Below are 72,089 nucleotides of genomic sequence, written 5' to 3' on the forward strand. Positions count from 1 at the left end.
CATTTCTTTCAAACTTCAAAATTATTGTAAGATAAAATATTTATATTGTTGAAAATATGTCAAGAGAGTTACACAAATTATAACTTTAAGAAGTTTATTTGCATTATTGATAAACACAATGTGTTTCCAATGCATATTATGCATTGACTAGTGGCCAAACCAAAGATATTACTAGCATTTTACAAAATTACTTTTCTTTTTTTAAATGTTTTTAAAAAACATTTTACTCATACCAGACATGATTACCACCTAAATTTATAAGCATTCATAATTTACAAAGTTATTAACTATTACCTTGTTTAATGAATCTTGAAATTATCTCTTTACTTATCCATTTATCTACTCAATCATTCAACAGATATTTATGCCACACAATGTTCATTACATCAGTGAAAAATCTGACAAAATTGTGTCTCATAAAACCTATGATCAACATTCATTCATATAGAAATCATGATAAAATGTTATAGCGTGTAAATATTTTGCTTCTCCATAAAACTATCTTACTGAAATGTTCCAAACCCCATGTTTGTTAAAATAAAACCAGATGTTAGTCCTATCAAAAGCCACATATTTGCTACATCTCCTTCATTTCATCACTAGAGCCCCAGTGCACAAAATTTATGCACTCGGTCGATTCCCTCAGCCTGGCTTGTGCCCTCTCACAGTCCAGGAGCTCTCAGGGGATGTTCAACTACCTTCTTAGGCCTGCTCCCCATAGATATTAGTGCTGCTGTGGATCCAGGGCTTCTTGCTAAGTAACACTCTCTCTATGGGAGCACACTGACCACCATGGGGCAGCTCCTATGTTGAACATATGCCCCCTGTTGATCAGTGTGCATCATAGTGACCAGACCAGTCATTCTGCTGTTCAGTTGATACACATATTAGCCTTTTATTATATAGGATTACCCTTTTTTCCTTTGTTCTGTTTCTTTTGAATTTTACCCACTAATTTTAAAAGAGTCACATTAGTTCATAGTTGTTCTTCAAGCTCTATTTCCTATTTAACACAGAAATAAATACCCTTTTTTGGTGCATCTGTGATCTTATGTATATTCACTAACAATTCTGCCTGTGGTCTACTCAGATGTGGTCAAGAGGCATAGAATCAGATATGAAAGTGATGGTGCTCTATCAACAGTGAAACCAAAGAAGTTGTTATTGCTCATGTATTTGATTCTTGAAGTAGTCATGACTATTATGTGAAATCTTAATAAGGACATTCAATATTAGGCTGTAAATCTCCCATAGAATTCTTGATACACAAAGTGTGTTCAATGGATATTTCAGTATCTAGTTAATGTCATACCTCGTTTATAAAAGCTTTTTATACTATTCCTACCTATACCAAATATAGTAATTTATCTTAATGTGACACCTAGTAAGCCCCAAATTCAAATGTAGAAAGAAATTATACATTAAAAAATATATACATATGATTAATTAATTAATTATTTTATTCATAATCATTTTTACCTCTTAGGATACACCAGGCAGTCTTCTAGACATTGAGTATTTTATGTTGAATAAAAACAATTACGGTTTCAATATTGTCTTTGAAATTATTGTCTAGAAAAAAGGAAGGCTCTGTACTCCAGAAAAATAAAATACTTAAAAAGCTCCACAGGTTTACAGTCCTTACCTCACAGCATGATAATGTATACTCTCATGCTTTATTCTCCAGTCATACCTCATGAAAACATTACAAAGACATTTTTCACTGGATTATTTTAAAAAATAAAACAAACAAGCCAAGCAGATTACAATATTTAGAATTATTAGTACAGCACTCTGGGGGGAAAAAAATAGTATTATCCATCATACATCTGGGAAAGAAAACAATAGGTTGAATTTATTAATTTATTTGCAGCAGAGGACCAGTTTAGTAATAAAAAGGGATAGTAATCTGGTGGTATGACATCACAGAGCCTGAGACAGCAGATAAGTGTAGACTAGAATATTTGGATCTCTTCCTTGATAAATGGGAGCCCCAAAACATGGCTAGACAACTTTATAGATCTAGCCATTACCTGAAAAATTGGCTGCCAGATAGCTTCCCATTCTTCTTCCATTAATTTAAAACTTCAGAAGCATAAGTTACATTTCATTCATAAATTGGTTGAGATGTTAAATTAGAGAGATGACATCTGAGACACTCAAGATTGTTAGACTTGTCATAGTTGATATAAACCACACCTGTCTCACATGTGTTGGGATACTCACAATATATGGTAAAGCTTCTACCCACACATTCTTAATACGAAGGTTTGCACTGTGAGATTCACCACAGTAAAGACAAGGATAGCTAACAGCACTTATTCATAATTAAAATATCAGTGGCAGAGTACAAAAACACAAGGAAAGCATACATTTGCAAGGCATTTCTAATCACTTATTATATTCACATCTATCCCCTTGAACCAAAGGTCTTCCTTTGTCATAATAGATGTATTTGTTAAAATTTTACATAAGTAAGAAAGCTGATAAATTAAGCTTTTAAAAACTACTTCACTTTGTCATTTTATTTAGTGAAATAAATTTCTAAGATGTATAGATCCTTTGAAAGTTTTCAAAATATAAAATGTTTAATATAATTCTTTCCCCCAAATAACATTATTATTGCATAAATAATAATATGAATTATTGATAAGTATTATTTTATTAGATATTATTACATTTATCTAAATAAGTGTAAAAAATAAACTGATAAGTGAAACAAAATAGAGAACAATAGGTGTTATCCCTCTATTTCTAAATCATTAAAATGGTGAACAACATAAAGGATAAAAAGGTATTTTTTCTCTGAGGTATATTGGATTTGTGGGTGCACATGCGTATGTTTAATTTTAGAAATGTGACTCAAATGCTAGACAGAAAATCAGGTTCACTTTATGAACTGCAAATGTGAGCTTAAATGTAGGGATAACAATAAACATCTTTATTTTTATTTTATTTTTTTGTTAGAGGCTACTAGAGAGCATCAATAAATGCAATTTGCATTAAATGACTATTAGTTTTACAGTAGAATGGTATCATCTTATCATAACTAGAAATGTAAATTTAGAAAGTGGTGACTTACTGGTCTATTAAGATTTGGAGCTCAGTAGATAAACTTCAGTATGACTTTAACTCTATAAAAAATTGATCTCTGACTTAGGTGAACATAAAATCTATGCTTCTTATACCCAAAATGCTGCAAGGTATAGAGGGGTCATTACTCTTTGAAAGGTGAAAAGAAAACAAGCTGAGTTTCTTGGTTTTGCTACAGAGATCAGCATTCAGAATCCACCTTTCCTTACTCTACCCTGTCAGCTACAGATCAGCTGGGCTCCCAGGAGACAATGCAAAAATTTGCATAAGCCTACATGCCACTAACTGTGGTCTGAGCAATTGGGGGAGGGGGGGTATTGTGTTTAGAATTATGTATTGTTCGGGAAGGAAGCTAAAGGTCTGTGTTCAAAGACAAGAACCATGAAGCAATAGAATATTGTACCAAATATAAGAAATAGAAATAGCCAAAACCGGTTTGGCTCAGTGGATAGAGTGTTGGCCTGTGGACTGAAAGGTCCCAGGTTTTATTCTGGTCAAGGACATGTACCTTGGTTGCCAGCACATCCCCAGTGGGGGATTGATGTTTCCAACTCTCTACCCTTCTCCCTTCCTCTCTGTAAAAAATCAATAAAATATATTTTAAAAAAAGAAATAGAAATAGGTGGGAATTTGAGATATGGCAAAAGAATAAATATAAGCAAAAAAATTAAGAGAAGAGTGAAAGATATTAAGATGATGGGTTCAGCAAGCCTTTAACACTAGACAGGAATGAAGAGAGAAAATTGACATGATTCCCAATTTAGGAATAAACTTTGGCAAATATAAAACTAGAATTCCTATTACCATTCCAATAAATGATTCAGGAATTAAAAGCCCTGGATTTGATATTCAGAAAGGATAAGTTATTTAAACAGTTTGTTTTATTATTTAGAAGAGTGAGTAGTATACATTCATTAAACAATATTTGAGCACTTACTATTTTATAGGTATTCTTCTAGGTAATTGGAAGATGTGTACAATGAAAAGGTTAAGACACCATGAAAGAAATTAAAAATACAAAGACATTAAGAGATATTCTGTGTTCATTGATTAGAAGAATTGATATTTTTAAGTATATATTTTTATTTTAGAGAGGAAGGGAGAGGGAGAGAAAGATAGAAACATCAACAATGAGAGAGGGTCATTGATCAGCTGCCTCCTCCATTCTCCATACTGGGTGGGGATTGAGCCTGCAACCCAGGCATGTGCCCTTGACCAGCATCAAACCAGGGACCCTTCATCCATAGGCTGACACTCTATCCACTGAGCCAAATGAGAGAGGGCTAAAAGAATTAATATTGTCAAAATATCCTCACATCCCAAAATGATCTACAGCTTCAATGCAGCCTCTATCAAAATTCCAATGACATTTTTCACAGAATAGAAAATAATCCTAAAATTTGCATGGAACTTTAAAAGAGCCCAAATAGCTAAAACAATTCTGAGAAGGCAGAACAAGCTGAAGCCATTATACTTTCTGATTTCAAACTACATGACAAGGCCATAATAATCAGAACAGAATGGTATGAACATAAAAATAGATACATAGATCAATGGACTACAGTAGAGATCCCAGAAATATATCCATTCATATATTCTCAATTTTTGACAAAGGACCCAAGAATATATAATGAGGAAAGGATGGTCTTTTCAATAAATGACACAGGGAAAACTGGATCTCCATAGGCAAAATAATCGATTAAGTATCTTATTAAAAACATAAGCTCAAAATAGATTAAGGACTTGAATGTGAGACCTGAAACCACAGAAATTCCAGAAGAAAACATAGGAAGAAAGTCCTTGACATAGGTCTTGGCAACAATTTTATTTTATTTTTTTCACCAAAGGAAAGCAATAAAAGCAAAAGAAACAAATGGAAACTAACATTGAGTTAAAAAGCTTCAGCATAGCCAAGAAACCATCAGGAAAAAGCAAAACAGTGGAATAAGGGGACATATTTGCAGACTACATATCTCATAAGGGGTTAATATCCAAAATATACAATAAACACAGTTCAACAGCCAACGACTAAACAAACCAATTAAAAATCAAGCAAACGATCTGAATAGACATTTTTCCAAAGAAGTATTATACAGTCAAAATTCACCTTAATCATTCATTCCCTATCAGTTACTGTTAATGGCTTTGGTTTCTGAGACACCAAATAGGGACAGAGTTTCCTGGTCACGCACAAAACCTTTGCAAACTGGGAGTTCTTCGGGCAGCCTGACAGAATCACATTACTTTTTTGGTGGTCTCATATTACCTGTTACCTTATTCTGGATGTATAGAATTTTTTCCAAACTCCAAGGACTCTTCAGTTTTATAATGTACCTTAGTGGGAGCACAGTGGTGGTTAAATGAGGATGAGGATGAGGAGGAAACAGAGGTGCATGCTATTATCTCCTATCACTGCAGGGTTTTGGAGGAAAGGAGGCCATCAGGCTGACAGATGTGTAGGAAGACCAAGCACACACGATTCAAACTGGCAGGACCTCAGTGATCTGCCTTCCTATCCAATATCTACTCGTGGCTGGAATAATTAAAACCCAGGAGAGAGCCAGCAGGATGGATAATAGAACTTGGTAATGACCCTTTTTGTTTCAACAAATTCATATAGCAGTTCCTGAATTTTAAAAAGTACTGTGCAAATCGATTCGTTAGCTGATAAAAAGTGAATAGTAATTAGTTTATAATAAAACTGCCCATTTCCATGCTGGCTAGTGTGTTGGGATGGGGGAGGGTTAATAGGATTTCTGAGGCCAAACTCACTCAGGTAAATCTTCTATTGGACCACCTTAGCAAAGTTATTAAAGCTTATCTTACCAGAAGGGCTAGAGCTCCAGATTTCACTGCTAGTAATTTTTTTTTTTTTAAGGGGGGAAGGAAGGGGAAGGGACAGAGGATTTTCTTTCCAAAGTCTCATTTCCCGTCCTACAGAACACCACATTAAGTCATTAATGCATCGGTGTAAATTTGTTTGTTCATCCCCATTCTGATTGTAATTGGAATATCCCAGAGAGCTCTGCTTTGATGTAGAAACAAGTTTCTCGGACACTGGAGGGAAATATAGCTCTTATTAATGGTAACTCTTTGTTTTTCCCATTAACCTAGCATTACAGTAATTCCTGAAGAGATATTACCTTGTTAAATTTTAAGGTGTATATTACGCCAGTTTTAAAAGTTAAAACAAAACAAAACAAAAAAAAACTATGAAGCTGAAAGAGGTCAAGTGACTTGTTCCTAGTTTTACAGAACCCAGAGCAGATTGACTCCAAAGTTTTTGCTGTTTCCACAATATTGTATTTTTGTCATAAAGAAGCACTTGGAGTTAAAGTTAACTTATCTAGACTTAAAAAACACATACACACAGGGAAAAAAAAACACACAAAAAAAACTTCTGATTAATAAAAGCACCTACTGAGGTTATATCATTGGAACCTCACAAAGATGTTGGTAGGATATGTAAAGAGTGATTAGCTATGCACTCTGGATTAAGATCTATATTTATTTTTATTTCATTAAACAATTATCTTACACATTAGAACATGTTGTAAATTGTAACACACACACACACACACACAGCAGGGGCTTCCAATAACCCACGGGGATCTAGGACATCAGCAATGGGTCCTAGGAAGAAAGTGCTGTGCCCAGCAAAGACAGTTGCATCCAGATGATGTGGCAGTGACCAGTGGAATTTATGTTATTCCAAAAATCATGGAGCTCAAAGCAGCAAGCAGGCACCCCGTGGACATGTTAGAGCACAGTGGAAGCTGCAGTGTGCTTTCTGGCAGCCACACAGTGTCAGAGTGGTGTTGTGGTCTTGTGGACAGAATAACAAAATGGTAGCTAGCGGTAGTTTGTGAGCACAGGTGAGTATTGACGTAGGCTCCCAGAAGTACTTGAAGTGGTAGTTTTCAGGAAGTCAAGGTTCAGAATCGGAACGTATGGTGGAAAACCACTGAAAAGCTAATGGCATCAGTGTTATCACATTGTATCGCTTCTCGGCCTTTTGGCTAAGATCAAGTGTAGTGTTATCACATTGTAATCGCAGCCTGGTGAGACTAGGAAAAGACTGCTTATGATTTACAAAGTCAATGACATCAGATTCTTTCTTATACAGGGGTTGGAAAAGTATAGGTTACAGTTATGAATATGTGAAACAGTTTATTCTTATTTTATTTTTAATTTGTTAGTATTCAAAGTATTACATATGTTCCTTTTCCCCATTGTTTTCTCCCAGCCTGGCCCCACCTCCCAGCTTTGGCCTTCACTCCCCCCATTGTTTGTGCCCATTGGTTATGCCTACATGCATACAAGTTCTTTGGTTGATCTCTCTCCCCCTGCAAGTTGGCCCCTGCCCACCTTCCCCTGCCTTTTCTCTGAGGTTTGAGTGTCTGTGATGCTTCTATGTTTCTGGATCTGTTTTTGTGTTCTTATTTATTAATTATGTATTATTTGTATTACAACTGTAAACCTTCCTTTGCCCACCCCCTATATTAATGTACAAAAGGCAAAACCCATCAGAAGAATGGGATACTTGGTTTCCCTTTACACTGTTAAATAGTGCCTTTTTCATTCGCCTTTTATTTTGTTTTTATTTCTGCTACCCAATTCTGCTCTAAGCATTGTTTCTTTAGATATACAGATTATCATTTTCAATCATTCTCTGATCAACTGTTACTGGCTTCAGTGATTTGAATTATTCTTCTCAGATTACTTTATCATGTTCATCACTATACAAGATTATTTTCAAGTTTGTAGAGAGAAAAACACTACTGCACCTATGTACCTCTATTTTAGTTTCTCCTACATGAAGGGTAATTTATTAGACATCATCTGAAGAACACCAGGCAAGATCTGTGCTCAGTTCCCCAGACTCACTCCTGTGGATCTGTCCTATGGGTGAAATTCTGCAACTGGAAAAGACCTCACTCATTGCTATGGCAAGTGGCTATTGGGTTGGGAAATTATCTTGCCCCCCACCCCCACCCCTGCCGTTTCTCTATGAAATTACAAAATCTGCATGAGGACAGAGAGTTACTTGGTTTTCCTAAAGAGTGCAAGTATCCACACTATAAATAGCAGTTTGACTTTGGGGTAATGTTGATGAGAAGGTAGGTCATGTGCCATTAACTTGAGAGTTCAATTTGTGGATCTCCTGTTTCATATTGGTTAGGTACAGGGACTGAGCCACAAATCAGCGAACTCATTGTTATGAGGAATATGATTATCTCTGAAAGTATGCAGTGAAAGCTTTGAATTAAATGCTTATTGATGAGCTTATGTGTGGAAAAAAAGGCCCTATAGTAGTTTGTGCTGATATGTTTTCTTGGTATAAGAAGGGCATTATATTTTATATACATGTAATATTTTGGAACATTTTCAAACAAAACCAACTTCTTGATTATTCACAACTGTGTGATATAATAGGACAGATATCAATTCAACTTCCTAGGAAAAGAGAGACAGAAGCTAATTTTTTACCCAATATGACAAAAATACAACTCTGGTTTTCTGTCCAACATAATGCATTGCAAGTAATTTTGGCTAATTTCAGTTTAAAAATATACCATGTTTTCTTTTTATAAACTTTACTGGTTTGAAAGCAAGTCTGAAGTCATATATATATATATATATATATATATATATATATATATATATTAAAAAAATAAAAGGTGGAGATTACCAATGAAGTCTCTAAAGAAACAAGTAGAAATATTTAATATAGATAATTATGCAAACAAGGTTTTCATATCCTAAGTTTTAATAAAACTAGGTTTAACAAAATCTCCAGGGACCAAGCCCTAAGGAGTTTATCAAGATGAGCACTCAACTGAGGAAAATTTAGCTTAAGGCTAAATTGATTTTAGGGTGAAAAGTGCAGTGCCTATCAGGGATCTTTTAGAAAGAGACTTATTTTTTTGGGGAAAAATAGAACAGCTCCACAGATTTTTAAAAAGTTCTTTTTGTTTTGTTTTGTTTTATTTTAAGCTTGGAGATAAACTTTAACCATGCTAATAGAATGGGCCAGCATGCAGCATGAGTGAAGAGAGAGTGAAGAGTGTATCTATTACCTTCAACTTCGGAATGCTTGCACTGAGGACTCAAGGGTAAGATATGAAAGTATTTACTGAATCCAGGTCAAATGTGTGGTTATGAGATCTGCTGCTTAGTATTTCTCTCAGAATATTGACATAGTTTGGGAAAACAAGAAGGTTGTTTTATGTTGGCATTTATTAGTAGGAAGAATTAAAATCTTCTTTTGGACATGTCCTTGAACCCTTGACAATTTCATATAAATTTGAGTTTATTTAAATTTTCTATTTAGTTTTCTAATAGATCACCAAACAGTGGTTTAATCTCAGATGAATATGTTTGAATAGATGGCCTCTATCAGACTCTTGTAATCTTATATGAAAGACATTAGAAACATGTATGGTAAATTACCTGAATATTACTATCACCATAAAAAACAAATATTGACTGGCCAGCATGGCTCCGTGGTTGAGAGTTGGCATATGAACCAGGAGATCATGGTTTGATTCCAGGCCAGGGCACATGGCCAGGTTGTGGGCTCAATACCCACTGTGGGGCATACAGGAGGCAGCCCCATTGATGATTCTCTCATCATTGATGTTTCTATTTCTCTCTTCCTCTCCCTTCCTCTCTGCAATCAGTAAAGTATATATTTAAAAAAAAGAAATACAAATTAAATAAACAAGACCTTATCTTGTTGCAGTAAATTATTAAATATAAATCTTATATCACAGAAAATCCTTCACTGTTTTCTCTTTTATCTACAATATGAATGAACTACTTGCATAGCATGGTATTAGCATGTTCTCCATGAGGATTATAAAAGAACTAATAATATGTTACCAAATTATAATCATTACAAAAAAACAAAACAAAATAAAAACCACAAAATCCCTGAATTCCAGTTCTAGGCTTTAGTCACACTTACTCTAGTCTGATCTTTTGGGATTAGATTAAGGAAAATTCAGTTTATTTTAATGAAATAGAATTAGTATCTCTTAAAATGGGAGGTATGTAACCTTAAGAAACAAAAATCTGAAAGAAAAAAAAAAAAAGGTGAGGACATAGGTAAAAGAACTTAAGCATGTTCTATGATCAATACCTGAGAGATCTCAAATGGAAAGAGAAGGAGAGAGGGGAGTTTAGGCATATTTGACATCTCTTTTTTGTTGTTTCTAATAATTTCTAGGAAAGCTTACTATATATAATAGAGACCACGTGCATGACATTCATGCACTGGTGGCGTGTCCCTAAGCCTGGCCTGTGCCCTCTCACAGGGAGGGGGCCTAAGCCAGCAGGCAGACTTCCCATGTGGGGTCCTTAGGGCTTCAGTGGAGGTGGGAGCGGAGCCTGCCACTGCCTCGCCAGTTCTGAGCCCAGCTTCTGGCTGAGCAGCACTCCCGCTGTGGGAGCACACTGACCACCAGGAGGCAGCTTCTGCACTGAGCATCTGCCCTCTGGTGGTCACTGTGTGTCATAGTGACCAGTCATTCAATTTGCATATTAGCCTTTTAATAGATAGGATTCACTATGATCACAAAAAGCCTCATTAAATATGTTTGCATTTTTAATTGTTGGTCTTTGGAAAAATCAATATAGTAGTGTTAGAAACTCTGTCTGGCCACGAGATGGAGCTCAAAACTCCCTCCCTCAAAGAATTGCCTCAATCTAGGACCACAGGTGGTGGGAGAAGGGTGAAAACTCCAGTGGGAGCAGGGAAGCTGATTCTGTCTCAGAGCAGGCTGATTAGATATATATTTGCAGTGACATTGGGGTAACTTTTCTTTCCCATTACTCTCCCTCCCGCCCCCTGCTTAGTGCTCTTGCTTTTGATTTTCTTTCTTTATCATTGTCATCCCTAAAATCTAGAGGCTATAATCTAGTCCACTGTCTTCCTCAGAGAACCCTGGGGCACTGGTTAGATTGCCTATTCTTGAAACCAATCTCACATCTTCAGAATTGGTTTTTATGAACTTGAAATCCTGGTAAGTGTACTTTATGAGACACCCTCCCCACCTCTGCAGTCAGAAAACCGAATTTACAATTAAGTGTAAGAAGCTCTGGCTCTTAACAGAGACAAGTTATTCAGTTGTGCTACTTTTTAGGTAAGAATTTTTTGTGGCTTAATGTTGTCTAGTCCACTTCCTAAGATACAACCTAGATTTGGGGGCCTCAATATCCTAGCTCATTAGAACATCCTTTGCCTCTACTTCTGGGCATTTGTCTCCTTTGGGGTTAATGACTATAGCCATAGTGGTAGCTGATTAGTGATTAAAGTATTTGGGGGTACTACCTTGAACCAGTCCAATACAGCTAATTCTGAGGTTCACCTCTAACTGCTTTTTTTTTTCTGTCTCAGAAGATATTTGAGTATCAAGGACAATATATTTGGTATTAGCTCATATTATTCCAGGTGGCTCAAAGAGGTCCAAGTTCATTCAGCTAATTTGATGACCTTTAAAATGTAATCTGCCCTGATAAAAGTCAAAATGCTCCTCAGTACAGGATACCAGTTTTAATATTAAACAAGTAGGATATAAATACTGTTAATAGGAGATACATTCTTTATGCATAGGATTATTTTATGTTTCTGGTGGGAGAAAATGAACACTTGGCTCAAGTGAAATACTGTCTTACCTGAGTTCCACATAAATAAGGAAACTGTAAAAGGCATTTTGTTTTAATGTTCACAAGTTCACACAACTGTCTTTAATAGTAATTCTAACATTTTAATTTAGTGTGTACACTTTTTTTAATGCTTGGCATTGTTCCAAAGAGGACTTCATTAATATTGTGTTCTTTGAACACCATTCCTATTCTATTAGGTATGTGCTGTTATCATAAGCATTATATGGATGAGGAAACTGACTCAGAAAGCTTATGTACCTTCCCCAATGTCACACAGCTACTCAGGGAGAAAATCAGAGTACAAACTTGCCTGTGTTTTGAATAATTATGCCATGCTCACTTTCAGGAAGACCACAGTCCTAGCCCTGTATTTTAGAGAACAACAATAAAAAAATAAAAATAAAAATAAACAAACAAAAAAAAAACCACCTGTAACTGAGATTTCAAAACCAAACTCTCCTACCTTACACCATGTTACCCAAGGTATGGTGTCTTCCTATGAGTGTCTTCAAAAACCACAATAAATTATGTGGAGATTAAATCATGCTGAATAATTAGAATTAAGCTTACTAAAAGTGAGAACTGCTCACACTCCTACTAAGCTACCTTCCTAATATAATAAAATAGTAATACAGTGGACCAGTGCATGGGGTATGCATTGAGCGGGTCATCAAAGAACCCAAATTTTCATCCTGACCCAATCACTAATCAATTATAAGGACTTGGTGAAATAAAACATTTAGCTCTCATTTGTGATATAGGCATATGCAGCATATTTACAACCACTACCATGGGATGACTCTGAAAGAAAATTTCCATCTATATATATAAAAGGCTAAGTGGCCATCTGACTGCCTGACTGGCCTGTACATATGACACACACTGACCACCTGCAGGCAGGTGCTCAACACAGGAGGTGCAGAGCTGCAGTGACTTGGCAGTGGTGCTTCTCGGGTGATACACTCCTGAACCAGAGAGAATGGGGCCTGATTCCTTGTGGGCCTGTGATTCCACCTTTGCCATAGGTTATGTTGTTGCTGGGGCACTGTCAGCCCTGAATCTGGTTTACTGCTGAGCTGCGGTTCTTCTAATTAATAATTTCCTTTCAATGAGCATGAATCCAGGCACCAGGCCACTAGTGTAATATAATTATATATAACATATTTACAAATCTGTGTATTTTCCATGTAATTTAATATGTGCATACAAGTGCAATATGTTATTTGCACATGTGTATAAATTAAAGAATTTTTAAGTGCCTACCCCCAAAATGTCAGATATTGCTATAATGTAACCCCACATGTAATCTGGGGGCTCCAACTATACTTTGGATATGTTAATGAAATTAACTTTTTCCTAGAAGACTAGGGCTCAGGATAGAAATTGACAGAGCCACTGCATATTAATTGGCATCCCTTCTGTTTCCTATGAACTCACTCTGTGCTTTTATTAATATTGTAATTTTTATTTAAATTAACAGAAACTTTATATAATTTCCCTGAATCTAGTTTTCCTCATCTTTTAATTCTTTCTCCAGAACCTTGTCAATTGGTTAGCTTTCCTTGTTTATGCTTTCAAATCTCTATTGTCCCATTAGAATATAATGATTATTCCATATTCCCTATTCCCTAGTGCATGAAATAAAATCCCTATGTGCATGGCAAACACAATTCTAAATATTCATTAATCTCCAATTTTTTTTTTGTCTTAGGAACACAGGTGTACTACATTTCTGAGACTCCTTTAGAGTTAGGTATTTCTACATGCCTGAGTTCTAACAGTGAGATATGATTGGGAATTCTGGCCCTTAGGACACTTTTTGAATTTCTCTACTAGTATGGTCTCTCTCTTTCAACTCATCTGCAACCAAATGTGGAAGATCAAGTGTGGACTTGATCAAGAAGATATTGAAGCACTAGCATATGGTTAAACCACCAGGTATAATGAAACTAGGTTCTTATATATCTGAGTGGGGCAAATACTCCATTCTCTACTGATGATCCCTGTTGGACTCTGACATGAGTCAGAAATAAACCTTTGTTTTATTTATATGTGATTATTAGAGAACTTACCCAAATGATTTATTTGATAAAAATGCACAAAATGGAGGACAGAAAGGCAGTTTGGAAAGGGACAGTTTATATGTACTTATGTTCTTATTTACGTACATTTAATATAACGTCTAATATCCTGTCTGGTCAACTTCATGTTAAACTGTGGAAGGACAGGAGACAGTGACACTTCTTATTTCTGCAATTAAAGAACACAAAGGAAGGCACATTGCTTTTCAGTAAAATGCTACTGATTAAATGTTTGATTAAACTTAACTTTGAGCCTAGACTCTGCTGAGTGGAGAAAGATTTTATTGCTGCCCTCCAGGAGAGAAGCAGCTATATTCCCCTCCTTTAAATAGATATTTTAACCTGTCCAGAAAGAGGAAATAACTATATCCCCACAAAGGAGGTGTTGGGAAGTTTAATTAGCCAGTGTTTATAATCTTCTTTGAAGCTGAAAAGTGCTAATTATGTTTTTCCCACTTTAAGATCCTGAGTCACATGGACCATATCTTAAGAGCCTCTGAGTTAGGAAAGTTTTTGCTTTCACAAATTGAGATGAGTAGATTTTGCAAACACACATTCCAACAAGATAGCCTTAGGGTTGACCAAGTAACTCTGTGAAGATGAGAAGTTTACAGGTGAGCTTGTAAGAAAACATGCTGATTCTGTTAATATCACAAATCAACAGAAGCCACAGATGGAGTATGGCTCCATGAAGAGATTTTCTTTCCCCGAGGGATCCCCTGCTGCTTACCTGTTCCCCTACTGACTCAGTGTCATAGCTTCCCATGCAATCCCATCAAATTCTTCCATATCTAGGCATGGGTGGAAAATTTAACTGACAACATATTAAAAAAAACTAGATCTAGAAGTAATATGCAAGTCAACCGAGAAAAATATTACGGGAGGCCATTGGGCCTACTCATGGACAGTAACTATGTAAGAGAGTCAACTAGCCCTATCACCAAAGAATGTTTTCAAGCCTGTTTAACCCTTTAAATCCCAAATTAAAGATTTTAAAACCAAGATGTTAGAGTCTCCTTCTTGTCTATCGAAGTCCCTCTCCTTTTTTTTTTTTTTTTTTTTGCATTTTTGTTTCCAGTTTGAGAACCTTTTGCCTTTTATATATATGATTTATACTAGGAACATTAATTTTCTTAAAGGGGCACTTATTCCCTACTAAAAGGTAGATGATCTTACCATAAGGCTTCAATATACCAACTTTCAAATCTCTTTTTTATTTATATAAAAGCCTAAGTTACCATCACAATGAACAGATGACCAAACAGGCTGTGTGGGGTGACCAGGCTCGTAGGGTGGGCAGTCCGGGAGAATGCTGGGAGTGACCAGGCCAGCAGGGGGGGGGGCAGTTTGGGGTGACCAGGCCAGCAGGGGGGGGGGGGGCAGTTAGGGGTGATCAGGCAGGCAGGAAGGTGAGCATTTGGAGCCAGTGGTCCTGGATTGTGAGAGGGATGTCTGACAGCTGGTTTAGGCCCGATCCTTCCCCCAAGGAGTCCCAGATTAAGGAGGGTACAGGCTGGGCAGAGGGTACCCCCCATACACAAGTTTCATGCACCTCTCCTCTAGTATGTATATCACTTTAAAATGATATGTGTTTTTTTTTAACATATTAACTTTCAGATAATATGTTTTTTAACACTAGTAACCTCAAGGTACTCCAGGCACTTCCCAAAGCACTTGATCTATTGACTATGTTCATTGCAACATGACTCTTACTGTTAAAATCTTTTATGCAAAAAATTTAGAGAAAGAATAGCACATACATATGTGTATGTGAATTTATAGATCATCTGTTTATTTAAAAAATGAAACTTCAAAGACAGCAATAATCTAGATGCTTTATATTCTATTGGACACTCATAGAAATGTAAATGACAGGGACATCTATGTCCAATGACATCATTAGGTTGTCATATTTAGTTGTCATGGGAATTAGACCCTTGTTCAGGTGTCCAGTTTTTAATCTGCTCTTAGAATTGTTCTTGACCTGAAAGAAAGATTGGCAAAATGCCCCAGTTGTGGATAGCACTAACTTAGAAATCCATGTCAAAAGTTTATTGAATCATTAGTGGTTAAGTAAAACTACTCTAAATTAGGGGTTGTGACTTCCTACCTTATTGGTTGTAAGTGAATTTTCATGCTCCATTTTCTAGGCTTAATCATTTCCTGGTGATACATCTATTAAATTTATTTAGTTACTTATTCATTCAATATTTTGAAGACAGCATTTGCTGAAAACTAACTTCAGAGTTATTTTTTGGTCAAAATAATATCTGACCCTAATTATTAGGTCATGTTAGTGACCTTTTTGTTATTCAGTGAAAATCTACGTTGTTTCAATTGAGTTGCAGTGTTTACAAGAGCTCCGCCCATTCTTGTTTTTCTATACTTAGTTGCATTAGAGTCAGGATTTGAAGGGGGAATAAAGACCTGGGTGGAGTTATCAAACTATACAATCTTTGTAAAATTTTGTTCCCTTCTTACATTCTGAATCTATTCAGGGGATATACTTTTCAACTGCAAGTGGAGAAGAGGGAAAGAGGATGCAGCCGGAGCTACTCATGAGAAAGTTCATGGTGTGGTTTCCTAATACTTCTCCCTAATCCCAAATATCCCCACAATATTTGCTAGTGTGCTACCATTTATTGAAAAGCATATGTGTTATCCATAGAAAGAGAAGAAATCAAATAATACTAGTAGTCAGGTGCACTTGTTCTGCATTTGAAAAATATAAGCTGGCAACCCAGATCTACATTTGCATCTAGTGGAAAATCCCAGTTTAGAGCTTATGCCTTGGATGTCTTTACTTACTGAAGACATCAGTGGGTACACAACAGAGCCTCTATTCCTGCTGTTTCGATTCTATTTCTCCAAAATCTCACCAAATATATCTCTGTGGCCATTCTCAGTAAATGACAGGGAGTATTTTACCTAGCTACTTTGCCATCAATATTGTATTTTCAGGTTTTCACTTTGTGATGAGTGAATCTGCACCATTAACTGTGCCAAATCAACTCAACCCATTCTGCACTTACTCTGCTTCATACATATTGAGCAGGAATCTATTAAAATCAAGTTAAAAAGATAGACACAAGCTAAGATAAGCCAAAGGAAGGTGAAGGTTATTATTCATGGCATGCTTTCCCTAGGTTAGGGGGGGAAAGTGTCAGTTCTCAGGAAGGGACTAGAATTATAAATGGAAAGTTATTAAAATACTCTCTTTCCTTCATTCATCTCTGACTCTTCCTAAATACAATTAAAAGATTTTGATGTGCAGATTAGACTCCCTGAGTTGTTAATATACCACTTAATCCACTGAATTTGTGAGTCCTCTTCTTATAGAGAATCTGAATCAGATATTGTTTGATCCAGAACCACTGGCATAACATGGACCATCCCATCATCTTCTTCTTCTTCTTTTTTCCCCCTCATTGGTGTGGTTGAGTGCATCATCCACAGCAAACTGAGCTTTGCGGTGAACCACATCAAACAACATTGAATCTGCGGTTTTCATGAGGCTAAAGAGAGTCATGAACTTCCTTCCCTCTCTGCAGATTTCACAGCCCAATAATCTTAATATACCTACACATATTAGGGGGCAGATATTAACTTACACACTCTCCCAAAGCGTTATATTGGGATCAATATTTCATTAGCCCTCTCTAGAGTTAATGATTAAGCTATGGACCCAATTCCCTGCAGTGAGTCATTGACATTTGCACTGTGGCCTGTGAGGTAATCTGCCCTTTAAAAAGAATGAAAAAGGTTAACCCAGACCCTTGTAAACCTTTATCAATGACTTGACATCATTAAAATCTGTCCAGTCCATTTTGTGGCAGTCAATCAAACATAAAAATCCCTGGAGTGGTAGGCTCTTGATTGTTTTTAACTAAGAAAATCAAGCCAACCATCTCTTGAAAAGTATTTAAATATCTAATATGTGTCCCAGACAATACAATGTGCTATAGCAGATATAGACAAAAAGATCTGCTGCATGCTCACAGAGTATTTATTGACTAGTTGGGATATCAGATTAAAACCCAAAAATAATATAAGGCTTGAAGTACTAGCTAATAACCAAAAAGAAGAAATAAATGAAAACAGTAGTCATAGAAAGTCGCTTCTTAACTTTCAAAAAATTATATCTTCCGTACCTTGCATCATGAAAACAGAGAGAATACAATTATGATAAATGGACTTTGGTTGCATTTCTAAAAAAATTATAAAATCTTAATAGGTTGGAAAGAAAGGTGGGTCACTTTTGATTTGTCTAGAGAGGAAGGGGGAAAGGTGGGACATAATAAGAAGAAACTGGAATTGCAGAAAATAATGTGTTGCCAAGCTATCTCTATGTACTTGAGCCTGACCACTGCAACTTGGGGAAAGAGTTAATGTGTGAGCTATTAATAGAACTGAAAAATTACTGGTAGAACCTGTAGAAATGAGAACCAAAACAATCGTTTTCCATTAGGTGTTAGATAAATCCTGTGCATAGTGTACTGTTTAGGTAGCAGCTGCAGCTAGCTGTCAATGTGAAATCTAACAGGTGCATCCTGCCTCCTTCGCAGCACTTTTCCTCTCCTTGCAAACACTGCGGGTGCATACAGATCTACCCTCCGGCAGGTGGACTTCTCCAACAACAACGCTTTCCCTCTCAAGCTTTGCTCTTGCTACTGAGATAACTATAGGCTTGTTTGTGGCAGCTTCCAAAACACTGGCATCTCCTGCATGTGTCACCCACAGGCTTCCGCACCTCCCACTAAGCGTCAGCTAACTTCTCTTTTGCCCATGCCCTCAGAATGACAGGTCCCACAAATAGCCTTCCCAGAGGCTTCCTTCTTCCTCGGCAGTAGAGGTGGTGAATGTCAAAATCCCATTCTGTTAACAGGCTCAGTTTAGTATTAAAAATTTTGTCCATGATAGCAAACAAATGTTTCAGGGCATGAAGAGGCAAAATTATCTTAAGAAAGAAGATGACTGGGCTATTTGCTCCATCCAGTTGTGCAGTGTTAGAGAAAAAAGCTCATCTAGTCAGACCTCATCAATGTACTAAGGAAGAGCATGGAAACCTGAGAGGCCAAGTATCTAATCCAAGATTTGACAGAAAGTTATTGACTTGAGGTAGTGTTGTCACTTGGGGAATTATGAATCCTTTTAAGACAAAATCCATGCAGCTCCACAATTCTTAGAATAATAAGTTGTCCATAATAAATCCCAAGAAAATGTTTTGAAAGAAGATAACATAACCACAAGATGAATTATTTACTGAAATTCTCAGAATACTAAGTCAGTTCCTAATTTCCTTTTGGTTAATTCAGTGTGTCTTCTACTTTTTTTGTTTTGTTAAACCTTACCTGATAATATTTTATTTTTAGGGAGAGTAGAAGAGAAGGGGAAAGACAGTGAGAGAAATCAACATGAGAGAAACACAGCAATTGGTTACCACCTGCATAAGAACCAACCAGGGCCTGGATCAGGAAGGAACCTGCAACCAAGGTAAGTGCCCTTGACCAGAATCGAACCTGGGACCCTTTGGTCTGCAGGTCAATGCTTTATTCACTGAGCCAAACCAGTATGGCTAAAAGATACTTTTTGCCTTTAATTTTCTGTTTCTCTTCAAACAAAGCTATTATTCTCAATCAAGTTGAATATTTTTTGTGCCTTTGGAAAAGAAAAATATATTATCTTTACTTCTGCCTACTATATTTATTCCTTTTAGGTGTTCCCCCTCCATTTTTGTATCCTTAACATTAATCTTTCTTGCATAGTATATTAAGGCTTGAGATGAACTGACTACCCTACCATTATTTGATGAAATGTTTAAAGCTAAATAAATTAAATCCATCAGTTATGTTTGTATATTTATATATCCCTGAGTATTAGGCAATTGATGGTTATCACAAATTAAAGAAGTAACATTTTCATCAGCAAGCTTTTAAAATTTATTTTGGAGAAAAAAAATGCCATTAATATTTAAGTGACAAAGCAAAGAGAAGCACTAGAAAAATATAAAACACAAAATATAAGTGATTTCTATATAGCCAATAAGTGCAATAGCAGTAAACCCTGTGAGATAAAATGAGAAGAAAGGTCTACTAGAATAGGGGAGATATGAGATGGCTTATGTATGGATCCGACTTGTAAGCCAAATGAATGGGGTGAAAGTTTTCTAGGTGAAAAGAATATTGGGACAAAGCTTTAGAATCAGGTATCCATCTGAAAGTTATAATTAAGTGTTGGTAAGGAGACACATTGATTAGGACAAAGGGAAACATATTCAGAAAGAAAGATGCAGAAATTGATAGGCTGAGCTTGGGACCTTTAATTTTGACTTATGTGCTTAGCCAGGTAACAATCACTAGGTGATCTTGCTCTCAAAGGCTCATGTTCTCACTGGGGAGTTACACAGGCATATAGAGAATGACTATGATTAATTTAATGACATAGGGAATCATGATGGGAATTAGGTGATACTAAAACAGCATTAAATGATAGACGTTTTTGGAATAATACCACCAAAAAAGACTTCATGTAGTCTAGAATTTGAATTGGTATTTAAGGGGCATTGAGTGTTTGGATTAGCAGTGAGAGTGGGAGGTATTACAGGGAAAAACAAAAACAAAACAAAAAAGAGCTTGTGATATATTTTTATTTGCTTGCTTGGCTCTCCTACCCCTCCATTAATTTTAAAAATAATATTTGACTGTTTAAAAAATATATCAAATACACCTTTTACCCTGAGAGAGGAGAGCATGCACATGGTAAATTTTAGTGCTGTGCAGTTAGTGTTTATGAAGGCTTCAGTGCAGAATATATGCTCTACTAAGTTTCATCTCTTCTTTGTAATTAATAATTATTGATTTTTAAAATGTCACTCTATATAAACACTAAATATTTAATAAACATAGGAGGTAGCTGCTTAATTATGAGATCTCTTTATGCCTTTTTTTTTTATTCAAGAACCAATTAAAGAAACAAACATTTTGTACTTTTGAGTACACTTATTCTGAAATAATCACTATAAGAAAAACACATTGGAGGGAATGATTAGAAACTTACTGTTTCAAAAAGCTGATATAATATGGCTGCATACATTTGGGGGTTCGTTAAATGACTTTGCCACTATATATATACACACACACACACACACACACACACACACACACACACATACATACACACACACACACACACACACACACACACACAGAAAAAGGACCTTAGGGAAAAACTAAGGAAATATGAATTACATGTGGAGTTTAGTTAATACTAATGTATCAATATTAATTTACTAATTATAAGACATGCATCTGAATAACATAAGATAATAATAGGAGAAATTGACTAAGAAGTGTATGGGTGTATGGGGATTCTATTATCTTCATCATTTTTCTGAAATTCTAAACTATTGTAAAAGATAGTCTATTAAAAAAAAAGTTTGAGCCCAAACTGGTTTGGCTCAGTGGTAGAGTGTCGGTCTGCGGACTGAAAGGTCCCAGGTTCGATTCCGGTCAAGGGCATGTACACTGGTTGCAGGCACATCCCCAGTAGGGGGTGTACAAGAGGCAGCTGGTCGATGTTTCTCTCTCATCGACATTACTAGCTCTCTATCTCTCTCCCTTCCTCTCTGTAAAAAATCAATAAAATATATTTTTTAAAAAAAGTTTGACATAATCTGTCTTAGTGTGGGAATGTCCTCTAGTTTGCATGGTTTCCATTTATAATCTCCAGACTTAGTGACACCTTAAGTCCCCATCCTAATATATAAAAAGCCAGGGGCTGTCATAACTGAAAATGCCAGATTGACAACTGAACACAGGAGGTGTGGGGTGAGAAGGCTGGTAGGGGGGTTAGTGAGGAACTACCAAATAACTGAACAGCAGGCTGTGTGGGGTGACCAGGCTGGCGGGAGGAGGGGGCGAAATTGGGGTGACCAGGGCAGTGGGGGATATTTGGGGCTGACCAGGCTGGATCGGGGGGGGGGGGGCGGGCAGTTGGTGGTGACCAGCCAGGCAGGCAGGTGAGCAGTTAGGAGCCAGTGGTCCCATATTGTGGGAGGGATGTCTGGGATTGGGCCTAAACCAGCAATCAGACATCCCCTGAGGGGTCCTGGATTGAAGAAGGTGCAGGCTGGGCTGAGAGGACCCTCTTCCCGACCCACATGCACAAATTTCGTGCACCATGCCTCTAGCAACAAATATTTTTAACAGAGAAACACATATGCTCATAAAAATGCTCATACATACTCACAGTAAATAGGGTAATGACGAAGGGAAGCACAATAAAAGTGACAGGACATCTAAAATGGTTTGTTAAAAGACAAAATATGTTGTCTTTTTAATTTATTTCTTCATGTAAGGAACCCACATACTTCACTTTACATAACTCCTGTCATTTTGCCAACAAATTTGTCATCTACGGCCAGTTTTCTGATTTCCATTTGAGCTTATTTCAGTCCAGCCTAACATATATAAACCATCTATGTTCCAGCTCACAGAATGGTTTATTCCTTTGCTTCCCTGGAATATCTAATATTAGAAACTCATTTACTTTATGGGAGTTCTTTAATACTTGGATAAGAAAAGTAAAACATGTTTTGCCCCTGGCCAGTAAATAAGTGACAATCTGCAAATTTAATATACAAATGATTAATTTTCATAGATAGTGGTATAGTCTGGTAAAATCTTGTAAATTTGCCTTTTAAATAGGTGAAGAAAAACACTAAAAGCTTAATAAAAGTTTTTATTTATAGAACGTTTTCTGGGTGTAGATAGAGTGATGCTGTTTTAAAGCTGGGAGGGATTTTTGACACAGGTTTTTGTCTTTTAACAAACCAAAACATGCTCATCTAGGTAAAGGAGTCATTCTTAATGAAGCCATTCATTTTATGTATGCAGCTAATGTGGTAATTTTATTGGACTTCAGTATTAAAAGAGACAAATATTTTTCTATTTTAACATTATTGATTTAACTTGTTTTTAAATGGTCAGAAAGTGCTAACTTTAGTCCTGCAAGAACTAATGACAATAATTCCAAATAAGTGAATGGCAAAAGCATGAGGTTTCATACATTTCCAAAATGTGTAGTAGCATTTCAGTTCATCCAGTCCACTGACACACCTAACCCTCATAGCATATTTATTCATTTATTGGTTGATTAATTTCTTCAAACACTCCTTTCACTTAAAAAAGAAGGCACATTTGTTAGACATAGATCATTCCACCAAAGAGGAAAATGACATTTATATACTAGAGAAAGGGGAAAAAAATAATATTATGAAAGATGTATCATGTATAATGTTTCTGGACAGAGAGAAGTGATAAAGATTTTATTGTCGAGTTTATTTACTTGTTTATTTACTTACTATATTCTTGTTTTATTCCCTTTGAGGGCTGAAAAAGAATTATGGAAGCATGGTGGCAGTCCTTTTAATTTACCAAGTGCACTTTGTCCATTAGAAAAATACCTTCTTGTTTATAGCATGCATGTAATCAGATTCATTTTTCTCACCACAAAAAAAGCAGATTCCTCAATACTCAGCACATGTCCTGTCTTGTACTTACCAAGTAAAGTAAGTGGAGGTGGTTGAATAAGAAATATTTGCTTGATCTTTGTCCCTTCGTGATGAGGAGGTCCCGAATCTCTTAGAATTCTTGAGTGACAAGAACATTTTTTTTTCTAATGAGGCAATTCTTGGTGGGCCCCTAGATAGCTTCAGGATGGAGGCTGGTTGCAAGAGTGACCAAATCTTAATTAGAAACCAAGAACATTCAGCCCAATTGTCCAACCCCAGAGAGGGGAGATGTGCTGGGAAGGTGGCACACCCAGAGAGTGCCCGGAAGGCACACCTGGCCCTACATATCTCTTCCATTTGGCTATAAACTAGCAACAGGAACTAAAGTGCTTTTCTGAGTTCTCTTGAGCCTTTCTAGCCAACCCAAGGAGCAGGTCCATAGGAGCCCCGAATTTACCTATAGCAGATCAGTCAGAAGGGGGGTGGCCAGGGACTTGTAGTTGACATCTGAAGTGGAGGCAGTATCCTGGGGCAGAGTCCTTAAACTTGTGGGATCTGACCCTAATTCCCAATAGATCATGTCAGTATTAAATTGAATTCTTGTTATTACATTTTGTTGTCACAGAGTTGGAGAGGAGGCGTTGGAGAAGACACCCAGAGTTAATGACTCCTGAGGAAATATTGTATAAGACAAATGTGTGAGGTTAGGGGATTAAACTCCATGTCTTCTGATTCCAGAGGCATTGCATTCCAACACCTGTAGTGTCTCTGGCAAGTGCGTAGCCCTGGCATGTCGGCAAGGACTCCTAGGTAGCCTCACAGGGTCATGGACAATTCAGAAGTAAGGCAATCAAAGACCAAAGACAAGCACTTTGCCTGGGAATGTGGGTGACTTGTGCAGTGAATAAAATGTAAGGTCTAATGGATATTTCTCTATGGGTTTGGCTTTCTGAGACATGGGAAATGGCAATTAGATGAATTCCTGAGGCAAATAAATGTGGATACATAAGCCTTTATTGAGGTGACAATCACAACAGGATCAACACAAAACAAAGGAGGTGATAGAGGTACCATTCACAGTTACTTCGTTGAAGGCAGGTGCTTTAATATTTAGTTTCACCACTGATCAAATGTATTTTCATAGCTTGGGAAGAAGTAGCATTTAGTTAAATTCTGATGAGGATGAAGCTTTGCTTCATTTGACCAAGGATGTTTAAGATTTGAACAATAATGTGTAATATAGAAAGTCTTTAACGGCAACCTTTTCCATTCTAACGAGTGCATAATATTGGTTTTGCAATCATTTAGTAATTATATAAGGAGGACATATTTATTACGAATTATTGATTTTATAATTACTGCTGCTGGTATTCACATTATTACACAATGAAAATCTTTTAATATACAACGCTCTTCACCCTCAGCTGGTGAACAGATAGTGCGATGCAATTTAGAGAGTAGTCAAGAATAGATTTTTATCGGTATTTTATTTTTTATTTTTTGCCAACCAACTAAATGGTTTACTTTCTGAAAAATATTGCTAATAGCACTTAAGCGGAGAGGAATGTCCAATTTCAAGGTCATTCCTGGCAGTTGATTACAGTCACCCAATGAGCACAAGGTTCCTATTTAACTGTTAAGTTATTTTTGCCACACTCGTTGCTGGGAATTAAAAGTTACGGCTGTAAATTTGCTGCCAGCTAAATAGACATCAAAGGCCACAATCATACACTGGATCATGACACATAAAGATATATCTCTTATGAAATTGATTTTTTCCCCATGTGCAAGGCAGCTTTGCATTACTCTCCTTGTGGAGGTTAGCACAGGAAATGTCTAGGCAGACCAAGTGTAATTGTCAGCATAGTTTATATTCTAGGCAGAGAACTCCTTTTATTATTTTTTTCCCTCCGTGAAGATGTGCAAAAAAGGTTGTCGAAGCATATATTTTGATTTCACTTGCCAACATATTGTGAATAGTTGATTTAAGGTCACTGTCACCCCCAAATGGGAAAAGATTAGGTTTCTGAAGACCAGAAATATTAAAAAGTCTGCCCAAACAATATTTTCTGCTCACCAGAATTTAAAATCGCTGATTTTCACACCAGAAACATCCCACAGAGTTTTGTAAGGGCTATAAGTCTATTATGTTGTTTTAATCCATCAGATTCTCACTATCCTGGGAATATGAGCATCAAATAAAATTATGCGGGCTTGATTAGTGGTTTTCTTTCTTCTAGATATTGTCTTGCTATTATAGAAGGATATATATATATATATATATATATATATATATATATTTTTTTTTTTTTTTACAAAAAAATGAGTGTCTAAATAAAATGCTTAAACAATCAAATCATATTTTAAACGTATGTGTGTGAGGGCTTCCACATGGGATAATTTTATAGTTCTGGGCTCAGTGCATGTCACTATTGTGATTGGAAACATATCATTAGAGCATCATTGGGACAGGAGACTGGCTAACCCCAAATCTCCTTCTTTCATCTGCAAAGTAAGACAAGTTATTATATTTAACATAGAAGATAAATTCCAAACTCACCAGCCTGACTTTTAACATCTCTAAAATTTCATTATATCTCTAGTTTTTAATTTCTCTTACCAAACTCCTCCGCCTCACACTATAGTCAGGCTTATCTTTCACTTCTCATAATGAGGACCTGTTTATGTCCAGCCCATTCCAGCAGTTTCTATCATCCCTTTAGATGGTTGCTATTATTTATTATTCTTAGATCTTTAAGTAATTCTGTGAGGTATGTAATACAACCCTCATTTTATAGACCAAAAAATAAACAAATACTATTAGAGTCAGATAAATTAAGTAGTGTAGGAAAGGCCATAAAATGTGAAAAACAGCCAGCAAAGATTTGAATCCTGATCCTGAGATCTATATTAGATTCTATACTGTCTTCCCTGATATTTCTGTAACACAAACAAGGGCATCTTAAAATGTTGCCTGGGCAAAACCGGTTTGGCTCAGTGAATAGAGCATCATTCTGTGGACTGAAGGGCCCTAGGTTCAATTCCGATCAAGGGCATGTACATTGGTTGTGGGCACATTCCCGGTGGGGGGTATGCAGGAGGCAGCTGATCGATGTTCCTCTCTCATCTATGTTTCTAGCTCTCTATCCCTCTCCCTTCCTCTCTGTAAACAATCAATAAAATATATTTAAAAATAAATAAATAAAATAAAATGTTGCCTGGCTGGCCTGGCTCAGAGATTGAGTGTCGACCTATGAACCAGGAGGTCATGGTTTGATTCCCAGTCAGGGCACACACCTGGTTGTAGGCTTGATCCCTAGTGTGAAGCATGCAGGAAGCAGCCAATCAATGATTCTTTCTCATCATTGATGTTTCGATTTATTTCTTCCCTTCTTTTCCTTTCTGAAATCAATAAAAAATATATTTAAAAACTAATAAAATATAAATTAATAGTTTAAGAGAGTTTTCAAAAAGAAATATTATATCTCTCTGTCACTGTTAATGGAATCTTTATCATCTTCCTCCTTTCAGTTGATTTTTCCACTCATTTAAATCCATACAAATGCTAAGAACCATTCAGAAACCAATACCAGCCTCACCTGCAAATCAAGCCTTTTATGGCTACTTCAGGTCACATTAATTTCATTGTCATCATGACAAATTATTATTTTATATTTCTATTTCTGAAAGATTCTGAGTGGTTTTCTGAGTCACTTTATAATTAAACTCAGATTTATTTTTATTGGAGATGGACAAACTTATGCCAAAGGACTAGAATGATTTTTTTAGTGTGGCAGAGAGTTCTATCAAACTCGATCATAGAGGCCAACTCTACTGATGTTAGTCAAAGTCCTGCCATTAATGTAGCACATTTCTGACACTCAGAAGTTCACTGGTAAAGATCAGCCTCCACCCTGAGCTTTGATAGTGTGCAGAGGACTAGAATGACTTACTGAAGATTATTTATAATAAATGAGCCTTGGAACTTGATCATTTTTGGCTCTAGCCAAGTTTAACCTTCTTTAACTGGTATAAATCTACAGTTAAAATCCAAACCCTCACATACAATTCACTCACACGCATATATAATTTATATATTTTATTGATTTTTTACATAGAGGAAGGGCAAGGGATAGAGAGCTAGAAAATTTGATGAGAGAGAAACATCGACCAGCTGCCTCCTGCACACCCCCTACTGGTGATGTGCCCGCAACCAATGTACATGCCCTTGACCAGAATCGAACCCGGAACCCTTCAGTCCGCAGACGGACGGTCTATTCACTGAGCCAAACCGGTTTCGGCCATATATAACTTCTAAGTAAGCTCAACCATCTAACATCCTAACTCAGAGTCATTCAGCCTAGAGTTATGATTCTGTAAATACCAAGGGAAGATGGGCTAGGTTTGCATACAACACTTAATTTGATTGTGCAGTTATTTCATTTTGTCCTGTAAGTCTGTTTTCTCTCAATAGCATTTAATTACTTTAAGTAAAATCAGATTCATTAATTTTTCTCTTTGTTTTTTAAACCATATAGACCTCAACACATTATCATTAATGTAAAGGGTATTCAGGAAGCATTGTTTAACTGAGAAACCTGACATGGTTACATAAATACATAGATACTTAAATACATATGGAGACTCCTCCTTGTACTAGAGCACATGTGTCAAACACAAGGCCCGTGGGCCAAATCCGTCCCGCCAGGCCTTGCAATGTGGCCCACACCGCGCTGTCATCACTGCACTCCGCTGCGTTTCCATCACAATGACAGTTTATGACTGTTCAGTAAACCATTCGGCCCGCTATTTAGGCTGGATTTTAGATTTTGGCCCCTTCTCTGATTGAGTTTGACACCCCTATACTAGAGCATCAGTGAAGATAGATTATGTGTTGTGTCTCCTAAGTTAAAAAGAATGGGAGATTTTCTTCTTTGATTCCCAAAATATTTGAACACAGAAACAGGTGGGGGTATTGTTGAAAGTTTGGCTGTGTCTACCCTATCTCATACTAATTTAAGCAGAATCATGTGTGTGTGTTGGGGGGAGGGGAGTATTAAATAAAGAATGCAGCATCCATCTTCCAGGATCAATAATAGATTTTTACTTATCTATCATAAAAGTTAAGAAGGTCTCAGTGGGAAATCAGTTGTTACCCATCAATCATTTATTTTCCTAGATCTTATGATTCTCTTTCTTGAGGTAGAGAAAAGAGAAACAGGTTCAGCTCTTATCTCCAACTAGAGGAAGAAACTCAGATTAACTGTGATGATATAGTATACTCTGGGATATTAATATTTTCTCTTGTTCTTAGTCCCATATTTCAATGGGTTAATTCATTTGTTTTGAATTTATGAGTCAGGCTCTCTTCCAAATACTAGGGATATGGAGGTGAACAGGTAAAATAATAGTCCTAGTTTCAGGGAGTTTAGATTCTACTGAGGAATACAGACACCAAAGTAAATATATATGCATATGTAGAAAAAGTTTTTAAATTCTGACTAAAAGTAAATCTTGTGAAAAGAAGAACCCAGGATGATTATAGAGGAGCCTTTCTGGAATAATGGAGGGTTTTTTGTTTGTTTGTTTGTTTGTTTGTTTAGTGTTTTTTAAAGGGGTCCTAAAAGACCCTTTGGATGAATTAGCATGAAAGATGTAGAAATAAAATGTCTAGGATTCTGGGGTTCTGAGCAGAGAGCAGCAAGTATGAAAGACCTCGAATAAGTTCTTATGTTCAATGGAAAAATTTTAAAAATCTACTGGGCTAAGAAGGGGAAAAAGAGAATTGCTTAAAATAAGATAAGGAAGGAGAGATGAATTAAGGTCTTGTGATGATAATAAGGAATAGGGATTTGATAAACAGTATAAATGGAAGCCATCTGAGGGTTTTAAAGAAAGAAATAGTATGACCTCATCTACCAGTTGAATGTGTACAAGGTTCTCAGTTTTGGTAGATACTGAGGAGAGAACAATGATGTGTGTTTCACAGTCAGTGGGTTTCATAATGTCTTTCTGCTTTAGGATTTTTACACAAAAATCAGAGTCAGGAAGAAATTTTATTGACAATATTTGGGGGAATATAGAAGTATGTACATTAATATGTTATATATGTGTATATACATAATAAGGAATTATATTTCAGGGAGGTATTCACACACTCATAGCGGTTACCAAGGTAAAACACATATCCAGTTGGAATGTTGTAAATATTTCTTATGAAGCTATTTTGCTTGGATTTATGACAAAGTGGAATATGGTTGGCTTCCTTTCATTTACACAGTTTCTAGAGCAGCTTATTACCATTCCATTTTCCAAAATAGACTTTTATTTTCCCATCTTCTAAATATGTGATTGTTATTTATGTACCTTTCATTTGTCTCCAGATGTTCAGCTTAGTGACACTCAATCAAACTAATGAATTATGAAATGAAACTAATAGTAACTAAACTTTTCCAAATCGCTGGTACAGAAAGTAATACAGAATTCATTACTGGAATTTCAGGATGGTGGAAGATTTCTATACCTAGCTTGTTCCAGGGTCAAGACCTTGAGGTTTGAGAGCTTGTTAATCCTCTGAGGCTTCACATTAAATGGTCACAAAATTGGGTGGAAGTCATGTGTTAAACATTTTATGTGCTAGTGTGACCTTATTTCTTGGGAAATGAGGGGCTTTGATGATAGAGACAAGGAACTACAATTTACTTCAAATTAGCACATGTGACTATTATGAAATCTGACATTTTGATCAATCTACTTCTTTCTGAGATACAAAGGCATGCCAGACACTGTTGGCCATAAAAAAGTTATTTTATAAGCAAAAAAAATGGTTTATTCAGAAATATCAGAGAATTATAATTAAGGACATGCACGCTATGGCAAAACCATATTGGACAGGGGCAGTTGGGAGGAACGTTTATAAACAGTGGTAGGATATGAGAGTTGCTCTTACAGGCCTCTTGACTCCAGTCTTGGCTGAGGTCTTCTTTTATTCATTTTCACAACAACATCATCATCCCTATATAATCCTGCATATTGAACTAGCCATTCAGTAATTATCTATACTTTACAAAGCTTTTCTTAAAAAGTACATCTATGTTTCTCTCTGAAAATACATCCCACAACCTTAACTACTTTGATCAGAGTTCCTTTTTTCCATGATGATATAGTGAAAGAAATGATAAATTGGATGAGAAATGATAAGCCATTTTTAAATTTTCCCATATTTAGTAAAGTTGACTTGATTGTGTTACCTGGATAAATTACTTCACCTCCTTAGGACATACTTTTTTCATCTGCAGAATAAGGAGATTATAGTAATTGATTTATAAGGTATGGTCTATCTCCAAATATTATGGTTGTGTGTGTGTGTGTGTGTGTGTGTGTGTGTGTGTGTGTGTTTGCCTTGTTTTTTTATTTTATTTTATTTGTTTGTTTGTCCCCATCTAGCATATATGAAGAGGCTGAGATAAGGGTCTTTTTATTCCTACTTAAAGTCTTTTAAATATGTGAAGATTAGAATGGATGTGTAATTCTGCAGTGTATTTTCCTTTAAGACAAAATACTGTCTTTACTTTCATTAGGCTTCACACTGTCAACATGTTATCAAGAAGGTAGGAATGCCAGGCCAGGCAGACAGTTATACAGAACAGCCTTTTCTTACTGTTATTACAATGAATATTTCAACTGTCTGCCAATCCACATAACTTTGGAAGGCATCCTGAGAACTGGTGATTCTAGACAGTGCTTTGCTTTCATTGTTTTCCACTTTTATTTCTGTTTATGTCTTTTAAAGTATCCCCTTGTTCTTTAGCTTTCAGACTAAGTCTTAGTTTGCCAATACAAAGAGTCCACTTGCAATGTTAGAGGGGATCATTACTATTTTGGACAAAGTCACACTACCCTTCTCAAAATACAGGGGTTAATGCAAGACTAAATATGGTAGCATGACTTTTTATTATTTCTGTGGCATGATTTAGTAAAATGGCAGATCATTCAGAAATCATTCATATGTGGCCTTGAGATGTACTAGAGGATGCATCTTTGATCTCCCTTTCTAATTATGTTTTGCTTTGGTCTAATGTTACAGAAATAATTTGCATTCCCAAAGCACAAACCCAAGTCACAACAGAGGAAGGGGACTTAGAAAAAAGCAAAGGAGAGAGAACCAGGACAAAGTTTTTCTAATGCCATGGAGAATTCATAGCAAATTTATATGTAAATAATCCAGATTTCATTAAATTTACTCTTTGTTCTATAGGCCAACTTCTCTCTTTTAATATCACTCCCATTGCTCTCTTTCTCAAAACTAAAATCATTATAGATCAATAAATAAACTTGAATTTGTATCTTCTATAAATACAGAATTATGTTGAAAAAATAAGTCTCTTGCCATTCTGAAGTTTCCAGTCAGTGCTGAAACCTGAAGCCAAAACATATACAGGTAGAAATGAAGAGATTTCAGCTCACAATAATATCATAATAATAATATCATAAAATAATTAATTGCCCTATTGTGGTGTAGAGCATCCTTGCTATAAAAGATTAAAGTAAGAGATCAGTAAGAGCTGCTAAAGTGAGAGACAGCTTCACGGGGGTATTTGTGAGGTTTAAAGTCTGAGGAAGGTTTTAATAAACAGAAAGAAAAAGAGAGAATGACATTCCATATTCTAATGTACAGAAAAATAGTGATTTAGAAATATACTACACTGTACAAATATATATCATTTTGGGGGCAGAAGCTGGGCAAACTTAACTTATTTTACCCAGATAATTTAAATAAAGAATCTTGAATCGAAATTTACCTCAAAAATGTGAAATGAAAGAGGGTTAAATTCCCCTAGACAACAGTGTATGTCAGCTGTTGGAATTCACTATCTCCTCCAGCTAAGCACAGTAGCTGGGTTTAAAAGAATTTTAAAGTGAAACAACATTTGAGGTTTTGTGCTAAAATAGGGGTGATCAAATCCTATGCTTTAGGGCATCCAGTTTTTGCTGTAGGGCCCTAGTGGGAATTTTTACCCAGTCTCATTGTCATGTAACATCAAGAAAAAGCTGTGTTCAAGATCAGGTTACTGATGTCCTGGGTGAGCCTAGCCTTAGACAGAAAATAAATTTCTGTGGACTTTGACCTATTCCAACTTTACTGCACCTCAAGATTCAGATAATCTGAATCCAAAGGCTCTTCTTGCTTGAATCCTTGCCCTTGAGACCAACTGGAATAGTTTTTGATGTCAGTAATTTCATTGCTTTTTAGAAAACATGACTGTAAACTCTGTTTCTCATATATTTCACCAGCTGCAGATGTAGGTCCTATGAGAGACTTATTATAGTTTCATGTAAAGCCCAAGAGTGGAGATAAAGAATGACAGAGATGAGATGGGAAAGGGATGGAGGTGTAAGTAAGAACAATTATGAACATCATTTTCCCTTACCTTGAAACAACTTAGAAACTATTTGTACAGATAAGATTATTTCATAAGAAACATACAAAAAAAAAGATGTTATCAAGAAGGAACAATGAGAGAGAGTAAGGTAAGTCTGAAATGAGACAGTATGGTATGAAAAAAAAACCTATAATTTAATGCTGTAATCCATGGAAAACACAGTGTCATGGAAGGAATGAGTTGCTGCTTTGAATGGCATTATTTAGTTTTAGGTCAGCAAGTGGAGGAAGAAGGCCAATGTGAGTCCCCTTATTTTAGCATGTATGCATACCTTTTTTTTTTTTTTTCTATGAGGAAGAGAATGAGATTATTGTAAGCCTGGTAAAATGGTTTCCATTCTTTTCAAAATCCAAATATATCTTAGACTCCTTCTTAAAAACAAAAACAAAAACAAACAAAAAACAGCCAATAGATTATGTTAATTCTATTTTTGTCTTTTGCAAACAATCTCAACCCAAAATAAAGCTCATGTTGAATATGGTTACCTGCTGCATGTCTCAGATGAAAACAACTATGTAGGACATTTTACAATATGCCAATGACTAGGTAACACTCCTTTCAATCAGACCGAGAATGTTTTAGAAGGAGTCAAGCATAATAGTTTTTAAAGAATCCAAGGTCATTAATGTGCAACAATATTTGGAAACTAATGGCTTACTTGAAAACAAACTAAATTTTCTTTTATTCCAAATTTATCTTAATTTTATGTTATCTTAAAAGAGGTGGATGGTGCATAACTGCATTACTTATTAGGCTTTTAAGTCTGTGCAGACCTGAATTCAAACACCAGCTCTGCACTTCTTTGAGAACATTATTTTACATTTCTAAGTATTTGTTTCCTCACCCCTTACTAAATAACAACCACTTCCCAATGTTCTAGGCATTGATTGAGATGACAGATGGGTAGGATCTGGCACAATACTGCCTGGTGTGCGGAAACGCTGGCCCCTTTTTTGCTTGCCTCCACTGTACCTAATTGAATGAGGAAATTGAGTCTGCAAACAAGAGCCACTTGTCCCAGGTTCCAGAGCTAGTTGAAAGTGTAGCAAAACCTAGATGCATGCCAGCACCTCTCTTTCAAGCATTGTTTCCGTTACAAAATTTTAAAGATGGCTTTAGGGGAAACAATAGCAACAGTGAAAACTAATGGGCAGGAGGAATAAATAAACCAGTCTGTGGTTTTCCGCTCCCCTACCTGGAAGTCACCATTGTTGCTCTGAATCAAGCTTATGATCTGCTTAATGCCTTATCATATGCATTCTTATTCTCTGTTTTTGCAGCCTCTTTTACATTAGCCTGATTCCTATCTTGAAACCTCTATTTACCAGGCTATTTCTGTTTTTTCTTCTCATAAAGGGCATTCCTTCTGTCTTAGTTTTTGTGGTTGTTGTCAGAATATAACTCATCCTTTAAAAACCAAATTAAAATGTACATGATCCACAAAATATTGCTTATTTTGTCTCCTTATTAACGTTGGTAGTATAATAAAAAGAACCCGGGTCTTAAAGTTATAACTTCTGTTTCAACCCAGATGTTCACTAGCTTTCTCACCTCCCTCCACTCCATCCCAAGGGAGGAAACTAGTGAACATCTGGATTAAAACAGAGAATTTTAACATTGGCTATTTTGAAGATTCCTCAAATAAAAGAGAAAATGCTTTGCAGAGCACCAACATGTCAAAAAGATAGAGGCAGACTGTTCTGATTAAGGAGAACAAAACATCACAAATTAGATTTTGTTTACAAGTATATCTGTGGTTTATTTCTATATGTGAAATGTAAAATAACAACCAGTTAGTTAATTCAAGCCTAGTAAATGCCCCAAGTTTTATCAATTTTCTAGCTCTTTTGGAAGAAAATGGTTATTTCTTCTTTAATTATTCAGTTGATTGTCAATTCTATAATTCATTTAGCCTGTGCAGACTAGGTCTCAAAGTTTTAATCCAGAGCCTGTCACTCACTTCCTCAATGACCTTGGGCAAGTCACTTAATTTCCCCACATCTCAATTTCTTTGTCTGTAAAATTGGGATAATAATCTTGACCTCACAGAGAGGTTGCATGAATTAACTGATTAATGATTATAAAGCAATTTGAAAATACAGAATACTATATAAATGCTAAGTATTGTTATTAAGCAAATCAATTCAGAAAATCAAGATAATGACATTTCTTTTCAATCTATTTCTTAAAGTGCTTAACGCCTTTGCATCTAAGCTCCCTGTTGTAAAAAAAGCAGTTTAAATATTTATAACTTGAATTTTTCTAGTTTAACCACTTCCTACTGCTTACTAGAGAAGAAGAGAAAAACATTTTCTTGAGCTAGAATCAGAAGGTCTCAATCACTTTGACTTTTTGTTTATATCTATTTTAAGTCTTAAAAAAGTTTTATACTTCATGATCTATAGTATATCTACCTATGTAATCTATCCATTTGCTGGAGTCCTGGAATTTCACAGCTGGAGGAACACAAAAGGCTTTATGTTCCAATCACCTTGTATTGCTGATGTAAAGAAAATATTCAGAGAGATAGGAAGTGATTTGTTCAAGTTTACCTGGGCAATTTGTCCTAGAGCTGATTTCTAGTCTCAATTCCTGGCTACCTAGCCTGCAGGAGCAGAGCAGATAATACCGTGTTTCCCCAAAAATAAGACATCCTCTGAAAAATAAGACCTAGTGCATGGAAAGATAAGATATCCCCTGAAAATAAGACCTAGCGCAACTTTGGGAGAAAAAATTAATATAAGACACTGTCTTATTTTCGGGGAAACAGGGTACAATGGGTAGAAACATGAACCCTGCCTTCAGGGATCTCAATTGAAGAGAACTAAGTAACTGATAGCCAGAAATATTAATCAATGTTTACTTTAAAATCAACAAATAATTTGATGAATTTTGAACTGATTTATTATGGAGTTTGTTCGTATAATTTTGGAGATACAAAACTGTAGGATTGACCATATGCAACTTCCAACTTCCATCTTCTTGGCACTCACTTAATTCTATTCCTTTTCCTTAAAATGAGGTGAGCTCAAGAGTTAGATTTCTATTTAGAATTAGAAATAACAATTTGAAGGAAAGATGCAAAACTTGGATTAGATTTTTAATTAGAATATTTCAGTTTTATGTCCAGCTCAGACTACTAGCTAAAGGAGTCTTAGCTACACATCCTCTCCCTGGGGCACAGTTCCCTAATATGTTTTTGTGTTTTCTTGTGTGTTTTTTTGTGTTTTTTTTTTAAAGAAAAGGTCAATGTAAAAACCTCTAAAGTCTCTCAGTGTTAAAATTCTGAATGATGTGTTGTCTGAAGCCAGAGTTGAGAATTCCTCAGGTAGATATTGGATTTTGAATAGGTCATAGACAATAAATCTGATTGTAAAACCAGTCACACTTTAAACCAAATGCTCATTTGAGGTTTCCTATCTTCAACAAAATACATTTGCAGGATGTTAATGCTGGAATATTAGAGATCATTTAACAGATTCCCTCATTTTATGTTGAGAAAACTGAAGTCTTGAAATATTAAGTAAATAGTCCAAGGTCACAAAGTCAATCAGTGAGGAAACTAGGTATAAAACTCAGGATTTTGTGAATTATAGTTGAATGTACTTTCTTCTAAATCATTAATTAAGATGACATTGGGGTAAATGGCCCTTTTCCTTTGAGGTTAGGACATTCATAAACCAAAAGAATAGTTAAATCTTTAAATATTGCTTCTCTTGGTAGTCCTGTTTCAGTCTTCATATGTGTTTGTTCTGAAGACATATCTTTTAAAAGAGGGCAATTACTTTTATTTATTTTTATTAGCTATAATTGTGTCTTATATAAACCTCATTGGCTATGATACTGCCACTGCAAGTCCTTTGAAATACAAAGCCTTAAATGTCATAGTGTCTAAAACATTATCATTGATACCTACCTTTTATTGGATGACCTGTTGATAATAGGTTTCATTTTTTGTTTGTTTGTTTGTTTTGTTTTTTTCCAAATGAGTTGGGGAAAGCTTGTCTGCTTCCCTTGAATGTTCGGATTAAGTAATGGAAAGCTCAAAGCCTTTGCTTGCTCAACCTTGGCTTTTCATGGCAATCCTACAGATCTGAACCTGTGTAGAGAGGTATCTATTGCTGTGCACAGAGTAACACTGGCCTGCCAAAATAAATGTTGCCAATTTGACATCCTCTATTGAGCAGTTGAAATTATCCCTTCTCATCAAAGGAAATCCTTCCACTGGTTCATGGGGGCTTTTTAGCCAGTTCTCATCACAACCGATTGTGAATATTTGAGGACCTGCAGAATCCAGTACCCAAAGCCTCATACCCAATGTTCTGAAGTATGAAACAGAGAATCTTAATAAGAATCCTCTCTTCAGCTTGGCTAGTGTGGCTCAGTGGTTGAGCATTGACCTATGATCATGAGGTCATGACAAATGCCTGGATTGCAGGTTCAATCTTCAATGTGTAGTGTGCAAGAGGCAGCCAGTCAACGATTCTCTCTCATCACTGATGTTTCTCTCTCTCTCTTTCCCTCTTTCTTTCTCTCCGAAATCAATAAAAATGTATTTTTAAAATGAATGCTATCTTTAAAAAACATGGTGAACAGAAAAGTGGAAATGCTTTGTAGATGTAAATCCATGGATCTCCTTGTGCACCAGTTGATGTTCATAGGCTTTGCTAGATATAATCCTTAGTGTTCAAGGAGGGAGCTTTGTTGATAACACAGTTTTTCCACAAGATAATGAGCTACCACAATGGATAGTCATTGAGAACCTTGTATTTATTTTTTTTAAATTGTATCAAGCAGAACAGGTATCTGACCATCAATTCTTCAAATCAGGAACCTCTAGCCTCAAATGTTATTTTCATCACCCATGAGGTCTCCCTTAAGATATATAATCCCCATTCACTATCTCCATTCCCTCCCAGGGGAACTTTAAACTTGAAATATCTCAATCCTAACTCACCATCTTCTATTTCAATCTGTCATAGACAATTAATTAATTCATCAAATAACTATTCATAATCATTGTAACCCACATATAAATCTTCATGCAATATGACAATGTGGGTTTTAGGAAATATCTTGATAAACTCCATTATTTTTGAATATCTGAAATTTCATGTGAACATCTCTGGGAAAGTAGCAAATCAAGTTATCTGTCATTTACAACTTAGAATGAATGTTTTTATTTGAGTTGAAAGTACCCTAGCACAGTTTTCCAATAGATAGTTCAGGGGAGAATAATGGGCATACGTCAACCTAGATGATGTGTGTGTGTGTGTGTGTGTGTGTGTGTGTGTGTGTGTGTGCGCGCACGCTATGTTTTGGGCTTAGTGAGAAATCAAGAGAAGATTCCAACAATGCAATGTATCTTTAATCCTTTCTCTTCCAAAGACTTTGGAAATCCTGTCTCAAAAGAGCAATCCACCAGATTAGCAGTCTTCAATCTTCTCTGTGTCGTAAATGCAGATGCCTGAGTCTAATCCCCAAAATTCTGATTCCACTGAAATAGAATGGTGCTCTGTCATTGACATTTTTAAAAGTGTCTCCAGGAAACTATTGTACACCAGGGTTTGAGAACCTGTGCCCCAGATCCCTCCACATCCCTGCTTCCATCATGAACTTCTGGCTTCCTCTGATCTTGACATCTAACCACCTTTCCATAAACAGATGTGAAAGTGTTCTTCTAGAGCTACCTGCCCTCTCAACATGGTGAAATGAGGCAGTGATCTCCACTGTCTGTATCTCCTTTAATTCCACAATCCACAGCATGTGGTTAAGCATTAATGCTTTCCCCACAGCAGCTTCCCATCACTTCCACTGGAAAAAGATGCACTTGAGCACTGAGCACACTGGCTTGCAGGGTCCTCTTCACATTTACCCTCGACAGCAGTTAAGCTGATTTAGTGGTCCACAGCCACTTTGGGGTGAGAGTCCTTAGGTGAATTGATTGAGTGCCACCCCACATTCAAACATTCACAACACAACCATTTATCTTTCATGAACCAATATTGCCCCAAAAGTTTATCTATAAATCCCACTGGATCCAAGAACCTTCTGCTTAGAATATCTAAAATGATTCCTTTTAAGGACAAACATTTTTAATCAGATGAAACCCTATAGAACAGTGATTAAAACCAAGGGTTTTGACTTTGAGCATAAGCCTTAAATTTTAGTCTCTCTTACTCACCATGGGTATAGCATTGGACAAATTATACCGTCTTTGTGAATCCCATCTTTGTTTTTTTGTTTTTGTAAGTGTAGTATCACTCACCTTCAAAGGTTTTAGTGAAATTTATATGAAATATGTAGACAAGCTACAGAAAATACTTGGCAAATAGAGGTGATAGTGATGGTTATTAAAAATAAAACTGATCTTTAAGAAGTGCTAACATGTTCTGGATGGATATAACTTTGAGAGAATGCAATATCACTGCTGATGTATTAGGGCAATCGAGATGTTTTTCTCTTTCTGACACCTTATACTTACTGTTTGCACCTATTTAAAAATTACATAAATATTAGGAAGTAGGCCCGAAGAAAATAATGCCTAAGAGCTAACTGTAGCAAATTAATCAGAGAGATAGAGTAGCCAAGTGAACAACAAGAGCATGAAAATGGTCAGTGTGGGCCAAGAACAAAAGCTTGGATTCTGATGTGGTCCCACCTTCTTCTCCCTCTCCTGCTTCTATTTGGCTGACTGTGCCTTAGACCTGTCTTTGTGAGACTCTCTGGAGATGACTGTCAACAGCTGGCTATTGGGCATTGCCGTGCAGGGTAAGGTAAGATTCCTCCTCTCCTGCTGGCATCATGAAAGAAAGAACAGAAGGACTGGGTTTGGGGATTTGGAATGTTTATTACCAACTAAGATCATCATCTGACCCATGACTGAAATTTGCACAAGAAAGTACAATAGAAAAGATCCATCACCAAGTTCTCCTTATAAGAGTACTGCTTCCTGCAGTGTAAGCCCCAGAATAGAAGTGTAGAACCTGGGTGCTCACAGATCCACAGTGGGAAGCACACAGAGACTCTATGGAGTACACACAGCTCTAAGCTTGGTTTTGACCAACAGGCAAATGACAATGACAAAAAGGCACCCAACCTTTCCTTATGGAATGTAAACACCTCACTGCAGGGTGAAAATTTACATCAGACTTTCATATGTGTAAAGAAATGTATATCTGTTACTCAGCAGACATTTATGGTTATACACACAATTATTGAATGGCAATTTTTAACCAGCATATTAAATGGTCTCTTATTTATTGATATTCACTTTTCCCAATCTGGGCTTACAATATTGTATGTGGTGGTCTTTTTCTTAAATTCTTGGTTTATTAATTTGAATGTGTCATTCTGAGCTTCCTGCCACAATGAAGTAGGAGAGCAAGGCTGAGCAGTCACATTACATGAGGGTCTTTCGGCAGCAGAGAGCATTGAGGGGGAATGGGTAGGAAAGCAGGGTCCAGCTTCCCATGGAATCACTTGTCAAGGATGAACTACTTGACCTACTTTCTGCTTCATACAGTCTGGCTTAGGCAGGTAGGTAGAAAGTAGGCTGCTAGTGAAAACCAGATACTGTTGGTCAGCTGATACATTATGAAATTAATTTATAAATTATGAAATTAAAAAAGATAAGCCATCACACATGGATTGTGCAGCTCATTTATAAGGAAACTGTATCATAGACTTATATTTTCACACTCAGCTATTTACATTCAGTGATTCAGTAAATCTCAGACTCATGGAGACTGTGTGACAAGATCAAAGGACATGAATTTTCTGTTACCTTTCTGAACTTTTTTGTTAATGTAACATGAACAGCTTCCTAGCTATCAAGATACAATTACCCCAAAGTTAACATAAAGGGCTTAAAAAAACATATTCATCATACTATCCAAGTAGAACATTAGTAACACTCTGAACAATTGATGAGTCTAAATTAAATCAAAAGACAATCACAAGAGTAAAAGTTGGGAGCCATAGATCATTGCACAGGGAAGTCAGAGAAGTCTGCAAGCCTAAGGAAATGACTGGTCCTATAAACCCCACTTGGGTGTCTCTTGACTCTTAGCTGGTTCAGAAGCATAAGAAGCCCTTTCAATCATCAGGAATCAGAAAACTACTAGGCATGACTTTAAGGATCCAGGAAGCCCATGTGTCTCCAAGCCTCTTCCCACAGTTGGTGGCTGAACCTGGAAAAGCCGATCTTAGACCCTGAATCCTGTTAAAAGGCAAAACCCCTTCATAAATGGCTGTCACCTCAGTGGAAATCTAGTGAATGCCAAAGACAACTTCAGATGAGGAAGGCAGAGAAGCCCCCATCTTTACCTACCAAATTTTTTGTGTGTCTAATTGACCCCATTAATGAGCAAACAGAGTGGCAACACAAATAAAACACTTCAAATTTGCCCCATGGATTGCTAAACCGAAGGGAGAGGCGGAGAGGGGGAGAATCAATTCAAATTTCTCCCATTGTTGCATTGTTGTGCCTTTTTTCCTTTTGTAGTTCCGAGGTCTAAATAACTGCATAAAACAAATCAAGGGAAAACAGGGCCCAGCTGCCTGTGGCCTTTGATGATGAAAGGGGCTCTAAGTCAGTCACTCAGCTGTTTCATTACTTGTCTTTAAGGCTGATGAGTCCCAAGCAGACCCGCATCACTGAATTCTCAATAAAGGGTTAGTGCTTGTCCTGCAGAATAATAAGAACTGCTAATGACACCAATTAAGAGCTGTAAATGTCATTTATACTTGTTTGTTATTTTTCAAATCAATAAGGCTGGAAAGACACAGCGGCTGAGATAATTTAGATTGAAACCGTTTGTGGGGACATTTTAATAGATATATTGCAACTGGGATTCTTGTTCTCCTTTGGAGACATTGTGTTCCCCACTGGGTCAATTCTGATATTTATTCAAAGCAGAACTGACCCCCTAAATAATTAAACACAGGGGAAACTATTTAGGACAATAAAGAGCGAGACAAGTATGTACCTTCCACAGTCTTGTTCATCAAATCCCTTGTTTGAAAGGCTTCCATTTTATTCCAGGCAATATCTTAAAGTGGCATCGTGAATAACTTAATGTAAAAAGAAATTCAGGGGGGAAAAAACAACACAAAACAAAATAAAACAAAAAACAGTAATGCAGATGAGAGCACTGTGCTCTGATACCCTGTGAATTGCAGGGCACTTGTTTTTGTAAGGTTCTTATTCTTTTGCCAGGTATCAATGGTAGTCTAGTAATGAGTGCATTAAAAAAGTATGCCAGTTGTGCATATGGCGTTAGTTTTGCTGGAACATGAGGTATTTGGCCAGAACTCTAGAGAAATGTATTTCTTTAATTCCAAAGGCACAGGAGTCATTGAATCCCAGTTCTAGCAAGCGAAAGCTGTTAAATATTTCACTGATGAGGCAGCAACCAGGGAAGGACAACTCATTCCCCATAAAACAACTGTACCCATTATCATATCTTAAAGGGACATGTCACCTCAAAGTCTGTGAATAGCTAATCAAGGTAACTTCTGTTGTGCATGTTAAATTTCATAATAGAGGGTATTGTGTTTTCTTAAGCTTTTCTATTATACTTTGGATGTTAACAAAGATTATAAGAAGTGACATGTGAAATTTAAATTTTTCTATCCTAATTGTCTACCTCTTTACCCATTCTTCTCTGGGTAGGTTTCCTGTTTTGTTTGAAAAGTCATAAGTACATAATTTTTTAAAGCTTTGATTTTAATTACTTTGAATAGGACAGTAAAATAACCAAGCAAGGAAAAAAAACCTCTTAAAAGTACAATTTGGGAAATTACTGTTTAAGCAATCAGTGATTATTTTGTGTTAATGTCTAGACCTGACAATAAGATAGCTAAAAACTTAAAATTTTAGATACTCAATTTATTGTGTCTACATAACACTTACCAGTTTGATTATTCACACTGTGTTACACATGAATATCTGAAGTTGTAAATGCAAACAATTAAAAAAATAAGTAATTAATTTTTAAAATTAAACATATAGTGATGTAGTGAGGAAAATTAAAGAGTATAGCAAATATATTTTAACCATCTACATTCTCTGGTTGACTCATTGATACATTTATTGCTGTTTTTTTGTGTGTTTTAACAGTGTGATATAATGAATAAGAGAAATAAAGGGAAAAAGAGCTGAAAACAGATCTAGGTATCTGTCTTGGTATGATGTTGCCCAAATTGGTTAGTAGAGATTTGATACAAATCTTGATATCCAGCATTCTCAAGCTTGTCTTTGTTTTGAATAATGTAACTATTCTACCCATAAATTGTCTCTAACTTACTTCTGCATTCCTGGCCCTACTATCCCATTATACTTTCCCAGTTTTCTCATTTAGCCAAGTGTATTGACTTGTTGCCCTCCAAATATTTCTCACATATTTCTCTCATTTCTTCCATGTCATTGCCTCCAGCTAGAATGTATTCTTATTTGCCTTATCTCCAGCTATAAAAATTCTACCTTACATATTTCAGCCCTTTCTTTCATAAGGTATTACCTGATCTACCCAGTTGAACAGTGTTTCATTCATTAATTTGTTCATTCATTCATTTATTCAACACAAACCCATGCCATTTTTCCCCCTTGAATTTTATTTCCTTTTACCAATGGTGAATCAGGACATTTTAATAAGTGGACCGAATCAGGAAGACCTAGTGTTGAGATGTTGCTTCCTATTTATTTATTTATTTATTTATTTATTTATTTATTTTAGCACAAATATGTACTCTACAAGTCACCTGTGCCAATGCTGGAGGTCACAGATTTGTATGCAAAGGATCCTATATAAGATCTCTCAACCACATTTGGTCTGTAAAAACAAAACAAAACAAAAATAACCAACTAACATACAGAACAAAAGGAATTGTAAAAGTCATCCAAAAGCTTAGTCACTATATTGTGAGCTCTGAATCAACCTGAAACCATTCCTCAGAGCATAGGGGATATGGTGGTGTCTGATACTAACTAAAAATACTAAAGGCCATTGAAGTAATAAGTGGATACATGGAGTCAACTTTGGCTTCTTGTACTTGGTACCATACAGTTTCCTTTTGATTCCTCATCTTCTTTCCCACTCACTCCCGTCTGAGGCTTTCTGAATTCACACTTTCTCTAAAAGAGATCAACAAGAAAATATCAGGTAACCTCCCTTCATGGGAAGAAATCTTAAGGGATTCATCACTATCTGTGGCATAGCAAACACCAGGAAGGTGGGCAAGATTGAACATTTTAGGGGCAAAAAGCCTTAAATTTAAAGTATCCTAATTAGAAAACTAACTTTTTAATCACTCTGTGGAAAGGTGAGTGTGGCCCAGGGACTTGGGCTCAATAGACATATGTTTGATGAATGTATTAACTCATTCATTTTCCAAAGTTCAAGTACTTGCCTCTGTTATGGACAAATTATATATATATACAAATTATATATATATATATATATATATATATATATATATATATATATATATATGCCTAAGCAATCATTTGACCATTGGGCCATTCAACCAGTAGCAATGACACACACTGACCACCAGTGGACAGACATTGAATGCACAGGCATGCAAATATGCAAAAGACTGATGAATCTCAGAGGGAAGAGAATTGGGGGAGGGCAGGAAGAGATTAACCAAAGATCTTATATGCATACTAGAGGCTCAGTGCATGAAATTCATGAATGTGATGGGGTCCCTCAGCTTGGCCTACATCCTCTCACAATCCAGGACTGATAGATTCTAACCCCTTGCCTGCCTGCCTGCCTGCCAGATCACCCCTAACCACTCTGCCTGATCACCCCAACACCTCTGCCTGCCTGCCTGATTGCCCTTAACCACTTTGCCTGCCTGCCTAATTGCCCCTAACCACCCTGCCTGCCTGATCACCCCTAACCACCTTTGCCTTGGCCCCCACCTCCACTGGATGGCTTCATCCAGAAGTATGTACAGAATGATGTCCAGAAAGTCTTTTGGCAGTCCGGTTTAATTGGCATATTACACTTTTATTATTATAGACTAGAGGCCTAGTGCACAAATTCATGCACCACTTGAGTCCCTTGGCCTGGCCTGCGGGCATTAGGCTGAAACTTGCAGTCCAACATCCTCAGAAGGGTCCCAGATTGTGAAAGCATGCAGGGCAGGTAGAGGGACCCTACCAGTGCACGAATCTGTACACCGGACCTCTAATAATCCAATAAGGCATTGTGACCCCAATGGTGGAATGGGTATCCTTTATCCATTTGACTTTTTCTTTTTGGAAAGAAATGTCCAAATGTTTTCCCACATATGGGGAGTCAGGGGTCATTAGTAAACAATATTCTCTGTTCAGAGAGGATTTGAGTGTTCTCTCTTACTTATCCAATATAAGTGAAGGATTCTCTCATTTTTTTTGAAGGCAGGGGCCCATCTAAGGTCAAACAGTTCCTAAAACTATGTATGGTGCTAGCATGGTGATTACTAGAGAACAGGAGTTGTCAGCAAGCTGGAGAAGACAGGGCCCATCTCTCGGCAACAGCTGCTTGTTGCCAGTCAAGAATGCAGGTTCAGTGTTGCTGGATCTTCACAAAGGCAGAAAATTGATTTTTTTTTAATGCGAAATCTCCTAAATTTCACATATTGGCTTAAAAATATTAATATGCTGGTAAAGATGAACAATATATCCACAGTCCCTATCTAGGCCATAAACCACCAGTCTGCCACATCTGGTTTTTCAAAAGCCAATGTGTTGAATGATAGAGACTGCCTTGAAAGCAATCCTCACTCCACCCCTACCCTCCCAAGTTCTCCCTTGCTGGCTTGACCCCCACATGTTTTCTTGCCTATTAACAAAGAAAAAATGTATTTCTTGAAGAAATTAAATTTTCTATGGTGCATGAGAAAAAATCTGCAAATACAATACATGCCTGGGGACTTTTGAGGTTGCTTTTCTGGATAAAAATGTTGTAACTTTACCTGGTTCCCTTGCTTATGCTTGTTTATGGTGAACACTATGTCAATTCTGTATTTAAGTGTTAAAAAGTAACAAGGAGGAGTTTTCAATTGTCATTTATAACTGCATCTAAGAATTTCCTTCTGCATAAGGCTTGACTACCCTAACTAAATCCTCGGTATTTTTTTTCTTATTCTAATGATATTAATTAGATTTATAGACTCTTTCCAGTGTTTTATGTTGATGTGGAGCTTAGAATACAACACACAGGAATAAAATATCCCCACTACCCAACTTGTGCTTTTGCATGTTTTATTTTAGTGAATAATGAGTCTTAAATAACGTTCTGAATATGTTGTCAAGGATGTTCTAAAGAAATATGGACTGATGATGTGTCAGGAAACATTAATAAACATACAACCACATGGAATTGGTGACTGAGAGAAAGTGATTCATTGGGCCATAAACCATTAAAGAATTTGGGTCATGAAGGCCTGCTACAAATAAAAATGTATTTAGAAAGCAACAGTTATATAATACATTCTCATTTTTAAATTTCCTTTCTCTCCCTTTTAGCTTGCCTAAATGTTTTACAATTGAAGGTAATCATTGTATAACATTCTCAATCCTGGGGTAAAGAAATGTACTCTACATAGTTTCCTTTTCACATGACACAGCCATTTTCATGGTTATAGCTAATTAGCTTCCTTTCCACATTAGATACAGAGGATGTTTAAGCAACGTAAACTAGCTGTCATCCAGCGGCATCATAATCAAAATGGCATAAAATTTGCCATAAAACCTGCAGCTAATAACATTTATAAGGCACCTTATTACATAAGGATATTGAAGAAGCTCAGACACTGTATATCACAATTCCTCCCCGGGGACCTGGTTCATTTTCCTAATGACTGTGTATGGGTTTACTTTAGCAGCTTTTCTGCCCATGCCTGAGCACAGAGCTTACCCATCCAGACTGATAAGAACTGAGGAAGAGTGGCATCCAAATGCAGCAACAAAGCTGTCCCAAAATGAATCATCAATACGGCCATCTTTGTTATTCATCAGCTAAGCCTTCTCTCCACTTCATGGTCATACTGGTTTTACTTGTAAAAACAAACAAACATGCAAACATGTTTTTATTGATTTTTAGAGAGAGGGAGAGGAAAAGAGGGAGATACGGATGATAGAGAAACATTGATTGGCTGCCTCCTGCTCTCCTCCTACAGGGGATTGAGCTCAAAACCCAGGCATGTACCCTGACCAGGAATCAAATTGGTGACCATTTGGTGCATGGGACAGTGCTCAACCAACAGAGCCACACTGGCCAGACTATACTAGTTTCAATATCTGTTCATATTTTAGTTTAAGGTGTTTATACCTACTTTCTACTTGAGAGACTTTAATAGTCTTCCTCCATGCCTCACTCCTGTAGACTTTGCTTCAACTCACCCTTCAAGGCTATCCTCAAGCCATGTTTCCTCTGGGCTTTCCTTCATGCCTCTGTCCCACATTAATCTTTACCTTTGAGATGTGTTTTTTTTATCTCTTTATTGATTAAGGTATTACATATGTGTCCTTATTCCCCCTTGCCCCTCCCCACTCATTCCCTCACCCTCCTGTTGTCTGTGTCCATTGATTAGGCTTATATGCATGCATACAAGTCCTTAGGTTGATCTCCCTCCCTAACCCCAACACTCCCCTACCTTCCCTCTTTGAAGTTTTTATTTTTTTATTTTTTTTATTAATTATAGAGAAACAGGGTAGGAGAGGGAGAGATAGAAACTTTAATAAGAGAGAAACATCTATTGGTTGACTCTTCCATGCTCCCTACTGGGGACTGAGCTTACAACCTGGGCATGTGCCCTGACCAGGTATCAAATCAGGAACCTTTTGAATCATGGGTTGACACTCAACTACTCAGCAACACCAGCCAGGCTACCTTTGAGTTTTTATTGTTTTTGTTATCTGCCCTGTGCAGTGTGTTTATTCCTACCCACTTTGATTATTTTTATTTTTAAATATATTTTATTGATTTTTTACAGAGGGGAGAGAGGAATAGAGAGCTAGAAACATCGATGAGAGAATCATCAATCGGCTGCCTCTTGCACACCTCCCACTGGAGATGTGTCCGCAACCAAGGTATGTGCCCTTGACCGAAATCGAACCCGGGACTTTTCAGTCCCCAGGCTGACACTCTATGCCCTGAGCCAAACCGGTTTTGGCTCCTACCCACTTTTAAATAAACAAGCCCTTCACAAACTAACAAACTCTAAAAGTACAGTAGGGCCATATGTTTCTATCATTTGATGATATTTGACCAGTCCTGTTTAGGACTTTCTATTCCCTTGTTGACTGGTGCCTGGGATCCTGCCCATGGTTCAGTATTTTCACATAATTTCTGACTTGCCAGTCTGATTCCTATCATTTCACAGTGTCTACCTTGTTTCTGGTGTCCTTTCAATTGTCTTCCATAGACCTTCTGAACTACAACTCAGTCACTGGCTGATAAAAACAATTGTCCCTAGAGGCCCCAGTTCATATATCATGCAGAAATTTGAATATCAAGTATAATCTGAATGATGAAGATTTTTTCTATTCCTCCCTTGGCTCAGTGATGTCTCTCTGGGAAGTAAGACCATCCTTTTATTGGAACCACCCCCCTTATCTCTGCCCAGGAGTTTCTGAATTCCAGACAGCTTAGATCCTGTCAACTATGATGATCCATTTAGCTTATTTCCTATCATGTGATTTAAACATTATGTTATACCCTGGCCAATTTGCTGATTATGCCATGTAGAAAGCTTGCCTTTTATTTCTAACTAAATTATAAGCTTCTTATGAAGAAAGATCCTGTCAGTACAGTTATTTATCAAAGCTTTAATGTGTTCTCTAGTCCTAGGCATGTAGTAGTGCTCATATATTCATTAATGATTATCTCCCTCAAACAACTTGTACACAGCATGATGCTAATGCAATAAAGACATCATTCTATCGTCTAATAAAATCTGGATACCCACCAATGGGAAAAGTACAATAGTTACTATTTATAAGACAAATCCATCTTAAACCTTCCTTTTCTTACCATGCTCCCTGTCTTTTTACTTTAAATTAGACTCTATATATCACTCAATCCTCAGTTTATAATTTTTTACTTCATTTCCAAATCTTCTTTTTCACTCCTGCTTCTTGACTTAAAGGACATTTCTGGTGGAGTATGCATGATTCTGAAGTAAGTTCCTGTGAACTGGCCAGAATATAGCCTGGTTGAATGTGGCCTTTCAGCTTGGGATCTTTTCCTTCTCCCATCCCTGGATGATTGCCTTGCACAACCAACATGCTCCCCCACTCCTTTTGTGCTGCTCACTCTTACCTTGGAGTATCACATGCTTATCTCCATGCCTCCCTAGAAAGATAAATACCTTACTTTCCCCACCTGATATATATAAATGAGGATAAAGATAAATAGATATGATATAAAATACATATCATATATGTAAATTAAGCAGTTATGCAAAATATTATGATGGGAAGTTTGAAAAGATTGTACAAATTGGAATTCATGCACTTAATTGGTAATGTTATACATAATAAAATGCCAAAAATATGCCAGCAGCAGGAAAGCTTCATTGTATTGCTCCTCCTATTTGTTAAAGGAGTGTGTGCATTATGGATTATAAATTACTAGATTAAAAATTCATGCATAGGTAGAATCCCTAGTCCTGGCTGGGGATCAGGGCCTATTGGGGCCTTCCTTCCCTGGGTTGCCAGCTGCTGGCTGGGACCTTCCTTCATTCCATGCAGCCCTCTGGTGGTCAGTGCACATCATAGCCAGTGGTCAAACTCCCAGTTGGTAGAACTCCCAAGGGGACAATTTGCATATTAGCCTTTTATTATAGGGTTATAGTGAGAAAATGGGAAGAATTGAGAGGAGATTGCATTATAATGTGGCATAGAGATCTCTACAAAATATTTATGAAAAGTTTGAATTTTATATGCAGTCCTTGAACATCAACTGGTTGAAGATATTTCCAGAGACTGAGGGTAGTCACAGAATAGTTGAGATAGCTTAAGCAAGGGCATTGATATTTTTATCTTCAAAAGCAAGGATACATTTTATATCTGGCAGTCATGCAAACAAAAGTGTAAATTCTATGAACTTTCCTAGGGAAATTCTTTGCCCTCGTCAAGAATGCCTTTTAATGTGATTGAAGAGTTCATGATACACAAGTGAACAGAATATATAGTATGGCAGATGCTATTAAGGTTAGGAGAAAACTAAAACAGGGTTAGGGATTGTCTGACAAGCCTGGGTGCTCTAATTCAAGTAAAAAGGTCCAGATGGATTTTACTGATGTTGTGATATTGGGCACTCAGAAAACGAGATGAAGAGAGCCATTAGGATATCTGGAGAGAGCATCCTCCAGGCACAGGAAAAGCAATGAAAGGGATATTTTTTAACCTTATCAGACAATACCAAGGATCCTTGTAATGTTGGGGGTCACAAATTTAAAGTGATGTCAGCTGGCATGGTTTCATGTTTTTTATTTGTTTTATTTTGGCTCTATGGCTCAGAGTAGCTGGGGGGACAAAATTTAACAAAGTTTAGCACTTTTTTCCAAGTATAATAAAGAGAAAGAGGATAAAGACACTTGAGAGTTATGTTAAACAAGGAAACAATCCTAAAAATGGAATCTCAAATAAGGAAAGAAGGAAATGAAGGCATGGAGAAGGAGTCAGGGACACTGGAAAGGTGACAGAATCAATCATAGATACTCATGAGGTCAAGTTATTAAATCTGATGTTTAGAGTATAAACTCTAAAGATGGGTAATAACCATCAAATAATGGGATTCTCAAAATGGAAGCTCTGGGAGTGGATCTGTTATGTTGGTAAGGTCCAAGGTATAACTATGCTGACAATAGAGGTAAAATGAAATTCAATATTCTTCAGAAGAGGGATTGCAAAACCCCAAAGACAGGGTTTTGGAGATCTGAAATTACAATGCAGGATGAAATCGAAGTGATGGAATGAAAATGAACCAGTAACTAAATTATCTTAGCAATAAAACAGAATGACCACCAAACCTGTATATGGAAGCAATAAGGAGAAAATTCCTTAATCTGATAGTATAAGATTAGGAAAGAGAGACAGAAAGACACCCACTCTTCTCTGTGACAGAGACTAGGTATTCTTTGACAGGACTGTTGGAGAATCAAGCTTTCTTTTGATTATCAGACCCAATGACCTTTTTTCATAATAGATATTCTCTACTGTTCCTTTAAATATTTCTATAAAGTCATAGATAATTTAACTTACATGCACCATAACTTTTTAAGAAATGAAAGTGAAGGAGAAAATAAAAGTCATTCTAAAGTAGAAAAGTCATTGAATTATTTCAATACATAAATGGTCATGCACATTGACCCTAGAAGTCACAATGTGGAGGTCATATGCACTGTATTGGTGACAGCTGCAAGTGAAGACAGATAGGGATGTGTTTTCTGAACAGCTTCAATACCAAAGGCAGTGTCACCATAAGTGAGTGATTTACTGAGATGGTGACATCTCTGGAAAAATTCTAAATAAAAAAGGAATGGCTACCCTTGATTTTCACTGGACAGAATCATGCATAGTATCACTGGGAAATACTATTTTGAGTTTATAACCTAGACTGGGTTATGTTCTAGCCTCAGGTACTACTAACCTGGATTTTCACCCACATGGATACAAGTGGCACACCAGAAAATAACATGGAATGCAGACCAGCTCTTGTGCATGATCATCCCCTGATGCTTTGTGCCACCCCTCAATGCCAGTCACTGAAAACCACACACATTTTTGATATGCATCCATGCTGTCCCTCCTGAGGACATGAAGATTAATATTCATTTCAGTTTGTAGAATAAGAGAGTAGCTGAAGAAAAATCTGAGACATAAATGAAACTTTGAATTGTGATCAAGTCAATTCTCAAAGTGATTAAAACATAGGACATTTTGAACAAAAGCCAAACTTGAATATACACATACACTTTGAAGAGTGAAAATTGTCCATAAAATTTTATGATTCAAACATTAGATGTGTCTCTCTTCCACCCACTGCCAGACTTAAAATACACTAGATTAAAGAAGAGGGAAGCAAAAAGTGCTCAAAGGATACTGCTTATTGCTAGCCCCTGCCCCCCCAAAAATCCTAAGAATTCATAAATTGCTTGGGGACTTCTATGAACTTCAGCTGGGTTTATCATCTAATGAATAATCCTTCTGTATTTTTACTTAATGTGTATGGACCACAAGGGCATATACATTTGTACACAGGCATGTTTACATTAAGATTCAAATAGAACAAGTAGCCCCTTTGTGATAAGAAAGCTTGAAGTGAGTGTTTGCATCCATATATCTAATAACCTGCTAATCAGTTGCAGCCTCTTGCTAATCCCCAGTATTTCCAGGGCTCTGGTCACATGGAGGGTGATGATGATCCTGATCATATTGGAAAGAAAAATCAAACTGTAGAGATACATACTGTAGTTCCAAATGCTATTTTTAACAACAAAAAAAGTTGAAATATGTTTTTAAAATATATTTTATTGATTTTTTACAAAAAGGAAGGGAGAGGAATAGAGAGTTAGAAACAATGAGAGAGAAATATTGATCAGCTGCCTCCTCATACCCCTACCACGGATGTGCCCACCACCAAGGTACATGCCCATGATCAGAATCGGACCTGGGACCCTTCAGTCCGCAGGCCGATGCTCTATCCACTGAGCCAAACCAGTTAGGGCTGAAATATCTTATTATTCAGAGGTGAAACAGAACAGCAGAACAAATCACTTCCTGTTTTATCAACCTTCATCACAAAATTTTCACCATCAAAGTGTTTTCAAGTTATAAAGTAAATACAGTTTAGCTCTGACTTTACACATATACTTTCTAGTATGTGCTTCTATATACAGTATTTGAAGAAGTAGGCTTACAGCTGTTCCTATGGGAAATAATACAATAATTAATAAATAATGCAAGAATAAACTGTTTTGCATATTTACAACTATAAACCTACTTTTGCCCCACCCTATATGCACATGTCTTTGGTGCTCAGAGATAAGCATAGTTCGTTTGTTTGTTTTTCCTTAAATATTTCAGAGCATTTTTTTCAGATATGTAGCTCTCTTTCTCATAGCTTTCTAAATAAATTGAATATAAAGAGACAAATCCTTTTTATTTTTTTTATTCATTTACACTTCAATCATTCATGTTATTTAATAGCTATTTGATATTCAAGAGCCTTTGGGCCTTTTCAAACATGCTTTGCAAATTTTTTTCCCCCTTTTCTTTTCTTCTTCTCCTCCTCCTCCTCCTCCTCCTCCTCCTCCTCCTCCTCCTCCTCCTTCTTCTTCTTCTTCTTCTTCTTCTTCTTCTTCTTCTTCTTCTTCTTCTTCTTCTTCTTCTTCTTCTTTTTTTTTTTTCCTTTGCTCCCCTAATATAAAAAGGAGAAGTGGAGAAGTAACATTAGTAGCATTTTGCCAAAGGCAAGCCAGAGTGAATGCCAGGGGAACAGAATGCCACTTTACTCTGAACTTGTGAATGTTGAGTTATATCTAAATTGGAGGAAAAGAAAACTCTTAGTAGCTTGCTGTGTAGGGGTACTTGGGGCAACTCTGTTTGGTACAGTCACATGTGCACTCTGTATAGTCTTAGAGAAGGAGAATTCAAATCTCATTCTAGAAAAACTCCCTGCACAGGTAGATGATTAGCTTATTTCTATCCTCTTTCTCTCCCTCCTCCTCCTCCCCCTCCTCTTCTTCCCCCTACTCCTCCTATTCCTCCCCTTAATTTTCCTCTTTCTTTTACTTTTCTTTCCTTTTATCTTGTGAAAAAAGTCATTAGGCCTAATTATTCTCTTAAGATCTATTTGTCTCATGTTGAGAAGAGGGGATATAGAGCAGCTTAAAAGAATCATGGACATTTAGTTTTTCAAGTGGTTCATATTTTTTTCTATTAACTTTTATGCTGATAATAATCCAGCCTCTAATTTATTTCAGATTTCTGAACCTCACTGCCTCTTAAGGGAGGTACATATATCCTTAAAAATTAGCAAAATTTATCCACTTCTCTATGAATATTAGATATTTCCCTCTTTAAGGGAAAGATTAAAAAATATATAAATTTAGTCCTGGCTGGTTTTGCTCAGTGGGTAGGACATCAACCTGCAGATTGAAGGATCCCGGGTTCCATTCTGGTCAAGAGCACATGACCAGCTTGCAAGCTTAATCCCCAGGGGGCCGTGCAGAGGAGGCAGCCAATTAATAATTCTTTCTCATCATTGATGTTTCTATCTCTCTCTCCCTCTCCCTTTCTCTCTAAAATCAATAAAATATACATTAATATATATATAAATTAAAAACAAGTATGAAAGTTAATATTTATTTTAAATGATACACAAATCACAATACTAGATAAATTTTTAAAACTATTGAAATCCAGAAAACTTGTATACTTATATTTATTATAATACTAGACACCCGGTGCACAAAATTCATGCATGTGAGGGGGTCCCTTAGACCAGTCTGCACCCTCTCCAATCTGGACCCCTTGGAGGATGTCGAAATGCTAGCAGTTGAACATCCCTCTCACAATCTAGGACCGCTGGCTCAAGAAATTAATAAGAACCTACATAGATGCAAAGGGGAGGGCCATGTTGGACAGGATACTGTGTGGGCAAAGGTGTGTGTTCTGGCACCAAAAAGAAGAATAATTTGAATGTAGTGGAGTGAAAAGCCCTCAGGACAGTGAGACCAGGTGTGTGTTCTGGAGCCAGGTAGGGAGGTGGAAGAGAGTGCTGAATGCTAACTAGTGGTTCGGTCTATCAGGCTATAAATTTAAGGAAGTGACAGCCTGTTAATAGATTACTATGTATGTGAAGCACAGCCTTACTATCACTTATTCGAGTTCCACCAATTCATTTCTTGCATATGGACTAGCCTCTGGAACCCAGCAAAGATCAATTTAACCATGCACAGCAGTGACTGTGTACCACACAAATATAACTCATTAACTCCATGTCAAGCGTCTCTGCAAACTAACTTCCCCATACCCAAATTTTCAAGAAAGCCTGCAGTGACCCTAAAGCCACCTGACAAAGGGCAAAATTGGCAGAAGAAAAGTCACAATGGAAAGAAAATGTGGTCTTTACCTACTGGGGTAAGAATAGCTTTGCAGATTTTACAAAATTTATGACCATGTGAATTACTGCATGGGTTGTTTCCACATCTGGCCCCTGCAAATGAAGCATCCTGCTTGATGCAGGAGGCCTCACTGGCTTGAACTGAATATGCTTCTGCCCTTCCCTTTTCTGTACTTTGGCCCTGGTCCTACACTCTGAAGGCTCTGCTGCACGAGTCTTTCAAACATCTGACTATAGCTGCTTGCTTTCGTTCTTAAATCTTGTCTCCTAGATAAACACCCTCAGCTTGGTCTCACACTCCAGCCTATTTAAAGCATCTCCTCCTGGCTCTACCCATCTAGGCCTCCACTTTGCTATTGCATCTCTGTAACCTTGGGAACCAAACATAATAGTAGGCTTTTGGCACTTATGGCTTGCACGTTTGTTATTTCAACTATTCTTAAGTGCTCAGATCACAAGGTCTGTTAGAATCACATATTTGCAACTGTGTGGGGGTACGGCGTACTCTCATCTACAGCTGATGGAAATGCAAATTGGCACAATCATTGAGGGAAAGTACATTGGGTGACAGCTATTAAAATAAAAAATCTGCATACTCTATGATCTAACATCAGCACTTAACAGGTTCTGCCCTAGAAAAGCAGGCACATGTGCTAAGTGAGTCATGTAGGAGAACATTTGCCAGCGTTGTTTATATCAGAGGAAATCTGGCAATCATACAAATGTTAATTTAGTAGGAAAATGACTTTAAAATGTGGTACATTCACATTATGACATACTGTAAAGACAATCGATAAATATATAGATTGATAGATTTACAGATTGCCAAGACATACTTCTGACTGAAAATCAAACAAAAGTATTAGAATAATTCATAAAGCATAATGTATTTTTGTAAAACAAACAGGCACAGAATACACATTAGCATATCCATAGAAAGATATAGCAGTAATTGATATATCTGTTGAGGGCCAGATTTGGGAGGATTGGTTAAAAGAAACTTTTGTGTAGGTATACATATGCACATATCACTTGAGTAACTACAGTAATCTAAAATAAAATTATATTAGTTACAGAATAGATAATGCAGCACTACTATTTCCCTCCTGTCTCTCTCTCTCTCTCTCTCTCTCTCTCTCTCTCTCTCTCTCTCTCTCTCTCTCTCACACACACACACACACACACACACACACACACACACACACTATGGCACAATAAAGTTGGGATTTGTTAATGGATCTGCTATAAATGATTAAAATTCATTTATAAATATCGATTCATAGTCTATTATCTTTATACTAGAGGCCCAGTGCACAAATATGTGCATGGGTGGTGCCAATTGGACTGGATCGTGCCAGCTGGTAGGGGGGAGATGGGTGATTGGTCTGCTGGCTCTGCTCCCTGATCAAACTCTCTGTTGAACTTCCAGTCAAGGGGACAATTTACATATTAACCTTTTATTATATAGGACTAGAGGCCTGATGCATGAAAGTCATGCAAGAGTAGGCCTTCCTCCCTCTGGCTGCTGACAACGGCTTCCCTCTGGCACCCAGGACCCGGGCTTCCTTCCAGCACCTGGGATCTGGGCTTTCCTTAGACCCCCCAGCAGGCATCTGAGACCTGGGCTTTCCTACAGCCTCCAGCAGGCACCCAGGACCAAGGCTTCCCTGTGGCCACCAGCAGGCACCTGGGACCCTGGCTTCCCTTACAGCCCTGGCTTCATCTGGGAGGACAGAAGGATGTCTGGTCTATTTAGCATATTTACTTTTATTATTATAGATCATAGTATCCCTTACTCCCCTCCCCCCCTCCACACACACACACAAACACACTCAGTCCAAGGAGAGAGTCTGTATGATTGGATAAATGGATATGAACTTAAAAGTCTACATTTAAAATGTATGTACACACACAAAGGACACAAACTTATCCTAGAGTGCCCAAAGTAATGTAGTCATGTCATCAGAGGTAACCAGTTGTCATTAGGATAATATTAACCATCACATGAAATTCTCTGGTGAGGTTTTAGATTTTAGGGGAAAAAGATATCTTTATATCTTTTGACATAGAATAGACTTTTGAATATGTATTTGCAAAAATGAGAGAGGGCTGGGAGATTGGGGGGAGTTCAGGAGCAGTAGATGCTAATACTGGTGGGTGGCCTGAGACTTGCACTCTGTCTTCTCTGCTCTGTGCTTTCTTTCACAGGCTGCAATTGACTGCACCCAACCCCTCTGGACATCATATATGAAATATATTTTCAAAGTATAAAGTGCTTTTCAAATGCCAGATATTGTTACCCTCAATTTGGTGATTAACAAATGCAAGATTGACATATTTTTACTAACCATAAAAAAAAAAAAAAAGAGAGAGAGAAAAGACTGAAAAGTAAGTCCATGTTGGCTTGGTGAATGGTGATTGAGCTCCCTAACATCTGAATCCTGGGATCATGTCCATGGCTTTGACAAGTCAAAGGAATGAAAATAATTGTCCTTTATGTAGACTGTGTGAGATTTTTGTTTCTGTAAAAAGAGTCAGCTGAATGACTACTGCTAGGAAGCATAAACCTAAAAATAGGTGATGCTGGCTTTGATTACCATTTAATTGTAATCGGAACTCTTGTTCAAATGACATGTTCCTCTCAACCATGGAAGTCTGAAGCGGTCAGACAGGAAGAAACATTCATCAGAGGACCCTTTAACTGGAGGTATATTGGACTGGGATGTTAAGATTTACTCTCTTCTCTCTCTCTCCAACAAAATAATAGCTTCTCCATCCTTTCATTTTGCTTTCAAGCCTGAAGATGATTTGTGCCAGGCAGCAAAGATCGGAATCTAATGCTTTAATGTTGTTTTAGCATAGTTTTCATTTTTAATCTGTAGATAATCTGAACATAATAGACTATGAATCAATATTTATAAATGAATTTTAATAGTTTATAGCAGATCCATTAACAAACCCCAAATTTATCGTGCCATAAAAGGAAGGGCGAAGCTGTAGCATGTAGTAGAGCCTTATAGTTCCCCATTGAATCGCTAGGCGCTGTGGATATGTTGCTTCATGCTGCACTTTTCTCTGGGATAAACACAGAAACAGTAAAAAGGGGCTAAGGCGCCGCAGGGGATGCAAAGCAGACAGGCTGCACAGCCTGCAAGGGAGCCTTTTACCGAGTTACAGTGGCTGTTGCAGGGCAACCAGCTGTGCATCTGGAATGAGCTGATGTAAAAAAGTCGCTTTTAATACAGGATCAACATTTTCCTTGGATGTTACTCCAGTTGCTTTCAATTTTTATTAGGGCATTTTCAAAATTTATCCTCTTACCACCAGACATGCACACAATGAATATAACAGTGGTTTGCCCTCTCTCTTTCTCTCTCTCTCTCTCTCTCTCTCTCTCTCTCTCTCTCTCTCTCTCTCTCTTAATGGTTGACTTGAATAAAGTCAAATATGGTCAAAACTGCCAGGTGAAGTGTGTCTGGGCCCTTAATCCCACAAAAGTTTGTGAGATGTGTGTTTCCCACCCCCCACTGCTCCCTTTAATAGGGAGTGCTATTTATCATGGAAGATTCATGGATAGTTTCCTTCTTACACACCAGCAGCCACCTCATCAGCCAAGCACAGACACACTCTCCCACAGATGCCTATGTATGTACAAACAGATATGCACAGAAGATAGGTTGGTGCATTGGCTTGAATATTGTGGACCTAGAAGTGCTTGTGAAGCCTGACACTGGCAGTTTTTGTAAAATTGACCAAACCACCAGGGAACATGGGATAACTCTGCAGGACCTGAGAAAGTATTACTATTTATACTAATAAAAGGGTAATATGCTAATTAGACCGGATAGACTGGATGTCTTCTGGACATCCTTCCTGACAAAGATGGGGGTGTGGTCGGCCTGCAGACTGCCTGCAGCCCCTCACCCAGGCTGGCTCCACCCCCAGCAGGGTCCCCCACCCTGATCGGGGGCCCCCTTTAGGGAAGGCCAGCTGGTCCCCACCCATGCAGGCCTCTATTCTATATAATAAAAGGGTAATATGCAAATTGATCCCAATGGCAAAACGACCGGAAAGACTGCTGAACCAATCACTATGAGGGGCACTGACCACCTCTTGGTTCTTTTCCTCGGCTGGAAGGCTCTGATTGCCTGATAGCCACCCACAACGGGGGCAGGGCCAGCGGGCAGGTGGGAACAGCCAATCTGTGGGTCTCTTTCCCTGGCTGTCAGGCACTGATCACTGGATGGCGAATGGAGAACCGGGGTGAGGTACAGTGGGGAAAGGGGCCAGCTGCGGGCAGCTGGAGAAGATGGCCCTAATCACAGTCCAGGCCTAAGGATCGTACCCGCACCCTAATTTCATGCACTGAGCCACTAGTTTTATATAGTGTTCTTTAAATTCATTTTAAAGGTTAAGAATGTTTGAGATTTATCTCAACCTCATTTGTTTAGAGATTGATGAAATCCTTGTACTTTGGAAACCAGAAGAACAGCAGGAAAGACTTAGTGTGTTTTCTTGGCTTTCCTGGGGACTCTGCAGTAGGAGTCAATTACCAAAGGTCCTATGGCTTCTATGAGACAGAGCCAGAACCAGCATTCACATCACTGCATATTATTGTGCAAATTAATACTATTTTGAAAAAATAAAAGAGTTTGCATTTCCTCACTAGTTCAAACCTAGAGAATAGTTTTACAGAGTAGCATCAAGACACCATCCTTCCAGGCTGGATGTACTTGATATTTCCTGGCTTAGAAAAGCATGTTCAGAAACTGGTCAGATCCCAAAGAACCATGTGATTGTTGTTACTGTTCCCAATACTCTTCATGGAGATAAAGGGATTGCCTTGGACACTGGTCTCCTGAGGGATACTGTTTACCCCTAGTTGGCTCTATGCACCCCAGACTTGTAAGTGCCTGTGGTCCAGCTAACTCAAATGCTTTTGCATAATGTACTGCACTTCCTCTTCTGATGTGATGCTCCTTCTCTCAAACATACTGTTAAACATACTGGCCATAATTCCAATTTTGGAAGGGAGTTTTTAATAGCTAAGCTAACTGGCAGGCGCCTGGTACTTTGGTGTGGAAATAAAATCTGGTTCTGAACAAATTGTGAATACTAATTCTCAGAACTCTAGCAGAAAATAAAGTTTCAGAGGATAGAAAAATGGAGCAAAAGAGATGGAGAAAAGAAGAGCAAAGGAGCAAAGGGCCATTCAGGCATTTGTGGCCAAATTTAAATTGTATGCTTTAACTCCTTGCTAATGCCCCCAATGCCTAGAATTCCTTATTAGCCCTAAGAATCTAACACTCCATTATATTATGCTAACATTGCCTACTTTCTTCTGTATGGACCCAATTTCAAGCAGGAGCTAATTCATGTACTAATATACTGAAGACTAATTCAGTGCCTTGAATGTTCAGGAATTCCCTGTGCCCCTACCTAGATCAAAGCTGACTTACTTCTATCTTTCAGCTTCTCAGTGACCCACTCTCTCATTAGAACTCAATAGACTAGCTGCACTGAAGAGAAGTTATGCTATTTGGAATATTTGCTAAGCCCAAATACTTCTTAATTATAATTGAAATGATTGTGACCTGTGACCCTGCCACTTTATACATGGTTGATAGATATATAAGTAAAGACTATGTACTCACAGGAAACTCCTATGGCTCATCCAACAGCCTATGAGGTAACAGCACATGAGAACACTGCCCACAAGGACACCTTAAGGTGACTGGTTATGCATTCAGCTTTTTGTGTGAGTAAGTGTGAGATATAGAGAGAAGGGCAACACAGTAGCAGGACACAAAAGCAATGAGTCCTGGAGGGGAAAGGTAATGAATAAGAAATTATGAGGAAAGAAAAGTGAATTCAGTGCTAATGGCTAGACAGGTGGTCTCAGTAGAAAGAGAAAGAAGAAAAATTCAGTGACCATAGTGGAGAACATCAAAGTTGGGGCAGCTGGCAGCCTTTACTGAATGGCACCCCAAGACTTGTGGTTTGGGTCATAGACGTTCTGTCTGATCTCTAGAGCAGACAAAAAAGAAAATTCTAGCAACTCCTTCCATCCAGAAGGATTGTAAATGAACTATCAGGTCCCACATAGCCTTATAGAGTACCTGCTGGGATGCCTTACTCTTCCTCAAGTTCCCCTAAGGCCAATCTTTATTACCTGAGTTAAATTTATATACTAGTAAAGACCAATGCAGTCTGGTCTACACTTGCCATAGATGTTTGTAATTGAACTCTGTTATTCTGGAAAAAGCTCTTCATCAAACGATATATGGATTTTTTTTTCTGATAGTTTTTAATATTTTGGTGATAGGAAAAAAGAGTTAAGAATGATAAAAGGATTGAAATGCTGGTCAAGGAAAACAGTATATATTTAGAATTGTATTTAATGAATACTGATATAATGCTTGCTAATTGCTTGCTAATCATTTTTCTAAGTATAGATGTCCTTTATTATACATATTCACTGTATAAATTTTGACTCAGATAATTCTCTTGACAACCCTATGAGATAGGTACTATTGTCCCTACTTATAGGTGAGGGGAACTGAGGCACAGAGAGTGCAAAGACCTTACTGAAGACCTCACAGCAAGTGAGGGGAAGAGCAGGGATTTGAACTCAGGAACTTTGCTCTAGATTAGAGCTTCCCATTCACTACATTATATTGCTACTCAAATTTGAAGTCTTGAATCTTAACTGATTATCAAATATGTATTAAGTATCTCTGCTACGCAATGTGATTCCCCCAACTATGTATTTATAAATATAAGAAATGTGCAATCATGCTATTTCAAAAAATACAGGATAGACTAAGCCAGGTTTGACATTGCTATAGTTCTACCTTTTCATTTTTATAGTGATTTAAATATATTTATTTTATTGCTAACTAGTGAAGCCCAATGATCTGTTCTTTAAATATATTATTTTTAGGATTCACAGTCATTCTTCAAATATCCCAGTTTTTGTACTGTAGGCAACCAGTCTAAGGAGGTTAAAGATTACACAGTTCACGGTCACTCTTGTAATAAGTGAAAAGCCCAGGATCCAAAAAATAGGTAATTCAAGGCTACAGACATCTTAGTAGTATTCAAATAAATGAAAGATCAGTATATTTCTTTCATTAAGGGAAAGGTCCAAGGAGGAAGTTTGATTTGATCTTTTGTTGTTCTTTATGCATTGGGTTATGGGGTGATATTTACATTTTTCAAGGCGCTGAAAGCTGGGGTGGGATTGGGGTTATGGGAAAGACATCATGAGCAAAAGTCTGGAGACATTCTGGCCTGGTGGGGAAAGACTGGGACATAAATTTGGATAAACCAAGTGAAGTCAGATTAAGGGGGTCCTGAGAAACAGCAGAGGGGCTTGGACGTAATGTGATAAGAAATAAGGCTGTGAAGGCTGTTGAGAGGCAGAGGACATGATAAAAGCAGTGCTTGGGGAAGATTAATCTGTCAACAGTTTTCAGGATGGATGCTATTTTAAAGATTGTATATTGTTATAGTGCTTTATGTTTCCTTGGGGGTGTTTTGTATGTATTTTTTCTCTCCTCCATAAGATGATAAACTCTGTAAGGCAGAGCCAAGCTCTCAGCTTTCTCAGTTTCGCTTAGCATCCAGCCTGGTGTTTGTCTGTTGCTCTTGATGGTTAGGATGCAGAAAAGCCACTTAAGTGACCGAGGCTATTCAAATATTTTAGGCTATTTAGAACAGAGCAATGATATCTTCCCCAGGCTAAATTAAAAGGATACCTTTTTTTTTTCTGAGTCAGAAATTTCAGAAACCTGTATCCAATGATCAAAGTAAGTGAAAAGGAGGAGAAGGTTTAAAGGGAAAAGGAGAAGGAGGAGGCAGTGCTGACATGAAATGAGTCAACACAACTGCTGGCTTCTTAGGACCCAGAGGCTGGAATGATGCTGGGAAATGACCTTGATGTCCATGTGGGTGGTAGATTGAGTAATTTTGGAAGCCACAAAGACTGACAGCTGAAAAGGTTGTACCATCCTGTCATTATGTTACAGACCAAGAGTTTGCTTCCATACCCCAGTTCTGCTTCCAGGTTTGGCAGCTGCTTCATGTAGCCCTGTTTAGAGGATTGTGTTATAAATTTTAATAAAATGAATTAACAGTATATGCCCTGGTACAGTATAAGGCAATGACTGCACACGAACCTTGTCTGTATAAATCCAGCTTCCTTCCACTAAGGAGAAATCAAGACCCAAAGGGAAATAAGTCTAACCACTGATCAGGCTGAAGGAAGAACTGAGACTAGAATCCATATTTCTGGGGTCATAGTCCAGTCTTTGCTCACTGTCCCCTTATCCCACCTGCCATTTTGTTTAGGACATCTGCTTTTATTTCTTTTCCTCCATCCCCAAAGAGCATAAAATCAAGTGAAAATTTCTGACCCAAATTTGTATAATGTCAGAGGCTTTTTTGGGTATATTTGTAGGTGAAAGTACAAGTACCCTTTGCTTCCTGAGTGTGATTGTCCTTCCTCTGTGATGTGAGATTTCCCAAAAAGAACACAACTAAATACCCTCCAGGACAAATCAGCATCACTAGAAGTGGCTGCATCCCACACTTGCTTAATGTCTGCATTGCAAGGGTAATTTATCCTTCTAATTTCATAATGCAACACATCATCACATTTTTTTTCTTCAGACCCACCTTGCAGGCCTAATACCTTATGCATGCACATTTTTCACTGAGTAAAGGGAACATCTTCGTTTCCATGGTTTCTTTATGATCATGGCTAGTCCCTACTTAGATAATCTCCTCCACCTCCACAGTGATACTCTTGATAATGGGGAGTTCAGCTAGCGGTATAGTTTACATCACCATCTATGGTTGGTTAATGGCCGCTTTATTAGGTATATCCAGTGAGATGATGGGCCATCCGAGAGTATTAACACCTGGATTTATATTCATCATGATGGAACACATCAAAGTTCTGTACTAAGCTGAATTACTCAATAACATCTTTGAAACATAAATAATCAAGAAGCTTCATTTTCAAGCCTAAAAGCCGGGAGTCTGTCTTGCTAATTGACCATGATGGAGTTATAATCATGAAATACAACACAGAAAATCTCTCTAGAAGGTTGCCTTGGGCATATAACGCCAATAAAGCACTGGTGATCCCATTTCCAGACTCGGGTTCTTATGAAGAGCTCCTTCAAGGCAGGCTTATGTTTTGAGATGCAGATCTTTGGGGAGGTGTTTTTGCATGTCTAGTTATTTCACTGAATAGATAGACAAGAACTATTTCCATGTAATTAAATGTAAGCTCCAAGATATTTCCAAAGGCTTCTGGGTTTCTCAGAATTAACTTATAGGCTTCAGGTACCCAATGAGATTAGTTAATTTATCAAGAAAATATTAAAATGTAGATAGAATAGAGTAGAATAGTATAGGATAAAACAGAATAGATACAATAGAATAAGCTACAATAGAGTAGGATTCAAATAATAAATGCCTGGAATTTAATATATTGTACCTATGCTTCCAAAATAAAGAGGGGGGAAGACATTAATATAGGATTAATCTTCAAGTACACAATCACCAATTGACCAATATTGATGGTAATAATTATTAAATTTCCTAGTATTAAAGCATTATGATCATCAAACGATTGATCTTTAAAATATTAATAAAGCAGGCACTGCTTTTATCTTACAGATTATAAAATTGAAGTTTGGATGGATTAAGTTAAATCAAAGATAGAACCCAGGTGTTCAGATTCTCATGTAGTGACTTTACATATCCTTCATTCTTAAATGTCATATTTTCTTGAAGCATACATTTATCAGTATCTCTGTCTATGTCAACGATGTGTAGTGATGGACCATAATCATTTATATGGTGCTTAAGCCAAGCTTACTCTTCATGCTAATATACAAAGATTACTCTATGGACTATTGGACACATGCTGACCAACCAGTATCAATTGCTCCAAGAAATAGTATTTATAGTTCAACTTGCATTAAGAGGAAATAAAATGGCAATCAAGTCTTCAAAGTAATAATCTTTTAAATATTGTATCATTTTTAAATATCAAAAACTATGTCACATTTACAAACCTAGAGAGGAAGTAGTTGTCTATTGAAAAATATCCAGCAGATGTTATGGTTTGATGAAATAGAGAACTACGTTCAAGGATATGAACTCATTTTTGACAATACTTTGTTGGGAGTATCTCTTACTAACATGATTGCTGTGTCAAGATGAAGCCAGAACAGAACACAACTAGAATATGTTATCAAGTAAAAGAATGAGGAGACATGATTTTTAAGAAGCAATAAGGGGAAGACATCAGAGAAATTTGTCTTAGAGTCTTTACAGGGAAAGTAATTAATACATTGCATATGGAATCAACTCATCGAGGGATGCAGTGGAAGTAATTAGTATGAAGTTTTAATAAAGGAGTTAGACATGTATTTAGAGAAAAGTGAATGCTGTGATATACAATTAATAACTGTGAGGCTTGACTGAAGCATACAGGACATGGGCTTTCTGACTGCTTTTCCCTATTCCCCCATCAGCAAATCAGCTAAGAATGTGCCTTAGCAAACACTTTCTACAGTGGACTCCCAGGAGTGTCTTGTCTGTGGAAATCAGGGAAATCTAAAAACAGCTCTGTTCTGTTTCAGAAAGGTAAATGAACCTACTATGGGAAAGCAGAGGTGTGAAAGGCCTTGGACCAACTTATTAAAAGCTCCAGCACACACTTAGTGAATGGAATTGTGACTTAAAACCTCATACTGCCCAGTGTCCCTAGGGGCCAAGAATAAAAAAGTATAAGAACAGGGCACTTAATTAACTACTATAAATGAATGGCAGCATGGCTTATCTTGTGCTATCCTTCTTAGTCTATCTTTGTTCAATGGAATATAGAAAAGCAAGAGCATGAATTGGGCTCATCAGCCATAAGCATTTGTATACATGGTCTCCTCCTTGAAGCAAAAAGTCTCTGCCATCCCAGGAAGGATTTCCAAATGAATGACTGAGCCATACAATCTGTGTTGGTAGCTAACCCTGATCACCCATATAGTCAACCACACGATCTCTTAAGTAAGAGTTGAGCCCATTAACTACAACTTATCTATGGCCTGCTAAGTAAAACAAACTATGTTTTGGAGTTAGATGCTTGCATGACATTAACTTGAAGTCAGGTATAGAGAAGGACATTGAGAAACTACTAAGAAATTCTTAAAAGGAGCCACCTAAAAAACCTCACTCCTCATCCCGATAACATTCCATGGTGGTGCCTCATATCCCAAGATATGTTTTCAGTTATGTTGGTTAATAAAGATTCTTCTGGCAGTGGGACCCTTCATTGAAAATAAAAGCAGATAAATGATTAAGGTTTACCACATTTATGTCTGTATGCTATTACTGCTCATTCAATATCTAATTTAATTGCCACAACAATCAAGAAGACAGGTATTAGCATTTTATACATAAAAAACAACAACTTTAAAACCACTCAGTTGGTTTTAGTGGCCCAGCTAATGCTCTAACTCAGCTCTGCCTGGTATGGGAATTTACCTCAGTGATCTCTGAGAGTAAACTCCCATGGAATTAAATTTAAAAAGGGGGGCCTAGGGGAAGCAAGGGTGCAAGAAGGGGATAAAGTGGTTGCCTCATAGCAAGAAGTAATGGCAGCATACAGGCTTTTCTCTTTCTTTCTCCCTTTCGTGTTCCCTCTCTCTCTCTCTCTCTCTCTCTCTCTCTCTCTCTCTCTCTCTCTCTCTCTCTCTCTCTCTCTCTCTCTCTGTAGTTGTCCTTTTTACCTTCCTTTTATGTCCTTTATCTATGAGTATAATTTTGAGCAATGTGTCACCTAAAAGACAGAGGAAACTCTACTTTCCATTAAATAATATAATTACATCTACTTTACCTGTGTGTCAAGCTAAATAAACAGGTATTCAGAACTGAAAAACACACACAAATAAAAATAGTTGAGAACCATTAAATTTTGTAAGAGATATGTTTCAATGGGATTAAAGAGGAGTGTATAGATTCTTCTAGAACCAGGTTATAAAATAAGATACCTAAGTTTAGGAGACTAAAGGTGGATTGGTGCAGATTACAGGAAATGTGCATGAATACCCACCAAAGAAAACTAGATTTTAAGTTTATTCATCCGTCCACCCATTTCTTCATTTGACAAATGTTTATTGAACACCAGCCTGTACTGGTCACAATATTATGTGTTGTTCCTATAAATGTTGAACAGTCAGACATTGTTTATTGAGTTTTTATCCCAGGGAAGAAGACAAATAATAGATAAGTAAAATAGATAATTTGTGAGAAATGCTATGATAAAAACCAGTGCAGTGATAGAAAATAGCTAAAGGAAGTGTAAGGGAAGAAGTGGATGCGGAATAAATTTATCTGGAAAGGTAAAGCAATAGCCTGCAATCTGAGAGAAGAAAGAAAGGTATAGAATGCAGACATAGAAAATTAGTGGCCCTTTTTATATATGAGTGCACACAAAGGCCTTGGAGTGGGAACAAGCTTATTTTTGCTCTAATGATGGACACTGAAGTGGCTAGGGCATGGTGCAGAATAGAAAGACCACCAAAGCTCTGTAGGAGATGAGTGACATGAGAGATTCATGTTATGTAGATCTGTTGATTAGAGTTTAGGAATGGACCAAGCGTCAGAGCAAATGTGAAGAAAGCAGTGAAGAATTTACTATAGAATTCATCCAAGGTATGTTGGTAGCTTGATCTAGAGAGATGATTACAAGGTAAGAGAAGTTGAGAGGTTCAAAATAGATTTTGGTTTTAAATTTGTGAGATTGCTCTGATGAACTGATTTTATTTGGGGGAATAGTAGATGACAGTGTTTGGAGAGAGAGGGGAGAGAGAGAGAGAGAGAAAGAGAGAGAGAGAGGTTTTGTTTTTGTTTTTGTTTTTGTGCAGAAATACTTCATCAGGACTAGGAATTTAAGAGTCAAGAAAGGATTTGCTTGGTTAGGAAAAAGAGACCTTTGTAAAATATCAGTGAAACATCTAGATCTTCTTTACCACAAAAAGAGTCAAAGAGTAAATAGCGCTAAGTCCTCTTCTCAGTTTGTACTGATTTTACTCTGAAAGTATTGCTTCAAGACCTGTTAAAGGACAGCTGTTGAGGGCCAGTAATACGTGAGACCAAGGTGTAGGGACATAATAAGTCACACAGGGAAACCCTAGGGCAACAAGTATATAGATAAAAGGCTAATATGCAGATTTTCCCCCTTGAAAATTCAACCAGGAGATGGAGAGTTCAATCAGTCGCAATGACCACCAGGGGGTGGTGCAGGATGAAGAAATGCCCTGGCCAGCAGCCAGAAAGACCCCAATTGGCCCTGATCACCAGCCAGGCCCATGAACAAATTCATACACCTGGCCCCTAGTATAGAAATAAACATGTGAGAAGAAACCAAGTGAGTTCCATTCTCAGCAGGTATCTGAGACTGACTTCAGAGCTTTGTAAGTGGACAGACTTGGATAATAGGTGAGAAGAAATAGGTAAAGCTGTGAAGTACCTGAAAGAAGACCGAGAACAATTAAGGAAGGTCAACATTTGGAAATAGGAATCTGGACAACAGTCTACCACAAGTCAAGAAATTCAAAGTGTTGCTGAGGATCAGCTCCTCTGTTGACTAATAGCTCAGTGATTGTCTTTCCATCTGTAAAAAGTAAATTACATTACTCATGTATGTATTTGTGCAATGAATGTGAATTTACTGAGCCCCTACATGTGCTAGGTTGCCCACTCTAAGAAAGAGTAAATTGGGTTGTGTTCTTTTCTTTTTCTAAGAAATCAAACATGATAGACAAATGCTCGCAAGGCAACTCCAGGGGCCCTAGTTAGCCACATTGCCTATCTGATCCTCACGTGTCCCATCTACCTGTTCTCTTTTCTAGTTGTTGTCTTAGAACTTTAGTTCCAAGTCACATGAAGTGAACAAGCCAGACACTGTCCTTTTCTTTATGGATGATTTATTCTGAGGGTGCAGGGAGAGCATGAATTAAGAAACAGATTGATATTCGTCAACTAAACACAAAATTAAATGTAGAATTTCAAATACTGTGAGTGTTATTTTTAAAATGTAAAAGTTGATTCAAATGACTTGGCTTCTTTCTCCAATAATTTTTATAATACCTCATTTGCCTGCCTGGCATATCATAAAGTTAAGGTTAATAATTGCAGGTATATGAACTCAAGCATTTCAGAGTGTTCTTCCTATTCCCAATTAATCCGTTGTAAGAGAATGTGCTTCAATAAATCTTTGGATTTCTGCTTTATTTTCCCAATCACTACATTCTAGTCTCTCATTAATGCAATAGCAATGTCTGCATAGGCTGAACACTTCAAATGTGTTATATTGACTCTCTGGGCCGTGAACTCTCAGCTCTTTGCTAACACTCAGAGTGAATCATTGGTGCTATCTCCTGGCTCTAAGATCTGCCTAGATATCCACAGAGAGCACAGCTCACCCCAGGACCTCCCTAAAAGTCTGCCCTCAGTTTAAAAGTCAGGAGGCAGCAGGTTTGCACCTCTACTGAGGTGCAGGGAAATTTGCTGATTGCTGTCAAGAAATAAAAGTAAACCAGTCACCAAACTCCACCAACCTGTAAAAATAGGTTATAAAAGCAAGTGAAGAACTAACACATTCACTTCATAATGTACTCTTAAGGAAGTAAGAGAGTCAGCTTGGATTCCCTGTTTGCAATGAATGAAGTTGCAGATGGGCAGAACAGTCAACCACCCACTCAGGGCAATTTCAGAGCCATTAGGAAGCCATCTTGCCTGTTGGTCCCTCACATGCCCCATCTGGGCTTCTCCTCTTACCTGGTTGGTGCTTGAAGCCTCAAAATTTATATGTAGACTAACTGATTCAGAAGGAGAGGCCAAGGAGTTGATCCAGTCTAATTGCTTTTTTTTTTTTTTTTTTTTTTTTTTTTTTTTTTTTCTGCTGGCTCTATTATAAGTCCTGACTCACAGCCTTCTTTAGGTTATAAGGTCAGCATATTGCCAGTGGCACTCCAAAGATATTTCTTCCTCCAGTCATGTTTCATATTGACTCCTGGAAAGATGACCAGGTCCTTTTTTTCTGAGGTGAGGGAGGGATGCAACAAAGTGAAGAAGTAGGTTTTCCTAACAAGCAGGGGAAATGCTTGAGGTGGCCTCAGTAGTTTGGAGTTGCAATGAAATAGAATTGTGCCAGAAGCCAGTTCCAGCATGTCATGATTGCATGAGTTTCATTGAAAAGTTGAGGAACTTGAGGACTCAACAAGTGCTGAGTCACATATGTTATGACCTGTTGGGAATGGCTAAAGGCATTTCCCCAAATCTGAAAAGGATGATTGCTTACTGCCAGATAGCTCAGGGCATTTTAATCTACATGTTATTGCCTCCTATTGGTCAAACACCTGAACAGCCTAAGGCAATCCCCCAATCTGACAATGGATTCTGTACCTAACCTTACCCTTTGATGTGTATATTTCCACCTTGCCTTAGGACAAATTGTGTTAATAAAAGCAAAGGGTCCTGAGACAAGGAGACCTTAGCTCTTTTAGCTAAAGCTCCACTGGCCTTCAAATGCCTTTCAAAATTATGTTTTGTCTCTGAATTCTTATTTAATTTATCCAAAGACCCTTCTCCAGGTTTCCTGAATCCTTCTAGGTGCTGGATCAAGATCACCAGCATTAGTATTGCTCCATTAAACTTAAGGAGCACTTGATTGTTGTGAGTCCACAAATGCTTGAAGAGACCTCTGTGATAATGGAGAAAGAGGATCAATGGAATTTATTCAGTATATTTCAAGCAATAACCATCCCAACTATGGCTAAATCTCCTTTGTGCTATGTTCAACACGTTGAAAGCATATTTATATTTGAGATGACTTTGTTATCACAAAAGAGTAATGGTAGTTAGGCATGAAAGGCCATACATTTTTAAAAATGTCAGAAAGTAATAGATCTAATAATAATCTTCCTGAGAACTTTTAAAATCATTTGAGGCTCCAGATTTGTTGATAATTTCTGCCTACCAAGGTACGTTCTCTTAAAGGAGTTGCTGTAAATGGATTTGCATGAAAAGGGCCTCTGGGCATATTCTTGAGACAGCAGAAATGATAAGAGGTAGAAAAATATGTCATCCTTCCTAGCTGGAATGGGCAGAAAGGAGCTATATGGAATGAAGAGTGGTAACAGCTATGTGGAGCATGGAAATAACTCAGTTACCAGAAGATACCTTCTGCCCTTTAATGGACTTTTTTGGGTGCTAAGCACTTTTATCTCATTTAATCATTAAAGTGACTTTGTTTTAAAGAAGTTATGCATCTTACCTGGGTAGCTAGTGGTGAGAACAGGAAGTGAACTTAGTATTTGGGACTTTGGGAAGGAGTAGGTATTGATGAGAATGGGCTCCTTAGGATTTTGGATAGGAATTGGCATGTGGGAAGTCCCAGTGGGGACTGCCCAGAACCAAAGTTCAGCTTTAAAAGGAGCTTTATTTAATATAGGGGTATGATTCTTCAATCTACAGATTTGGGTTGTTTCTTTCCATTTGAACACAGAATAGAGACATTAAAGTGGAGATTTGTAGTTATTTTCACAAAGCATCCTGAAGTAGCAGGAATGAGCTCTTCTGGAATCTTCTTTCTTCACATTTTCCTGCCTGATGCACATCTGTAGTTTGAGCTGAGTTGAGTCAGAACCACTGCTTCACACCCTGCAGTATTTGTTCATTTCTATTTGATTTCATGCATCAAATGCAGTGTTCCAGTTGTTTCCCTTGCTGACTTTTCTGCTTATTCCACTCAGACAGTCTTTGTGTGGTCTTCAGGGACTCTGATCAAACTGTATAAAGGCACATTCATTTACCTTTTATCCCAAAATTACCATGATTGGGATGGGAGTAGGGTATTTTGAAGAATAAATCAGAGGACAAGTTGAAACATTTAAATTTAAACAAGTGTGTACAGGTTTGTCCCAAACCAACAGTCTGACTTTTTTGCATGCAGTTGGGTGTACTATAAGGCAACCATTATGAAAACTGTCCTCAAAGGATCATTAAGACTAAATGAGTTTCTATAAGGCTCACATACATAAAATAATTACGTGAAGTGCTCTGTTCTGAATTGATCAGAAAA

At 37.3% G+C, this 72,089-nt stretch overlaps 1 long non-coding RNA gene and 1 other non-coding gene across 2 annotated transcripts; one reads left to right on the top strand and one right to left on the bottom strand.

Annotated features, from left to right (window-relative positions):
• Positions 1-27,141: 27,141 nt before the first annotated feature.
• On the bottom strand, positions 27,142-27,291 carry LOC118708529. The gene has a single exon (XR_004984605.1). It is a non-coding gene; the product is annotated as a small nucleolar RNA SNORA62/SNORA6 family (small nucleolar RNA).
• A 254-nt stretch (positions 27,292-27,545) lies between these two features.
• On the top strand, positions 27,546-52,823 carry LOC118707644. Its single transcript, XR_004984347.1, has 4 exons — positions 27,546-27,558; positions 28,316-28,327; positions 29,057-29,059; positions 52,710-52,823. It is a non-coding gene; the product is annotated as an uncharacterized LOC118707644 (long non-coding RNA).
• Positions 52,824-72,089: the final 19,266 nt, after the last annotated feature.

The sequence above is a fragment of the Pipistrellus kuhlii genome, unplaced genomic scaffold (assembly GCF_014108245.1).
Source record: "Pipistrellus kuhlii isolate mPipKuh1 unplaced genomic scaffold, mPipKuh1.p scaffold_m20_p_6, whole genome shotgun sequence".
In the NCBI taxonomy this organism is placed as follows: Eukaryota; Metazoa; Chordata; class Mammalia; order Chiroptera; family Vespertilionidae; genus Pipistrellus; species Pipistrellus kuhlii.